This window comes from Talpa occidentalis, unplaced genomic scaffold (assembly GCF_014898055.3).
Source record: "Talpa occidentalis isolate TD23 unplaced genomic scaffold, MPIMG_talOcc4v2.1 talOcc4.9, whole genome shotgun sequence".
Lineage (NCBI taxonomy): Eukaryota > Metazoa > Chordata > Mammalia > Eulipotyphla > Talpidae > Talpa > Talpa occidentalis.
Genome location: NW_023605305.1, coordinates 76,039,604 through 76,109,031, shown reverse-complemented (window position 1 = coordinate 76,109,031; position 69,428 = coordinate 76,039,604). Strand labels below are relative to the sequence as shown.

General features: G+C 49.0%; 4 protein-coding genes across 13 annotated transcripts in view; 2 read left to right on the top strand and 2 right to left on the bottom strand.

Annotated features, from left to right (window-relative positions):
* Positions 1-13,137: 13,137 nt before the first annotated feature.
* IQGAP3 (IQ motif containing GTPase activating protein 3) lies at positions 13,138-52,367 on the bottom strand. Of its 3 annotated transcripts, none has more exons than XM_037498521.2 (38): positions 52,279-52,367; positions 50,316-50,403; positions 45,859-46,015; positions 45,171-45,248; positions 43,590-43,666; positions 42,844-42,911; positions 42,638-42,751; positions 42,236-42,414; positions 41,713-41,791; positions 40,971-41,134; positions 39,931-40,018; positions 38,230-38,393; positions 36,799-36,956; positions 34,994-35,115; positions 34,735-34,898; positions 33,417-33,507; positions 32,426-32,593; positions 32,193-32,332; positions 31,918-32,088; positions 28,355-28,438; positions 28,125-28,196; positions 27,949-28,018; positions 26,575-26,783; positions 25,548-25,700; positions 25,094-25,257; positions 24,244-24,468; positions 23,289-23,429; positions 21,546-21,630; positions 20,901-21,133; positions 20,451-20,583; positions 20,218-20,320; positions 19,501-19,627; positions 18,417-18,504; positions 17,474-17,686; positions 16,515-16,681; positions 16,160-16,261; positions 15,600-15,708; positions 13,138-15,029 (listed from the first exon to the last, which is right to left on the bottom strand). In XM_037498521.2, the coding sequence occupies exons 1-38, from the start codon at positions 52,313-52,315 to the stop codon at positions 14,916-14,918; spliced, it is 4,899 nt and encodes a 1,632-aa protein (XP_037354418.1). In that variant the 5' UTR covers positions 52,316-52,367; the 3' UTR covers positions 13,138-14,915. The 3 variants fall into 3 exon arrangements, with proteins under 3 accessions (XP_037354418.1, XP_037354419.1, XP_037354420.1); XM_037498522.2 differs by having other exon boundaries at positions 17,522-17,686; XM_037498523.2 differs by lacking the exon at positions 24,244-24,468.
* A 6,426-nt stretch (positions 52,368-58,793) lies between these two features.
* TTC24 (tetratricopeptide repeat domain 24) lies at positions 58,794-62,419 on the top strand. Its single transcript, XM_054691547.1, has 6 exons — positions 58,794-59,503; positions 59,700-59,903; positions 60,443-60,571; positions 60,738-60,850; positions 61,200-61,298; positions 62,309-62,419. The coding sequence occupies exons 1-6, from the start codon at positions 58,798-58,800 to the stop codon at positions 62,417-62,419; spliced, it is 1,362 nt and encodes a 453-aa protein (XP_054547522.1). The 5' UTR covers positions 58,794-58,797.
* A 5,252-nt stretch (positions 62,420-67,671) lies between these two features.
* Positions 67,672-69,428, top strand: part of NAXE (NAD(P)HX epimerase) — a 3,050-nt gene continuing 1,293 nt past the window's right edge. The window contains exons 1-4 of the mRNA XM_037499192.1: positions 67,672-67,900; positions 68,045-68,153; positions 68,282-68,392; positions 68,485-68,598. Of these exons, the coding sequence (XP_037355089.1) occupies positions 67,719-67,900; positions 68,045-68,153; positions 68,282-68,392; positions 68,485-68,598 (516 nt within the window). The 5' untranslated portion in view covers positions 67,672-67,718. The remainder of the gene's footprint in view (positions 67,901-68,044; positions 68,154-68,281; positions 68,393-68,484; positions 68,599-69,428) is intronic.
* LOC119235675 (G patch domain-containing protein 4) overlaps positions 69,425-69,428 on the bottom strand; it is a 9,541-nt gene continuing 9,537 nt past the window's right edge. For all 8 annotated transcript variants that reach the window (XM_037499188.2, XM_037499184.2, XM_037499191.2 and 5 more), the window contains one exon: positions 69,425-69,428. This exon is cut by the window's right edge and continues 2,721 nt beyond it. The gene's annotated coding sequence lies outside the window, so the exon portion shown is untranslated.

Genomic DNA, 69,428 nt, shown 5'->3' with positions numbered 1-69,428 from the left:
CTGTGAGACCTTCCTCTGGCTGAGAGCAACCCTGTCAACCCAAGGAACTTTGGGGGGTGCAGGTGGGTTTCCCCCACAGGAATCTCCCTTTGGTCTTGATGATGGCTCCACCCCTGCAAGGGTGGGGTATCGCGCAGCAGCACTCTGTGTTCCAGAAAACCCCAAAATAACCCGCCTTAGTTGTCCAGCTGCTATTTCTGTCCATCTTGTTTAATTATTCAAACCCAAGTTGGGGAGTGAGCTATAAAAAGCTCTCCTACTTGGGGACCCAGGAGAGCTGGGAGACTCGCCAGGTTGCAACAGCAGCAAACCACAGGGTTTGGGTGAGGTCACTTGGTCCAGTCACCCGAAAGTTCCATCTGCAATTTGCCTGCTTCCTCTGCTAGAAGGTAGAATCCAGGCTCCCCCACTAAACCTCGCTTGTGCCCTCATTTCAGCATCCCTCCAACCCTGTCCTGCCTGGGGGCTGGGCTCCACCTCCCTTTGCTCTGGAAGTATTTCTTTTCAGCTGTCTCTTTGCTGATCTGCTCCCTAGTCCTAGTTCTGAACCCACAGATAACATTTTCGATGAAGAGGGAGGTGGGGTGGCAGGGAGTGAGAGAAGAGGTCAAGACACAGAGAGGGGTAGACACAGAGAGATGGACCCCACTCTTACAAAGGCATGGAACATGCTATCAGCTGGAGCACCATTTGGGTGGGGCAAGGGCTGCTTATCAGAGAACTTTTTGAGGGGCTTCTCTTGGGAACTCTGACATTGTAGCTGAAAGGATAGAGGAAAGACAAGAGGAAGGACTTTCTCTCCCGGGCCTGGTCCTCTTCTAGTTGGCTAGAGGTCCATCGTTAGTTTCCTTTGAGAGTGAAGCCCAAGCAGTGCAGACTAAGTGGGGAAGAAGGAATCCCTGAGGCCCCTTGTGGGACCCCTCCTGCCACAGGTCTTTCTTAGAAAGGTGATACTAAGGGGTGTGATCATGGTTGCTGTGGCAACATAGGGTCATCACAGTGGCCACCCTCTGGAGGTGGGGAGCCAGGAGGTTCTTGTTAGTGAAGGGGAGACTGGAAGTGACACAGTCTGAAGCAGGAGGGACCTGGGGTAGCCACTGAGACCCCACAGACAGACTGGTGGATGTGGAGTTACAGCATGGCAGAAGGACAAGGGGCTTTGAGTCCCAAGAGAAGGAGAGGTCACAGGGGCAGATCCAGAGATTCAGGGCAGAGAGAAGGCCAGGCACACGAACACACAAAGCGGGGGGAGCAGTTTGGGATGGGTACCCAAGAACCTGGCAGAAGCTGGGACCAGGCGAGCAAGGCAGGACTTTCCAAGAGTCAATGTGGGACCTGGGTGTTAAAAAAGAACCTTGGGTTTCACACTCAGGCCTATTCTGGGCCTTGTTCCCACACATTCCTTGTCAGTAGCAGCAGCAGCAGCTCCTGTAAGGTCCAGCCTGGCTTCCTGGCTCTCCCTGCTGCGGCTGCTACTAGAGCTTCTCAGGGGAGGTGGCTGAGGTGGGGGAAGAGGCGCTGTTACTAAGCAACCAGAGACTGTGTACCTGAGGGCATAGGAGGGGGCCTGGCCACCCCTTGGTGGGGGGTGAACAAAGCCCAAGGCTCCCTCTCCCAGCCTCCTCATGGGTTTCAGAGGCGCTCCTGCTCAGAGCCATATTAACGAGTGTCCCCACGTGTTCCTGCCCAGGATGCCTCACGTGTGCTGCGCATGGTGCCACACTTAGCTGCCGCTCTTAGGGCGGGTGGGTGGGAATGGGGGCTAGGGGGTGAAAGGCTCTCCTTTCACAGGGTAAGAGAAGGGTCCAGGATTTGGTCTGTCTGCTAACATATAAGGAGCCTAGGAGGAAATGCAGCAGCTGAGGGGGGAAGGAATGGGAGGAGAAACTAGTCAGAAGAGGCTGGGCCCATCACACCCAGGCTATGCAGAGAGCAGGCAGCCTGGCAACAGGGTCCCTCAGGCGTCTGGAAGTCTCAGTGTTCTCTAGACTGAAGTTTTCCACTCGATTCCATTGTTTTTTAGTCTCTCTTAAAAAAAAAAAAATCACTTTATACTTTATTTTTTGGTTGACTAGACTTTGACAGAGGTAACCATCAATAGCCAAAGACTAATTTTTCTCTCCCCCACCGTGAGTCTTGTCTCCCATTCTGCCGCATCTCTAACAGATCAGTGACCTGAAGCATAAGGACACAACTGAGACTTTCACTTGGCAGCCCCAAGTCCATCACCACACTTCTGTGGCTTCCCTGTTGGCTCAGCCCCTCTCCAGAAGAGCACCTTCGTTCAACAAGCATTTATTGAACCCCGGTGACAGTAGGCCAGGGAAGTAGTAAGGGTGGGTGCTAGGGCAGCGGGTGCCCAGCCCCAGCAGTGCCGTGCCAGTCTGCCCACTGTGTCTTAGCTTCAGCTTTCCCTTCAGGCTCTCCACTGGCACACTTTGCACCTACTGGTTAATAACTTTCTTGCTGTCTATCCTGGCAAGGTCCCAAATTCCACAGGGAACGGGGTGTGCTTCAGGCCCCTCCTTCTCTCAGGAAGGGCTGGGAAGTTTCGAGCCCTCCATCTCACACACTCACACTTGACCCCGGGCGCCTGTGTTGTCTTGAAGACAGAGGTCAACAGGAGAGGCCACCCGATTCCTGACCCAGGAGAAAGATGGAACATCAGGGACTCGGAGGGTACACATTTGTTGTTTTCCTCCTGCTTTGTGCCTTGGTCTCTGAAAGGCATTAGAGGCACTGTTTCATTACCACTCTACAGCCCAGCTGATAGAATTAGCACCCTATTTTACAGATAATGCAACAGAAGATCAGAGAGGTTAAGAGCATATTTGTATTCAGACAGCAGATGTGGCTGTGGCTGTGGGATCCCAACCTCAGGCCTGTCTGTGCTCAGTTAAAGGTGAGGGAGAAGATGGTTCTACTGTTGTCAAAGAAGAAAACCCTGACTCTGTGGGTACAGAGAGGCCTGAGGAGGCCAGGACTCTGCTGGGAGGAAGGGGACACCCCAGCGCAGAGTTAGGACAATACCTCATGAATTCAGTGTTGAAAGTGTTCATGAGGGAGAAAAGCTCCTCAGTCACACACAGACCTTGGAATTGTGCAGAGTCAGAGGAAGCCAGGAGAGAAGGCCAGGCCAGGGGACATCGACTCTTTCTTCCTATGTGATCTTAGGCAAGTCACTGACCTCTGAGCCTCAGTTTCCTCAGTTTTGATGTGAGGATGGTACTCATCAAGTTCTGCAAAAATTACAATCGATAACATAAATAATGTATGTACGGCGCTTGTAATGAAGTCACTCCCCTCCGTCCTCTAAAGGAGAGGATGGCGTGTAAACTAGAGCAGATTCAATGGACTGCAGACCTGGAAGTTTAGTTCCTGGAAGCCCAGAGCCTAGCAGAGGTCTGTGAGCATACAAGGGACCTCCTCTCTTTCCCTCTCTCTTTCTCTCTTCCTCCTCTCTCTCTCCTCTCCTCCCTCCCTTACCCTCTCTCTCTCTCCTCCCTGCCCCCCTCTCAAAAGGGAGGGGAGGTTAAGTTTGGAACATTACCAAGAAAAGGTCAAAAAAAAAAAAAACAAAACAAAAACAGAGGGAGGAAGAATAATGGCTACAGATGACAGAAGGAAGACAATTCCCAACTCCTATTTTCTCCCCATTTCTTTCTAAGACAGACATTTAAAGGGGAGAAAGAATTGAAGTTCAGGAAGGGTGAAAATCAAATCCACAGTCCATTCCTTCAGTGACTTCCTGTCTCCTCCCTGTGAAGTTCAGCAGCAGCACTGAGGGAATTTGCACAGATGGTTGTGGTGGCGTTGCCCCTGGTCTGTGAGGAATTTTGGAGCCTAGAAGAGGTGCCAAAAGACTGGAGGTGAAAATAGAAGATGCCAGTCTTTAAGAGTAGGGAGGGAGACAAGTTTTCAAAATTCTGGGCTTTAATCCCCACCAGTTTTGGGAGGTTAGAGAAGAAAGTGGAGGTCATCAGAAGCGAGTTGGGGCCCACTAAGCTCTCAGTGCTAACGTCGGAGTGGGCATCTTGGGAGACTGTCTGAAGGACCAGGACTTCTGCCCACTCCAGACCTTCTCTTCACAGACTGCATGTCTAACAAGATGGATAGGTGATTCAAATGTAACTTTAAGACAGAGAAGCCCCACTGGGACCTATCCTTGGACCCTATAAGCAAGTGATTTTTTTTTAAAGATTTATTTTATTTATTTATGCATACAAGAGCTGGGGTGTAGGCCAGAGGTGGTGGTGGGGAGGTGTGAGAGGGTTCACCAGAGACAGAGTGGGGAATAGAACAGGCAGACTGACTAAAATACACTGCTGAGGGGAGCAGCAGTCAAGTCAGGAGAGGTCTATTGCGCATGTGGGTCAGTTCCCTGGCTAGGGATCGAGCTCTAAATCATGCTGCAGTGGCTGTGGATATCTTCATAGTGCTGAGACTTAGCCCCTTGCACCACCAGGGAGGCCCAGCTCCTTTCTTTTGTTTTACACAGTGGGCTCCAGTGGACCTTCGAAGAGCCAGGCCACATTTACAAGATATCTAAAAATCCTCTGCTCCCTTCTAAAATGTCTATATTATGGAATGCCATAGGGCCTTACAAAGCATGAAGGGGCTCTGGCCCACCAACACTCAGCAGTTCAGACACAAGTTGAATGAAAAAAGGCAGTCTCAGGGCAATCTATGCAGTAGCAGGCCACTTTTGCAAATAGGCATGTATGGCAACATGTATATTAATTAACCAATGGTCTGAACTTAGTCACTCAGAACTTCAGCTCTCATCATATTATTATTGAGCATGCTTTTGGGGTCTGACTACATTCAGCTGGATGGTCTTCACTTGTGCCCTCCTGCTCTTCCATTCTGACAGCATTTGGGGCGAAGGCTCTTTCACAACTCTGGCACCTAGGTGGGGATACTTGAGAAATTGGGGTCTGAAAAACTATGATCCTTTCTCTTTCTAGTGTCTCTTTGTGGTCTCTCTGGCAGGGAGGCTTCAGGGCAGTCAGACTTCTCACAGGGTGTCTTAGGGCTCCAGAAGTATATGCCAGAAGATAGAGGCCGAGGAGGGTTCATATGGCCCCTTCTGATCTAGCCTTAGCGGTCTCGTGGTGTCATGCCCTTCTATTGTCCATTAATGAGGCAGAGCAGGCCTGCCATGTCAGAGGGGAGAAGACAGAGTCACCACCTGACGGACAGGGGCAAAGTTTTAGAAACACATTTGGGATGGGAAATGCTATTTCAGTAAAATACATTCTGCCATTGTATGTTCATATACATACATGCAAATATACAGAAAGAAGACCTGGAAGGATCTAAACCAAACTATCCCCAAGACTTACTGTGGGGTGGGGCCTCCCTGGTGGTGCAAAGGGTTAAGATGCAATCTGTGAAGCTCACCCACAGCCATTGCAGCATGAATTCAATCTCCAGACAGGGAGCTACCCACATGGCAAAGCAGACTTCTCCTAACTCACCCGCTGCTCCCCTCAGCAGTGTATTTCAGTCAGTCTGCCTGTTCTGCTCCCCACTCTGTCTCTGGTGAATCCTCTCACCTCCCACACCTCTGGTCTGTACCCCATTTCTTGTATGTATAAATACATAAATCTATAAAATAAATACTGTGGGAGAAAAACGGGGTGCTCCTGTTTAATGGGGTGCATATACCTTTAAATTATTTGAGTCTTTTACATTGAAATGGAATATATGTTGTTTTAGTTGCATAATGAGAAGGCAACTAAGGAGAAGGAAAAGGAAAATAAGCCAAACTGCTGTAAGCCTTTTATCGTGCAAGGGTTTAATAGATGGGTATTTCTGGAGAATGTTGCATCATGCATCTGAATTTCATAAAAGCATTTAATTAGGTTGGTTATACCATATTTTAAACAAGATACAGAAATGTGGATAGTTTTTTTTTTCTGTTTTATTGAGATACTTGACATATAACATTGTTTGAGGTGCAAGATGTGATGATTGGATGAAATGGTTACCACAATGGGATGAGTTAACACCTCCCTCTGCACACAGCATTGGCTGTGTGTGTGTGTGGTGTGAACACTGAAGATTTACTTCATTTCACTCCAGTCAGCATGCTGTGTGTTAGAGTCCCAGAACTCACTCCTGGTGTAACTGGAGGTTTGTGCCCTTTGACTGACACTCCCCACACCTCTCCCCTGCTGTGGACAGCATTATTCATTCACCTGATAGGTTTTTATTGAGTACCTACTGGGTGTCAATTAAAGAGCTCTACCCAGAACATCTTGTTAATACCTTTGAGTCAGCTTTGGGGGACATCTCTAGAAGTCCCATTCATTGCCTCATCCCGCTCAGCACTTTTATCTGGAAAGAGAAAAGGCAGGCTTGTCAAAAAGGTGGCATCTTAGTGTAATAAGACTTCCATATATTAGCTAAAAATAGTAATAATGTTCAGCTTCACGCTTCCAGTTATCTATTACTCTGTAGCAACCTGTCAGCCGTGGGTTAAGACTTAGTGTCTGGAAGCAGCAGGAACATTGCTATCACTGTGTGTCTGGGCTTGACCGAGCTCAGTGAGTGGGTTCTCCCTAGGCTTCTCTCGGGTGGTTGCAGGCCACACCTCAACGACTTCCTCCTGTGTCTAGGCGTCAGTTAGAACTTCGGTGGGAGGCCAGCTGGACACCTGCACTTGACTCCTCCAGGTGGCTGCAGCTGCCATCCAGCATGGCAGCAGCTTCCCAGAGCAATCATCCCAACAGAACCAGCTGGAAGCCCTATTGTTTTTTATGACCTAGTTTTAGAAGTCACACAACCTCGCTTGTCGCTATGGTTATAGGCCTGCTCCGATTCAAGGGAAAGGAACCTGGATGCCGCCTGTAGATGGAAGACGTGCCAATGACATGCTAGGAAGAGCATGGGGGATGGGAGATTTTGTTAAGGCCATCATTGAAAGAACCACATGTTACTTCACTAATTATCAAAGAAATGAAAATTAAACAGCAAAGCTTACATGTTTCAAAATAAACAATTGACTCAGTTAACAGAGTCAAAGCCCAATCCTTGTGTATCAGGCCAGATGGGCTAAGCTCAGTGCTGGTGATAACTACCCTGCCCCCCACCAAATCTCAGCAGTTCAACATAGTCGGAGCCTCAGTGGCAGACCGTGTCTGTCTCTCCAGGGAACTACCAGCCGGTGACTCAGCTCATGACACATGTCACACACAGGTTAGTAGGGGAGGCTCTGCCCCGTACAGTCGCTCAGGGACTGAGGCTGATGGAGGCAACACCATCTCATAGCTGCACCATCTGGAGCAGATACCACATTGGGGAAAGAAAGAACCGAGACGCACATGTGGGACTGCCTGAACCTGGAAGTGACACACTGCACTTCCTCTCACATTTCATTGGCGCAAACTAGTCCTAGTTCTGCCGAACTGCAAGGGGCTGGGAAATGGGTTTTGATGACTGTTGATGGCTTCTGACATACCTTGTATGTGACCTACAAGGCCACATATGGTCTGGCCTCCACCTTACCTCTCACACCTTTCTTCCAGATAGCCACCCAGCACTCCCTTCACCTCCTTCGGTCACCACTGAGGTGTCGCCTCTGCAATGAAGCCTCCCTGACCACAGAACTTAAAATTGGGGGCCAGCCCTCATTCCTCTCCTTCACCTCTTATGTCCCTTCCTTTTTTTCAAAGTACTCATTGCTTCTAACACACTGAGGTATCTGTCTTCCTGCCACGGTGACCACTCTCTGAGGACGTGGATCTATGTCTGCTTGTTTAATGATGCACCCCGAGGACCTCAAATAGTGTCTGGCACCAGAGGACACTTAATAAATATTTGTTGAACCATTGGAGTTTTAAATATACTTGCTGCTGGCAAGGTTGTGGTAAGACTAACACTCCCATGCCCTCTTAGTGGGACTATAAATGGTGCAACACAGCTTTAAATAAACTTTTAATTTTGGAATAATATAAAATTTACAAAAAAGTTGCAAAGACAGTACAGAAAGTTCCTTCTACCCCTCGCCCAAGTCCCCAAAGGCTAACAATCTTCCATGTCCATGGTACCTTTGACAAAGTGAAGAAACCAGTAGAACCATACTGCTATTAACTAAATTCCAGACTTTATTGATTCCACCAGTTTTCCTGTTAATGTCTTCTTTTTCTGTTCCAGGATCCAGTCCAAGGCGCCATATTGCATTTGGCAATCCACATTTGCTAAATGTGTATGTTCCTTGCTGAGAAAGGGACCCTCTGGCCACACTGGTGGAAAGACAACAGTGAGGTTTCACAAGCCCCAGCAAGGGCGGGTGTATGTTCATTGCCAGCATTAGGACAGGCTTCTTTCTGGACCCGGGATGACTGACTCTAGTAGGATGTTTCAGCTTTCCCTCGTTTTCTATGCCCTCTCTCTTTCTGTTATTTGGTATGTATCTTCTGGAGGGCCTTAGCCCAATGTAAGAAGATCCTTTATAAAGGGCACACCCTTTGATATAGCAGCTTCCCTTCTAGAAATACAGTTCAAGAAAATAAACATGGGCACAAGGATTTTGGTACAAGGATGAACCAGGAAAGAATCTTTGTAAAGAACAAAGCATGTGGTTGAGGAGCTTAGCAAGCAGGGATTTGTTGGGAGATGCTGAGTAGCACTCTGGGTTGTGAGAGGAGTGAGGAGATTTGATCTGGGAAAGATGACACCCTGACTCCTCTGGGTATCCCAGTGCCAGAAACTGGTGACTGTCTTTCTGGGGTGCTGCCAGTTGGTGACTCAGCTCCAACTGGCTTCCCTTCCTGGGTGCTGCCCTCAGAATTTATATTCCCACATCAGAGAGGAAGGGAGTCTGATGTGTTAACCCCACTAGTCACATGGAAGGAGGGAGGACCTGTTCCCTAAAGGAAGAGATCCAGAAAGAGCAACCCCAGCACATGACTACGACCAAGAATTTCTTTTATGTGTCAAATCTGAAGCAATCTAAATGGTTATTTTATATAGGACAGATTAAGTAAATGGATACATTCCATTTACTATGAAGATATGTCTTCTGGGCCTCCCTGGTAGCACAAGGGCTTAAGCATAGCACTGTGAAGCTATCAGCAGCCTCTGCAGCAGGGCGCAGCAGACCACTCCTGTCTCGCCTGCTGCTCCCCTTAGCAGTGTATTTCAGTAAATCCGCCTATTCTGCTCCCCACTCTGTCTCTGGTGAATCCTCTCACCCCTTGCACCTCTGGCCCAGCTCTTGTATGCATAAATAAATCTTTAAAAAATATTTTCTAAATTTTCTATAATAAATATGCATTACACTCAGCAAAAACCAACATATATTTAAAAGTTCATACTCTTTGACCTAGTAATTTCTATTCTAGCATTCTAAGGAGATAAGAAATGTAAATAAAGATCTTGTACACAAAGATATCCACTACAGAATTATTTATAATAGTGAACACAGAAAACAGGTGGCTCAATATTGTAGGATTGTTACATATATTAGATATGTGGGCAGTATGATAGACATTAAGAGTGTTTCAGAAGAAATTTTGAATTCATAGAATGATGTTTCTCTTGGCTAAATGAACAAAGGAGAACCAAAGTTGGGTATACAGTGTGATATCAGCTATGTCTATCTAGTTTAATTCAACAATGCTAATGCATTCATAGGTCACACTCCTAAAAGTATGTCTTCTAGAACAGTTACTTTCAAATGGTAGTAGAGGAAGATTTAAAAAATTTCTAACCTGGGGCCTCCCTGGTTAAAATCTCAGCTCTATCTATCAAGCTATTGCCAGCCACTGTGGCATGAGTTGGATCCCCAGCCAGGGAGCAACCCACATGGCACAGCAGACCTCTCCTGTCTCACCCATTGCTCCCCTCAGCAGTGTATTTCAGTAGATCTGTCTGTTCCATTCCCCCACTCTGGTGAATCCTCTCACCCCCCCCATTCTGGCCTGCACCCCAGTTCCTGTATGTATAAATAAATAAAACTATATATTAAATTTTTTTTCTAACCTATTTGGGACTGATATTTTCTTAAAATACAATAAAACCTAGTTACCAGAAAAATGAGACCCCTATAAAATCTAAAATTGATTTTTTTATTATTAGATTCAAGGATAAAATTACTGGAGCTGGCCATAATTTTCTAACTGCTTGTTTTCAATCTCTGCAGCTCTCTGGTAGCTGACCAGGAATAGCTTGCGGTGCCTACTTTTGAGACACGCTCAAGGAACGGAGACACCACTCCATGTGCTCACACATCAGCTCTACCACCAGTGCGTTCTTTCTTTTTCATAAGAATGGCAAGCTTCATTGTAATAACAGCACAGAAAGATACTTCTCATTCCTACTCTCCAAAGGTGATCGCTGCCAAGTTTCTTGAGCCTATTTCAAACAGCTTATACCACTGACAGCTTTACATGTCAGTACCCACAGACCTAGTCATCATTTTTTGTTTTTTGGTTTTTTTTTTAGTCATCGTTTTAATTGTCTGCATCATGTTTCATGTGTGGGCTGCCCTACTATGATCATTGCAATCAATACTGAACACATACTCCAGAGCTCCTAGCCCCTAATCCAGGTGTAAATGTAGGAGAAATTCCTTGCTGGGCATGTGCACTGTCATTGAAAAAAATAACTTTGTTGAAATGCAACTCAACATACCCTGAAATTCACTCTTTTATACAATTAAGTGGTTTTGACTATATTTGCAGAGCTGTGCAATAACCACTATTTAATTACAGAACATTTCCATCGCTCCAAAAAGTAACCCAATGCCCATGAGCAGTTACTCCATACCCTCCTTTTCCCTAATCCTGACAGACACTACTTTCTGTTCTTACGGATTTGTCTATTCTGGACATTTCATTATCAATGAAATCACATGATATGATCTTTTGCTACTGGTTTGTTTTTTTTTAAAGACTTGTTTTTATTTATGCATACAAGATTTGGGGTGCAGGCCGGAAGTGTGGGTGGTGGTGGTAAAGGGATCCATCAGAGACGGAGTGGGGGACAGAATAGGCAGACTGACTGAAATACACTGCTGAGGGGAGCAGCAGGTGAGACAGGAGAGGTCTGCTGCGCCATGTGGGTAGCTCCATAGCCAGAGATCAAACTCATGTCATAGTGGCTGGTGATAGCTTGATAGCACTGAGACTTAAATAACCCCTGCGCCTCCAGGGAGGCCCCTTGTGACTGGCTTCTTTCCATTCTTCCATGTGGTAGTATGTATCAGTGCTTCATTTCTTTTGGTGGCTGAAAAATATTTCATTATATGGACATGTGTGGCCTTTTGTTTATTCATCATTTGATGGACATTTGGATTATTTTTACTTTTGGGCTATTAATGAGGAGGATGCTTTGAACACTTGTGTACACATTTCTCTATGGACATAGGCTTTCAATTTTCTTGGGTATATACTGAGAATTGCTGCATTATATGGTAACTGTTTAACATTTTGAGGAACTGCCAAATTGTTTTCTATGGTGGCTTCATCATTTTACAATTTCTCTAGCAATAAGAAAGTTGTGATTTCTCCACACCTGTCTGCTTACTTTAGCATTCCTAGTGGAGGTGAATTGATTTGCATTTAGCTAATGACTAATGATGTTGAGCATCTTCTCATGTGCTTATTAGCCATTTATATATCTTCTTTGGAGAAATGACTATTCAAATTTTTAGTCTGTTTGTCTTTTTGAGTTGTAAGAGTTCTTTATACAATTTGCAAATATCTTCTATTCTGAGTTGTCTTTTCATTTCCTTGAAGGGGTCCTTTAAAGCACAAGTTTTTAACTTTGATGAAGTCTTATTTTTTCTTTTGTTGCTTGTGCTTTTGGTGTCCTAAGAAACCATTGCCTAATTCATGAAAACTCCTATCTGTGTTTTCTTCTGAGTTTTATAGTTGTAGTTCTTACATTATTTTTGGCATAGAAGAATTGGAGTATAGGCCAGAGGTGAGAGGGTGAGAGGACTCACCAGAGACAGAGTGGGGAGCAGAACAGGCAGATGTACTGAAATACACTGCTGTGGAGAGCAGCGGGTGAGACAGGAGAGGTCTGCTGTGCCATGTGGGTCAGCTCCCTGGCCAGGAATCAATCTCAGGCCTTAGTGGTGATAGAGCTGAGACTTAACCCCTAGAATATCAGGGAGGCCCCAGTTCTTACTTCTAATGTTTAAATTTTGTAGATGGTGTGGGGTTAGGGTCCAAATGAATTCTTTTTTAGGTGGGTCTCCATTTATCCCAGCACCATTTGCTGAAAAGACTACTCTTTCATTGAATTATCCCGCACTTATATTTTTGGTAATTCTTGGTAAATTTTGAACAATTGACAAATTGTCCTCCAAAGAAATAGCATTGGTGTACATTCCCATCCATAGGAGCTATGTATCTGTATCTGTGTATCTGTACATAGCATTGTACAGATACAATGCTATCTGTATCTCAGATTGGGCATTGAAGGTTAGCAAAGGACACTGATGAACTAAAGCCCATCAGAGACCATTACTAATGTGATGAAGTGGGGTAGGCTTGAAATAAAGTAGCAAAGAATGGGGGCTGAAGGAAATGGAATTTTTTCTCAAAGAAAAAGATGCAGGAGAATATAAACGCTGAGTTAATGGACCTGAGTTTAAAACTACCTTCTGCCCTTTACCAGCTGTGTGACCTTGGGCAATGTTCCAACCCTCTGAACCTGTTTCATCTCTGTTACACAAAGATGGTGACCTCTTACCTTTGCAGAGTTGTGGGTCAATGTATGTAAATGGCTGAAATTGTGATTATGGGGGTACCACAATGGGATTGTGCGATTATGGGGTGCCATAACAGGATTGTGTTGGAGTCATCTGGTGAATGTGAGATTTTTTTTTCTTTTTTTGTTAAAATTTTTTAAAAGATTTATTTATTTATTTATTTATACATACAAGCACTGGGTACAGTCAGAAGCGTGGGAGGGTGAGAGAATTCACCAGAGCCAGAGCGGGAAGCAGAGCAGGCAGAAGGACCGAAGCACACTGCTGAGGGGAGCAGCGGGCGGCAGGAGAGGTCTGTGCGCCATGCGGGACCCTCCTCTGGTGGCCGGGGAGCAGCCGGGGATCGAACCGGTGCTGCAGAGGCTGCAGGCAGCTTCGCAACCCAACGCTCAACCGCTGCGCCACCGGGGAGGCCCTTGAAAGTGAGATTTTTAATGATGACTGCTCATGTGGAAAAAGTTGGATCCACTGTCACCCAGAGCAAGGCAGGACTTGAAGTCTTTGCTGTGACATGTTAAGGGGGGGAAGAGGATATGACTGAGATTGAATGTGACAGCAAGACAGATCCTGAGTGACAGAATGGAACGCAGTGCAGGAGGCAGGCTGAGCCAGGCAAACTTGTAGGTGGCTTGGGAGTTCAGGTGTGAGGCAGGTGTGTGTCTGTATTGTCCCCTTCCCACAGATTCCCTTCCCTGCTTCCTGAAAGCAGAGAGGGCCGGGGAGGGAGGGGCTTTCTTTATGGAAAGAGGATCTTAATCAGAATGTAGAACCTACAACACCGAAGGAGCTGCACTCAAGCACCTTAGGTGTTGTCAGTCACGGCTCAGGGAAAGAACCTGCTGGAAATGTGTGCAAAATGGGTGGGGTAGAACTCGGACTGGTTTCTCCTCCTCTTTGGCTTTAGTCTTCAGAGTGGCCGATAAAAGCAGAATCGAAACCTAAGCATTCCTTCCTCCTCTCCATCCCCTGGGGGAGGGAAGGGAGGAATAAAGGACACATCTCATTAAGCTTTTACGAGCTCAGGCAGGCAGAGTGGGCCTGCACGGAGGCAGGCACAGGCTGGAGAAGCAGCAGGAAGGACTCCTGGACTCTCAGGGAAAGTCTGTCCCAGAACTCGGAGGCCTGTTCTTCATGAAATGAAATAAGGGGTTAACAACTGATGTAGGGGTAACAGCTGCTTTATTGAAATAAAATCAGGGTAAAAGGGACAGGAAGTTGAGCAGCTGAGGACAAGAAAGAGAGATAAGACTGCAGGTCTGTCGGAGTTGCCTGGAAGAGTTGGTTCTCAGGCGCAAGAGCCCTGAGGGTGAAAGAGAAAAGCGGAAGACTACTCTTCGTATCACATGAAGCTGAAATAGAGAGATCTTAAACATGAGTGGGGATCTTATTGCCCCTCACCCAAGGTGACTTTTAAGTACAAGTATAAAAGAGTGAGTGGCATGAATATTATTTTGAGGGGAGATGAGAACTCCTTCTCCAAGTTCAAAAAGATGGAACATCAAGATCATGACCAGGACTGCACAGTGCCCAGAGTGCAGGGGTTGGGGAGAGAATAAATACCCCAGTGACCCACATATAAAACAGACCATAAACAAAGGAATGGGGTTTGAGGTTAAGGAGGGTCATCCTGACATAGCAGTCATGGAGGACAACAGTGCCACAGTGCCAGTGGGCATTAACAAGTACTGCCTGTCCCTCCTGGGTATGGACAAGGGCTGGAGCACAGCAGAGCAGTAGGGCTTCAGCTGGGCAGGAACATCCACAGCTGATATAGTGGGGGAGAAGGAAGAGCCCTGGCCTGGCTTTGGGGTTGCAGGGAAGGAAAGTGGAGGGAAATCAGACAGTGGGGTCACCACGGGAGGGCAGCCACAGGCATCAGAGCAGTAGCCTTCCTCAGCCCAAGGGCAGGCCCTGGCTTCATACCCGACCATCTGGCCCGAAAACCATGGGGTTCTGGGACTTAAAAGTCACACAGCCAGACTCTGGGGCAAGGCTCACCTTAGCCAATTAGAGACCCTGCCTGTAGTCAGGTAGACAGACTCCTTCCAGCTGGGGAAGGGGTGAGGCTCCTCAGTCCTACCCAGTCCTGAGCTCTGGTTGTCTGAAGGGAAGCTGAGTAGTAAGTTAGTGTTCAGAAAAGCATCCAGTGAGGTAAGAGGAGCATGGGTAGCACCCACTGCCTCAGTCACTTCCGCAAGAATTTCTTATTGAGGAGGAAGATGAGAAGGTTAACATTGACCTTGGCCTTGTTGAAGAGTTTCATGACAGCCACACCCTCATACTGGAGCTGCAGGAGGTCCTAGGATAGAAAGGAGGGGTAAGGAAGGGAGACTGAGGGCTCCTCACTGCCAGCTTGGAGACTTCCTCACAGTGGCACTGGCCACTCCAGTGGGACATTGAAACCCCATTTTACAGATGGGGTGGGCAAACCAAGGCCAAGAGTGACTTGACCCAGTATCAATTCAAGCAGGGCCAGGGTTTGAAATCAGCTGCTGAACACTAGAGTAGGACTTAGGCCAGCTTCCTAACCTTCAGCCTCAGAGGCTATAAAATAGGGAAACGTCTCAGAGCTGCAGAGGGTTACTTGAGGGGAGATATAAAGTCCCTGATATGTGACTAGGCTTCAAATAGGAATCCCACTGACATCACCAGCCCACCAGTCTCTGATGCTTGGCAGTGGGGTCTCATGTCAGGGCAGGGGAACAGGTTTGGGCTGCACAAACCCTCACCCTTCTCTTCAGAAACAGGTGACACTGATGGTGGGGAACAGAGCTGATGTCACTGGAGGCCCAGGGAAGCAAGCTGGCCTCTGCATCGGGTGGCACCAAAAGCCCAGCAGGCATCAGTGCTCACAGGAGTATCCTCTCACCTGATAGTGAAGTTGAAATCGCTCCATATCCACTCCCAGGAACTTGGCATTTACTTCAAACTTTCCTGCTTCGTCTCCAGGGGTGATATCAAAGATCACATTTCTGAAGCTATCGGGAATAAAATTCAAAATGGGAATCCATTGTCTCTCCCCAGGATCACAGCCTCACTCTCCCACACTCCGTTCCTCATCCTGGCAGGGCAGATGTTGCCCAGAGCCTAGGCTTCTCCTCTCTCACTTCTGGGGCACAGCTCTCTGTCACCCCCCACTTTTCCTTCTCACCATACCATAGCTCTTCTACCTGCCCACGCTACTCAGGTGTTCTCTCCTCCAGGAATCCTTCCGAGAGTCATTTGCTGGGTTGTTGGGAACTGCTAGACCACGTCCATGCCCTTAACTTTCCGTCTAGAGATGTCCTGTCTGTCCCCCATTCTAACAATTCCTCAGTCAGGGGCTGTGACCCTCTGGCTCTCCCTCCCTCACCTTCCCAATCCCCTCTAAAATCCTCCCCAGATTAGGGAACAAAAAGGGCTGGAGTACCGCCTTCTAAAGACACGTACTGAGAATTGGGAAGATCCTCGATTTCTATCAAGACACCCTTCTCCAGGAGCTGTGCAGCGGTGTAATGAAGGGATGGCTGCTTCTTCCTCTTTCCAGCGCTCCTGATTGAAAAAGGCCCCAGAGAATTCATCTGACAAACTTCAACACCAACAACTCTAGTTCTATCTGGCTGGCAGGAAGATTAGACCCCAAGGGAGACTTCTCACTGGCAGGGGACAAAGGAGGGCCCTGGACTAGAGCCCAAGACTTGGGAGACCAGAGTTGGGAAGGGCTGTGCTGTGCTGTGCTGAGATGGCCCTTTCAAAGCTGGCAGACGGGGCAGCGGTCACAGGTGTAGGATGCAGGTGTGCCTACTTGGAGCTGGGGGCCAGGTGGTCCAGGCAGGCCCGGATGTACTGGCTGTAATAGTCGCCCTGCTCCTCATAGAAGGTGGTCTTGGTGCTCAGGCCCTGGAAAGTGGCTTGCAGCTTCACCAGCTCTGCCTTCCGCCGCTGCCGGTATCTGCGTTGGTTGTAGATGTCCTGGGGTTGGGGAGGGGAGAGATGGTCCATCTTGGTAGGAGAGTCTCAGGCCCTGACGCAGGCCCAAGAAGAACTCACTGTTATGCTCTTCAGGAAAAGTAGGGAGAGGAAGATTTCAAGGCCTTTTTTTTCCAAGCAGGATAATCTCAGGACTTCTGTCTCAAACCCACAAAGGATGTCTTTGGGACCTCTCCCTGCTGGGGAGTAACTGTTCAAGTCTCCTTTTTAGTAAAGGAGAGTTAGAAGAATATCCCCTTTCCTAATTTTAAGATCTTTCCTTCAAAAATGACCCTTCAGGGCCTCCCCAGTGGCGCAGAGGTTGAGCGCTGGGTTGCGAAGCTGCCCGCGGCCTCTGCGGCGCCGGTTCTATCCCGGGCTGCTCCCCGGCCACCGGAGGAGGGTCCCACATGGCGCGCAGACCTCTCCTGCCGCCCGCTGCTCCCCTCAGCAGTGTACTTGGGTCCTTCTGCCTGCTCTGCTCCCCGCTCTGGCTCTGGTGAATTCTCTCACCCTCCCGCGCTTCTGACTGTACCCAGTGCATGTATAAACAAAACAAACAAACAAATAAATAAATAATAAATAAATAAATAAAAACATGCCTCTATTAAAAAAAAAAAAAGACCCTTCAGCGGTCTTTTGATTTCCTCCTTGCTGGTGATAATTTGGGGGGGGGGGGCGGCGAGAACACTTAACCAGGGAGAGGCCTGTCCTTGGGGTGCTGACACTATATAGTGTGTGGGCATACACATGTTCATTGCCCACACACACACAATCCCAGGCACAGGTCAGTACCTTGGCCAGTTCATCCACCAGCCCCTGGTAGCCGTCGCTGGCACTGACCAGCCCAAGGCCCTCCAGCCGGCGCAGGTTCCTTCGCACCCGCCGCTGCTTCTCTGCCAGTGGCAAGAGGGAGTGAGCTGTCAGCGAGTGGTATCGTCGAAGCGGCTCTGGAGTCTGGGCCTCACAGGCCTCACGTCTGCACATCAGTCGCTTGTGGGCAGCTTCCTGGAGGGCAGAGATGCAGGAGAACTGCCCCAAAGCCAGAGCAGGTCCTGGGACCACCAAACAAAGGGAAACCCGAGCACTTCCTGGTGTTGTCAGATGCCCCCTGAGCCCAGCTTCCAGCAGGGTTGGGGTGGAATGGGTCATGAAGAACATCAAAGTGTAACATCAGAGCAGCATAAAGGCCTCATGGATGGACACAGGCGAGTGGCAGAGGAAGACCCAAACAGAAGCCCAGACATACCAGCTGCAACTTCCCAAACATGGAATTCTATGGTGGCCCCAGGGTATCTCCTGGCCCTTCCTTTCCTTCTCTGGGAAGTCCATGGCTTCACTCCAGTAGCCCAACTTGTCCCTAGACCTCTACCCACTGACTGCCTTCGCCTACCTCCAGTCCTTTAAGCGGCCTACTCCCCTGCCTTTGGCACTCTTAGTTAGCCTGCTCAAGTGCCCCCCCACAACAGAGGGCACTGAATTCAGGGGCTGATGGCCCTGCAGAACTTACTCCAGTTCCAGTGGGGACTGGGGAGGTAAGTGGAGCCCAGGCACTGCTTTCCTCCCCTGTGGCCTCTGAGTTAAGGGCAGGCCTGGGCCCTTCAGAGCTCCCATTACTGGGGAATATAGGTGTCCACTTATGGAAGACTGTGGGTGGGGTCCAGGGAAGGAATCAGCAGTGCTCAGGGGAGCGGTGTGGGGTGAGTAAGATAGTACCTGTGGCTGGCTGGCTACTTACCTGCTCTCTGGATGCCGAGAGGCACAGGATCTCCTCAATGGAGTCCCCTGGGTGGAACTGCATGATGTCAGACAGCATCTGCTTGGTGCTGCAGGAAGGGCATGATGGGGGAGAGGTGAGGGACATGACACAGGGCTGGCCAGAGAGCTGAGACATGGACCCTGCCCCACTTACATCATGGCTGCCTGAGACACTTGGGAGATAAGGAGCGCATTGGAGGAAGCAAAGGTGTTGTGAGAAGTCAGCGGAGAGTGCTGGATTGGATGGGCCTGATACAGAACTACCATCATTCTGAACACACTATGCTTGCATCCCGTGTCCTCCACCATCGTCTTCCTTTGAGGGCTTGGGCTAAAGTACACACCTTCTCTTGCTAGGACTTTACCAGGTCAGGTGTCACCCCTCCTGAGCTCCCACCATATGTGGCGCTGCCTCTCAGGGTGGCCCTCTCTGCACTCACCCTTAACTCCAACCCACTTTGAGCCTTCCATGGTAGGACAAAGCCAACACCCACTTCACTGGTTTGCTGGGTGAAGAGATGAGATTGTGGGTGGAGAACGAGGTGGCCACTTAGTTGTTTTTCGGCCCAGATAGGCCGCCCCATCTCTCCCCTCACTCTTGCTATGCTGGGGGAGAAGAGCCCATCTCCTGACTACTGTTCAGCCAGCACAAGGGACTGGCCACACTGCTGTGTGACTCTGGGCACGTCACTTAATCCAAGTTCCTTTCCTCGGTGGTAAAGCCGGGACACCAGCTTTATTTCATAGTTCATTTTTAAGTAATAACATAAAAAAGCATTAGAGAAAGAAGAAAGGCATTTATTTGGTAGACAGCACAAAGATACACAAACATCCATTGTTGCTAGTATACTAACTACTCCTTTGCCTTTAGTCACAACACAAAGCAGAAAGCTGCAGTGGTCAAAATAGCTGAGGCTGTAGGAAAGGGAAGGCCATAAAGCGTCAGGGAGAACAACGGAAGGATGAGCACCCAGGAAGGAGGTGGAATGGCCACTTCAGAGCAGGGCCATTGTACTGGCCTGAGAGGGGAGCTCAGGTCACAGGGCTGAGAGGCTCTCACCCACCTCAGCAGTAGGCTCTGGGCGTTGGTATCATTGGTGTCTGCTTCCAGCCCTTCAAACTTGTTTGTGAGTGTCAGTGACACTTCCAGCTTGCTCAGATCTACGTTCCCATCTGCAGTTATGTTCTCCCCTGAGGCAGGATGAGGATGAGAAAGGCCAGTGCTACAGGAACAGGCACATACGCTGCTCCATGTGCCTCTCCTCCGGGAAGCTTTTCTACACGCCCCAGGGAACCAACCCTGTCCCCTCAATGCTGAACCCGGTGAAAGGACTGTTGCCCACAGAGCTTGTCTTTGCACTCCTGGGGAGCACCTCCTCGACACCCTCAGCCCTGGGTGCCCTGAAGACAGGGGGCTGCACCTTTCTGAGCCTGCAGCTCCTGATTCTCTCCTATTTGTGCCCTCACCTTGCTCACTATAAGCCAGCGCCCTCCTGTCCCACGGCTCCTAGGGTCCCTCCTCATCAGAGAACCCCTGTGCCTCCACATCCACCTTGCATGATTTCACTGGCCACTTGTGTAGTGGTGCTGGGCCCGCTATCGTCTGTCCACTCTCTTTAAGTCAATCTGTGCCCGTGACAGGACGGGAATGAGATATAAAGGGAACGTGTGCAGTGATCTGCTGGCACAGCCCCAGACTGAACAGAAATTCGAGAGAGGACCTGCTCACCTGCCTGTCCGCCCTCCCTACTGTCACCCAAAGTACCAAGAATGGCACGCACCAATGAGGTCAGAGACAGTCGGCAGCTCCCCAAGGTCCTCCAGGAGTTCGTGCAGGGGGTCGCGGTGATCAGGGGCAATCAAGTCCTGGTGCTCCAGCAACAACTGCAGGAGAAGGAAGAAAAGGGGACACAGGGTTGAGCCTTCCAGAGCTAGTGAGCCCTGTCTCACTGTGGACTTCCAAAGCCCTGCCCACCTCCCACCACCCCAGAGCCCTCCAGGTTCAGTCCCTTACCCTGTGTGTGTTGACCAGCTCCCCCACGGTGATGTACACCATGGGCTTGGCCACAGCCACCATGTCCGTGTACTCGTCCATCGCAAAGCGCTCTTCAGGCTCTCGTACCTGGCAGGCTCGGCAGATGAACCTCCTGTCCCCAGAGGGCAGGCAAATGAGAGAGGGTAGGAGCCAGTATCCCCACAAGACCTTCTGGTCTATCCAGGGACTGCTCAGGCCAACTTTTGAGTCTCCAGTCTGGGCAGCGACCCCTCTGCTTCGCCCACCTCTCTCCCAATGTCCCCCTTCTCTCTCTCCCAATGTTCCCCTTCCAACAATCTAGTCTCCAGCCCACTAACCACTCTTCCCTTGTATGCCTGTCTTCCCCATGGATTCCAGAGAGAGGGAGTAGAAAAAACATGGGAGAGGAGAAAAAGGGTTAGGGAGGAATAGGCTGCCGGGATGCAAGACCTGAACTTGAGGTGAGTCTCCTCCAGATAGTCATTCAAGACCTGCAGGTGCTGGCTCTCCCCAGAGAAGGCCTTTCCAGCCGCAGCATGCTGCAGGAGTTGAGCCACAGCTCCCAAAGCGTGGCGCTGGGGGGCTGCCAGGGCGCCACCTGCCGCCATGGCCACAATGTCAAAGGCATCGGGGGCCACAACAGCTGGGTTCAGGAACCGGTAGTACAGAAGGTTTCCTACCACCTGAGGGCAGAGGAGACTATCCCAGAAGCGCCCTGGGATCTGCCCTTGCCCCACTCTCCCAGCCTACAAGGGTGGAAGGAACCATCTTGGCCAACCCTGTCATTTTACAGAGAAAACAGGTCCAGAGCAGGTTAGCAGCTTGCTCAAGGTCACAGCAAACTGAGCAAGAGCTGGGATTAGAACGCAGGTCTTGATAAGTTGTCCACTCTGTTAGCTCATGCCCCAGTCGCCTTTCCATCTGCCATCTGAAGCCCTGCTGGTAAGCCAGGGTCCATTTATAGGTTAGAGGCTATTTATCTCATGGATTTTTCTGGCATAGGGTTTTCTGTTCTTTTATCTCTGTTTGGGGATTCACTGGCCTCAGCAGGGCAAGAGGGAGCTTGGGAGGTCAGGGAAGGGAGACAACACTTGCCTTGTAGATGTCATTCTCTGTGGCATTGGGGAACTTCTCTGTCAGAGTTGTCTTCAGGACCTTGGCCACGTATCGCATCCCATACCTGGGGACACAACTGGGTTATTATGGTACTGCCCCCGCTATCAGAGTGAAGGCCGCGAGTGTTTGCCTGCCTCTCATTCCTGGCTCCATGTTACACTACCCCAGCCAGTACTCCACAGCCATCCTCCAAGTATCTCTGACCTGCCTGAAATCCTGCCTGGTGTCAACACACAAGACCAGGCCTGCCATCTACTAAGCTTACACACAGCCTTCCAACCTGGCCTGAGAGTCTCTTCTTTGGTTCCCTCTAGTCTCCCCTGGGGAGCACCTCAGATCCTGCCTTTCCCCTCAAAGCACCTTTAGCTTGTGCTCGGGAGACTCCGAGGCCAGCCCTGTCTGTCATCATAGACCATCTTTGAGGGGGCTGGTTTGCGCTGGAGACGGGTGCAAAGGGAACGAGTGGGAGTGGAAGCTCCCATCCTGATTCCACCATTACTAGCCAGAGGCATCCTCTTCAGCTATTTCTATCCCCTTTGTAAGTGTGTTCTCAATCCGGTAAATGGGATTGATCACTCTTGCCTGCTCTGCCTCATGGGGTTTTTGTGAGGAACAAGTAAAATCACATCTGTGAAAGTAATGTACTAAGGGTAGAATGCTAGTCAAACATGCTAGACTTTATTATTGTTGTCATTACTATTAGTATTATTATTCCCATTATGGATGTGCCACCTATCAATTTAATTAAAGCTGTTTAACAGCTATTTCTGCCTCCTAGGGTACCAGAGATAGAAGCTGACAGCTCATTGTGTAATTTGTTGGCACTAGGACAATCCTTTCTGAATCCTAATTGTAAATCCTTGATCTAGTTCTCCAGGTTTGGGACACCATTTTGAACTCTGTGGGTCCCTGCTCCAGCATCCCCCTGCAGGATCCTCTGCAGCACCAAGCACCAACAAGGCTGCAGGCTGAACATGATCCAGATGAGGCCCAAATTATCAATGCCAATGCATCCATCCATTTGCTTTTTTTTTTTTTTTTTAAAGTTTAGGGCTACATTTTTTTAAAAAAATATTTATTTATGTATTTATACAAGCACTGGGTACAGTCAGAAGCATGGGAGGGTGAGAGAATTCACCAGAGCCAGAGGGGAGAGCAGAAGGCAGATTGACGAAGTACACTGCTGAGGGGAGCAGCAGGCGGCAGGAGAGGTCTGTGTGCCTTGTGGGACCCTCGCCGGTGGCCAGGGGTCGAACCAGTGGTGCAGAAGCTGCGAGCAGCTTTGCAACCCAGTGCTCAACTGCTGCGCCACCGGGGAGGCCCCATCCATTTGCTTTTCAGAAAATACTTAATGACTAAATTTTAGGAAAGGAGAGAACTAAAAAGTGCTCTATTGGTTTGAAGTATTTCTTATTTTTGACTGGGTGAACTGAAGAGTCCTATTGTTTTCTCCACTTGCTCTCTGACAATGCTATGTCCTTATAATCATTCAAGGTTCCCTTCTCTGACTCCAGTGATGTCCTGACAGGACACACACAGCTCTGTGGGCTGTATTCCAGCTCATGGTCCTAGCATGGCCTTCAAGCATTCTCGGTCCATCTCCTGGAAGCCCACTAAGCACCCTCGGCCCCGCTCCCCTCCCTCCCTTCAGTTTGTTCTCCCCACTGTGGCCTAGCCTGCTGAAATTCCATGCCTCAGCCTGGGAGGGGCTGATACACATACGGAATTTGGTCCACAGATGACATGATGGCTACAAGGAACTTCTCCGTCAGGGCGAGGAGATTGCGAAGGGAGATGTCCAGCCGTCTCTGGACCTCAGAGTGACTCAAGGCTTGCTCTGGGGTGACATCATAGGGGAGATGGCTGTGAACAGAAAGTGATAACGTATCCCTTGGTCTCCCCTTCCTGAGGCTCTAGCTCTTAAAGTCTTCACAACAGTTTCTTATTTATATATGAAAAGGGCAGTCCAGTATGCTTAGGGGAATCAGGCCAGAACAAGAGAAAGGACTCAGGGGGGAATGGAGAGATGGGTAAAGGAGGAGTTGGAGTGCCCACGCAGAGGTGGAAGAGGATTAAGAAGGAATGGAGAAATTAGGAAGATTCCTAAGTGGTAATGGAGGAGAGCAGGGCTGCCCTGTGTCTCATATTTGGCAGTTGGGGTGATAGGTGAGGTTGGGCCAGGACCTTGCAGTCCCCCCACCTGAAGTCTGCATGCCAGAGAAGACACCAGCACTGCCTGCTCTTGACAGTGTCTCCATGTCCCATGTACTTGTGTGCCTGAGTAATGTCTCCAATCTATAAGGCCAGCCTATTTTTCCTACTGTCTCATTTGCCTGTTCAACTATAAACCTGAATATTCATCTATACTGCATCAATAAGGAGTCCATATCCTAACTCTCAGCAAATTTGATATATCATTTGCAAGCAATGACATAGCAATTAAACACATTTGCATATTCATTCTATGTTAAGCACACCAGGTCTGGTGTCATTTATATCAGTTTCATGTTAATTACCAAGGGGGTGAAAAGGCTACCATACATCCTATAGGGTTGGTGTCATATTTGCATAAATCTGCATGCTCATTTATATGCCACCTTCAAAGCATACCCAAGCTTCCCCAATGAGATCCAAGACCAAACTGATCAAAGAGAGCTCTCCTGCTGCTGCTGCTCACCTGCGCTGCCCTGTCTGGGCCTCAGTCTGGTTGATCCAGCTCTTGTAGAGGTGGACAGGGTCTGTGTGAACGCTGAGCAGCTTGTCTTCCAGCACATCCTGGATAACCTTGCCCAGAATCTCCTGCAGAGCACTCTGGCCCCGCCCATTACGGTAGAATCTCACCACCAGTCTCACCACAGTAGGGTTACCTGTCACCATGTCCTGGGGCTGCTCCACCTTTGACCTATGATTCAAAAGGCCATTGAGCTGGTCTCCTGCCTCTGGAGGACAAATAGCTGTTTTCCTTTTTTTTTTTTTTTAAAAAAAAAGATTATTTATACATATAAGAAATGGGGTATAGGCCAGAGGTGTGGAGGGCAAGAGGATTCACCAGAGACAGAATGGGAAACAGAACAGGCAGATTGACTGAAATACACTGCTGAAGGGAGGAGCGGGCGAGTCAGGAGTAGTCTGCTGTGCCATGTGGGTTACCTCCCTGGCCGGGAATCAAACCCATGCTGCAGTGGCTGGGGATAGCTTCATAGGTTGTGTCTTAACCCCTTGCACCACCAGGAAGGCCTCTGTTTTCCTTTTTTGAGATTTCTGGCTCTTTAAAGCATGCTCTGGTGTCCCTCCACTTAGGAAATGTCCTGCTATCTCTCTCTTACCCTTTGTGCTAACATGTCAGCCTATCCTCCCATAGTATTTCTCAGGAGAGCCTTATGGTCACTTGATAGGAGGCAAAGTAAAGAAGTCTTTTGGTTCCATTTCTACCCTCAAACCTCAATAAACTGGGGCCTGGTGAAGGAGCCAACAGTGGTGTCTCTTAGCCCATGCTCTTCCCGTTCCTTGGCATCTGGAAAACCTACTTGATTTCCTCCTGGAGTGCGGTCTTGAAGAGCTGGAGTAGAAGGTAGGCCTCACGGCGGTTAGAGGCATAGTTGTATAGGCTGAAAATCACTGACTCCATGAACTTGGTGGTTTTGTTCTGTGGCATCTGGAAGATCAGCTTGGCCAGATAGATAGGATGAGTCTGCAGCAACAGGGGAGAGAGAAATGGCTGATAGCGTATCTCAAGGACTAATCATGAGGTAAAGAAAGGTTTTCCAGTGGGAACTTGGACTAGGCAAAGCACTGTCCCAGTGTCTCAGGGATGCAGGAGACAGCCCAGACAAATGGAAGCAGGTTGTCTTTCTTCCTGGGGTCAAGGCATTAGGATTATGGGAAATAACACCTTACATGGAGGTCAAGGCACAGACATGAGGGCCTCAAGGTCCTAGGCCCTAAGGGGATGGTGGGCATCTTCCAAATTCCTCTGCTTACCTGGAGCAGGTACAAGAGGTGTTGGTAAGCTTCTAGTTTCTGCCGTTTCTCTTTACTCAGAGACTTTAATCCCTTCTGTTTGTCCAGAACCATCATGTCTGAAAGCTGTTCCTTATTCTTTTTGGTGAGCTTCTTGCAGTGGGAGACCACCTCCTACAAGGTGGGGGAGCAGGTATACAATCAGTTCAGGCCAGCACAGAACATATAGTCTAGAATCAGCATCTTGAAGAGCCAGGGCTTTTTGCTATTCAAGGTATTCAAGGTATGAGCCAAAGGAGATAAGTGGTTCTAGGGTGAGGAAGGGCCCCCTCCTGCCCTGAGCCTCCATCTGCACCTCTGCTCTCCAGCATGAGTCCAGAGGGACAACTGGGTTTCCAGGCTGACACATCATGTCTCTTAGCTTTTGCTCTTTCTTATTTGACTGCTGTATAAATTTCAGGAGGAGACAGCGCCGTATCCCTTCTATCCCATCACTCTTATTTGTACGGCAATTAACAGTTTGAGGAGTTGCATATCTATCTCTACATCTGGCCAGTGACGTGGGCACTCTATTTCCATTTTTTGGGAAGATTTACTTATTTATGCATACAAGAACTGGGGTACAGGCCAGAGGTGGGCAGGGGTGAGAGGATTCACCAGAAATAGACTGGGGAACAGAACAGGCAGATTGACAAATACACTGCTGAGGGGAGCAGCGGGCGAGACAGGAGAGGTCTACTGTGCTATGGGTAGCTCCCTGGCAGACTGGGGATCGAACTCGTGCTGCAGAGGCTGCGGACAGCTTCGTCGTGCTGTGCTCAACCCCATGTGCTGCCAGGGAGGCCCTATTTCCACTGTAATAGGGAAATGGACTCAGAGGTTAACTGACAGCCCACAGGTTCATCACAACAAATCAGTAAAGCCAGGAATTTCAATTTTATTATATCCAGGCTTTTCCTACTACATCATATGCCTCAACAAATTACTAGAAGGACAGATAATCACTGTAACAAGGACCTGAGCCAGGGTGGATCAGAGGGTCCCTCACCTGTAGTGTGATCCGGTTCTTTACCAACAGGCCAATCTTGATGTCCATGAGGTTGAGGTCCTGTTCTAGCTGCTGATTGGACCGGATCTTCCTGACTACCTCTTCCTGGAGCTTCAGTAGCTCTGCTTCAGCCAAGAAGTCCTGCTGGCTTTGATTTAAGAGGTGGGCAAATTTTCGTACTACGCTGAGAGGGGGATGGGACATGTGGACTGGCAGGAAGAGAAGAGCATCGCGATTAGACATACCCACACCAGAGGCTTCTTTGCCCCTCCTGACCTGTTATCCCACTGTCAGTTCCTATTCTGCTTGAGGCCAGCAGGTTCCTAGGCCAGTTCTCTTCTAACTGGTTCTGTTTACAGTTGGAAGGCAGTGGGTAGCTAGCTAGCTAGTTCTGTTCATGACCTTATAACCAGGTATGGCATAACAACTGTCCCCACCCCCTTTTTAAAGGATTTATTTATTTATACATACAAGAGCTGGAGTACAGTCCAGAGATGTGTGTGTGTGGGGGGTGAGGGGGTTGAGAGGATTCACCAGAGACAGAGTGGGGAACAGAACAGGCAGACTGACTGAATACACTGCTGAGGGGAGCAGCAGGCGAGTCAGGAGAGGTCTGCTGTGCCATGTGGGTTGCTCCCTGGCTGGCCGGGAATCGAACTCGTGCTGCAGAGGCTGTGGACAGCTTCATAGGTTGTGTCATAACACTTTGAGCTACCAGGGACGCCCCTGTCCTCCCCTTACTCCTGAATTCACCCCAACCTGGACCTATCCCTACATCAGAATCTGAGCCCAAGCTCCCTCTGATGATTCCCCAACCCAATTCACTTCTCACTCCCATGGGTTGACTTATTCTCATCCTTCACTCCAAGTTCACTTCCACGTATCATCCTCTACTCAGCCCTGCCTGAGCCACACAACCCACCTCTGTCAGGAATGTACATGGGGGTGCGCAGATAGAGGAATACTCGGTAGGTTTTTATAATACAAGGAGGTCAGAGCTAGATGGTGCATCTCCTTGGGCCTTTTGGAATGGGTATTCGAGTAAAGTGAAGCCTCTGAGCAAAGCTAAAGGGAATGACAATGAAATAATGAATATACATAATTTGTGTACTATGGGACATGCCTGTGAGATCAATATATTACAATTTACTGATGATATCACTGAGGAACAGAGAGGGCAGATCACTTGAGACTGGGGACACCAGCTGTTGGTGACAGAAGAGGGCTCAAGAAGGCCAGAAAATTCCTCCAGGGCCCCAGTGTATAAGTGCTCTGCCCTGCTGACTGTTGAACACCACGAAGTTACAGACACTCAGACAGATAGGAGGGACCTAGGCAGTTTTTTCACAACCCAGAGGAGACCAGGCAGCTTACCTAAGGCTCTATAGTCACCCCGGGCTTTCCTGGCTCGGAAAAACGCCTGGATCTTCACAACGGAGTTAACCTGCCATGAACACAGATAGGAAAGGGTTTCCAACTGCCCATGCCTTGATCTCAAAGGTGCAGATTAAGGTTGAGTGTGGGGACAGGAGAAGCAGGCTGAGACTCACATTCTTCTGGAAGTAGCCCAGACGCTTTCGGTATCGCCTCCGAGCTGCCCACATGCGGACCCATGCCTGGATCTGAAAGGAGACACAAGCTGCCTCAGAGCTCTCAGCTCAGGGCCTCCTTAGCCCCAGGCTAGCTCACTATCTCCAAATCACAGGAGGTGAGAGGGCTAAACAGTTGTCCTCACAGGGCCCTTCAAGAGGCAGAATCCTGCCCAAATCGTGATAGCTACCTTGATCACGGCATCCATGTTTGCCTTTAAATACTGCAACCGTTCTAGATAAATCTTTCTCTGTCTGCAACCCCGCCAATGAGCCTGCACATCAGGAGAGAAAAAGAGGTAACCTTAGTTGGTTGGTCCCTGTTAGCCTAACAGGCTTGTGGGGAAAGCCTGGTATCCAGGGAAGGGGGCAAGGGTAAGGGCAGGCAGTTAGAGTCGGGGGGAGAGGAAACTGGCCCTGTTCTCAAAGAACCTCTGACTTCATGGGGGAGACCAAACATGCACATAGCCAACCACAGCCCGCTGCCCCACTCCCTGGTCTTTGTGCTCGTGTGACTACTCGCAAACGGGCACCACACAAACACCCCCCCCCCACGCTAACCAACACACCCCACCATCCTAACCTCCCAGAAACTCACCTATAAGACACAAACTTAAATGATACCAGTAAAGCATATATCCACTCACCAACTTTACCAGAGCACATGCTAGATCCCCCAAAACACACTCATACACCCCTATAGAGACCACCCCCACACTATCACACAGCAGTTTTTAGGGGTACACCATGACACAGTGCTGCCACCATCTCTGCCAGTAGGCATCCGGACAGTGGTCTCACTACTCACACTTCCCTTTACCACCACACCGCCCAGCTACTGAGCCCGGCTGGAAGCAATTTTCCCAATGAGGTGCCCAGTAATTCAGTTGTCAGTCCGTGGTCTCTCCAGGACTGCTGGGCTGCAGTCAGATTTTTCCATAAATCATGCACCCTTTTTTCTCTAAAATACACACCTTGTGGCTACCTTTCAGCATGTGACCTCCTTCCTCTTCCCTGATGCCCAAGCACCACTTCGACTTTTTCCTCTTCCAGTCCCAAAGTTCCCAGAAGTTTTCAACTTTTTTTTTTTAAAAAGCAGGGTTTATTTATTTATTTATCTATCTATCTATCTATCTATCTATCTATCTATCTATCTATCTATCTATCTATCTATTTATTTATTTATATAAGCACTGGGTACAGTCAGAAGCGCGGGAGGGTGAGAGAATTCACCAGAGCGGGGAGCAGAGCAGGCAGAAGGACCGAAAGTACACTGCTGAGGGGAGCAGTGGGTGGCAGGAGAGGTCTGCGCGCCATGTGGGACCCTCCTCTGGTGGCTGGGGATCGAACCGGCGCTGCAGAGGCGGTGGGCAGCTTCTCAACCCAGCGCTCAACTGCTGCGCCACCGGGGAGGCCCTCTTTTTTTTTTTTTTTTTTTAAAAAAAAGATTTATTTATTTACACATACCAGAACTAGGGTACAGGCCAGAGGTGTGGGGAGTGAGAGGATTCACCAGAGATAGAACAGGCAGATTGACTGAAATACACTGCTGAGGGGAGCAGCAGGCGAGTCAGGAGAGGTCTGCTGCGCCATGTGGGTAGCTCCCTGGTGGGGGATCGAACTCATGATGCAGTGGCTGCGGATAGCCTCATAGGTTGCATATTAACCCCTTGCGCCACCAGGGAGGCCCTGGTCCCTTACCTTCATAAAAGATTCTAGTGGAACCAGACATTTTTCCTAAACATATCAAATGGATATCTGCCCGTGAACCTCTGTTTATGCCCATCCTCGCTCCCAGTCCTGCCTCTACCCATGAAATACTTCCTGTCCCTTAGGGCCCACATCAAACATCTCATAGTCCTCAGGCTCCAGAGGGTAATCTACCACTGGCACTTTTGCAGTTTGGTGAATTAAGATCATCTTCTTTTGGACAGTTACCCTCCCAGTCTGTCCTAAACCAAACTATCTTGGCCAGGCTGGCCCCTAAGGTTTCCTGTGTCCCTCTGTGGGAATGGGACATAAGCGAGCCATCTTGGAGCCTCGAAGTAAGGAAACCCCATTTTCATGCCTTTCCTCAGCCCTCCTTCTCCTACTCCAGGTATGGCCTGACATGTCCTCTGGTCAGGGCCTGGAGTGAAAGCAGAGGGGTCCTGCCCACCACCACTGGGCGCCTCCTTAAAAGGGACCAGTCTGGCTTGGTAGGAATTCAAGACCCTGACTGGGGTCCCAGCCAGAGTCAGAACTTTCAGGAGAGGTTAAAGTCTCAGCACACCCAAGTGGCCTCGTCTCTGACTCTTACTTCCCCAAGCAGGAGGGCAGGTGGCGGGAGGCTCTGAACAATTCTCTTTCTCTATCTCCCAGGACCCAGGCAGTGCCCACACAGTTCCTGTATTGGTGGCACATGTGCCCTCTGAGTCCACCTGCTCTCCTACCATTGGTATGGCTTTTCCACTCCCTAGAATTGGTATGAAATTTTGGCCTGGGATCAGGAGTGGAATCCCGGGTTCAGACCACCTAGTGGTGACTATTAAAGTTTTGCTTGAGTTCTGGGACCAAAGCTCCAAAATGCAACATCTCATAATGGCTACCACCAACAGTGCTTATTGTGCTAAATGCTACACGTAATTTTTCTATTTAATCCCCATAATCGGCACATGAGGCAAGTTCCACCATTCTGAACAAGAAAACTGAGTGTTGGAGAGGGCCCCAGATCAACTGACCTGGAAGTGGCAGGACTAGAGGGCAAACTCCAAGCTCTGACTCCAAAGCCTGAGCTCTCAGTTACCATCCTGCATGCCCCAGATTATGAGCAAGGCTGTTTGCCAGCCTTAGCTGGTATATCTGTCTCCCTTGAGTTCTCTGGCATTGTCTTTATGTCCCTACAATCACAATATCAAACATCAACTACATTCCAGGTCCCGGTGGGGAGAGTTGATGTGATCACTCATCTGTGTGTCTCACCCCCATCCTCCACTTGGCATCTTGCTCAGTGCCAAGTGGCAAACTTTGCAGACATCAGGCATTCAGAGAGGTTGACTAAATTATCTTTAAACCACCAGTATCCCCATGAGGCCCTCAGGGTCCTATCTAGCTGGGGAGCTCTCCATTTGCTACTCCTGCCTTATGAAGTGTCCAGGCCTGAGGCTTATCTTCCCAGTAGGCCTCCTGTGCCAGTCACTAGGGGGCCAGTCTTGGAAGCTAAGCTGGGCCATCTGCAGGCTGGAAGAATGAAAATGGGAAGGGCTGGCTGGAGAGGAAAAGCACAAGTTCTTTCTCTGAGAGATATTCTTTTATAAAATTTAACCATCAACAGCTCTTCACTGTTCTTCTTCTAGTGTCTGACCTTGGTATCTTACTAAATCTGATTCCACTCCACCTTCACGGCGTGGAAGGTGAAAAGCAGCCCATACCTTCTGGATGGTGATGGTGAGGGTGGTGACTAGAACTTTACTGTCCTTGCCTGTCCACAGGCACTATAGACATTAACCCACTTAATCTTCATTACGACCGTAAAGGTGGCTACTATAATTTTCAGATTTTTTGGAGGAAACTGGGCCAGAGTAAGTCACTTGTCAAGGTCATACAGGTGGCAGAGCTGGGATTCAAACTCAGATAGTCTGGGTTCCAGAATCCGTTACTATGTTCAGAGACCAAAAATCATCCCAACTCCATTTGGCAAAAAGGAAGTAGGGAGGACACCCTGAATCTCAGATAAGCTCGGGCCCCAAAGACTTAGAAAGGCAGAGCCTGCTACCTGGATCTTGATGACTGCAGGGAGCCAGGTCCTCAGAAAGTGGGAACGTTCAGCAAACTTCTGCCGAGCCAGGAAGCCACGGAGGCGGGCTTGGAGCCGGATGACAAAGTCGACGTTGGCCTTCCAGAGCTGCCGGCGGTCGTGGGCAGCGGTGACCTTGGTGATAGCTGACTGTGGAGGTAGGAGAGAGAGCCCGTGGTACCCTGATGGGTGGATGTGTCGCCTGCGGGGAATGCCCCTCTGTGACCTTTCTTCCTTGCAGGGGCCCTGCCAACCTGGATCTCCTCCCGTGTCAGATGAGAAGTATTGAGGTGGCACCCGGGGGGCTGCTCCCAGGTCCCTTGGAATGTCTGCAGATGGAAGTAGTAGGCAGCGCCATCCTTCATGTCATGTTGAACCCAGAAAGCTGTGTCCCCTAAGTAGAAGCAAAATAAGCAGAGGAGCCTTAGAGGAGGCAAGAGGTGGCTGGGGTAGGCAGAGAAGCAGAGGATCAGGCTAGGGCCATTACCTGGGCACTGCTTCTTTGCCATGATATCTTCTAGGACTCGCTGGTAGCCATTAGCACAGTTGGGAACCACCCCTCGGAGGGCCACGGCAGGGTTCCTTAACACTCGCTCTGTCTGGGCTGCCTTGCCCTCTTTGATGGCCTGATTGATGGCGGCCACACCAAGAGCCACTGACGGAGCATCAGGAGGGAGCAGTCAGTCCTTCTCTGAGTTCCTCCCACGGACACTGTCCTGTCCACTGGGGAGGGATTCAGAGGACATAAAAACACCCCATCTGATGGGACAGGGTACTATTCAGAATGGACACAGACACAAATGAAAAGAAGCAGCGAGCAGCTGTGCTGGGAGGAAAAGGTGGCAATAAAGGAAGACTTCCTGGAGCGGGCAGCGTGGGGTTGGGGTTTCGTACAGACATCAACTCAAAAAGAAACTCAAAGGCAAGACATGGGCAGAAACCCTCAGGACAGCGTCTCAGGTGAATGAAGTCCAAGAAAGGTTGCAGTGGTAGAGGGCAGATGTAGCACCTTTGTTTCAGTCACTCAGCATCAGGACAGGGGCCCCTTACACAGCTAACACCTGCAGCACCACTGTGCACTTGCAATGACCCTGCCTACTTTTCCTTAGAGCCAACCCCTCCCCTCCTCCTCTCAAGACTAAACCTTCTCTGACCAGAGCTGAGTATTAGAACCCAAACTCAAGCCATTAGTCAAAAATGGGAAAAAATTCTGTCCACCACTTGATTTTTACATGCTCACATTGTGGGGGAAAGTGCATATAAGGACACAGGAGAAGGACCATGGGCCTTCAACTCCCAAAGATTTCCTGCTCAGCTGACCGATAGGAAATCAATCTTATAGTCCAAGCAGCAACCCTTCTGTTCTGCGGCTGAAAGGGAATGGGAGGTGACTGGAAGGCTACCTGATTATCTGGACTTCTGCTGAGCCCCTACTCCCTCCCTCCCCTCTGCTTCTGTTGCCCCTGTTGGCCATTTACTTCTCTGAGCTGTGTCAGTATCCCGGTTAGCTCTAACCACTTCTTGGCGGATCTCTTCCAGCCACAGCACAGCTCCAGGGTCTCCTGTCACCTGGTAAGTTGCGAGAGGGAAAATATGAGCACCCAGTCTGGTCTCACCAAGTACCTAGGTTCTGCTTCCTGGAGGAAACAACCTGCAGGCCAATATTGTGAGCCACGGGGACAGCATTCTCCACCCTTGGCCTGATGCCAGGCCCACAAGCTTCCTTCCTACCCTATTTTCAGGCTGGCCCAAAATAAACTCAGCTTGACCATAGCATCTCCAGAATCCTCTTAAACCCTCAGTATCTACCACCTTCTCAATAGCTCACTTTCCTGCCCTGGTGCCTTAGCCTGGACCAAGGAGAGCCCACACTGGAGGCTCTACCGACCTGCCCCTAGTGACCATTCCCTGTGGCTCAATTCATACCTTCTCAGACCAGTTTTGACCATGACTTTCTCCTTCCTATCCCTGTTCCTATGCTGGGAGATTACAAGTGACCATGGGTTGAGTGAGCCCATACCTGCCACACTGACAGGTCAGTTCCCTCTCTCATCTCACCCAACCCCAAACCCTCCCAACTCTCCTCATTAATGGGCTTCCTGAACTAACATTTTATTGAGCACTATGTTTAGACGGGGGCTAAGACACTCTGCTGTGAATGAATGTCTATAAAGCACATAAAATAGTGCTTGGACAGAGTAAAGAATCAATGTTAGTCAGCACTCCTATCACATCTCACTTAAATTCCCTTTCTCTCAGCTAAGTTCATTATCATCACATTTGTAGGTGAGGAAATGAGGCAGAGAGCAGTAAAGAACATGAACAGCATTATTAGGTAGCTCAGGAGACTTGGCCCTCAACCACTCTCCACTGCCACATGCTCAAGGTATAATAGGTTTCAAAACCCTGTCAGTTTTCACGCACTTGATTTTACTTCCATTCGAGGAGGCAGGCATTGTTGTATGGATGAATAAGTACAGCTCAGAGATGTTAAGGGCTTGTTCAGGTCACACAGTCTCTGAGTGTCAGAGCAGTAAACCCAGCATGGGTTCTCTGTCTCCCAGGCCTTTGTTCTCCCCCCACACATGGCCCTCACTGTCCTCTTTTGCTCTGTCCAGGGCCCTGAAAGTGGGAGCCATCTGTCCCTATAGACCAGAACGCCTCTCGCACCCCACCCCTGGGGAGAAACTGTATCTATTGCCCTGGCGTTGTCCCAGGGTGCAAACTGGGCACAACTCTACCCACATGGGATGTTCTTTCTGCTCCGATGACCAACCTAGCTAGTGCAAACCTCACCTGGGCCTTCTGCCTTTTGGCTGCCACTAGGAGGAGATGGTACCGAGGGGCAACAGGGAGGCTGACACCATCCAGGCCGGCAGTGGGAAGCAGCAGGGCAGAGATAGTCTTCTCAGGGTTGTCTTGGTCCAGAGCTTCATTGATGAGATTGACAGCAAGGACCTCTGGGAAAAAGAGCTAGTAGGCAGAGGGTCCAGACTCATGGCTAAAGGATAGGGTTGCCCATGTTGGGCCGTGTCCCCCAGCCCCCGGCACTCACGATCGGTCTCTTCCTGGACATGGGCATTGACCTGGCACACAGTGGCCTGCAGGTCATTCCAGCTCAACATGGTCCCATCTATTCCACGCACCTGTCGCAGCTTCACCAAAGCATCAAAGTAACTGGCAGCAGGGTGAGAGGGTGCGATAAGCAGTGCAAGTATATTAGACAGAATCAGGGGGATCTTTTGAACCACTGTCCTCGCTTGACCTCCAGATCATCATACTCTTTTGGTTCTCTTCTCACCTCACAGGTTGTTCTAACCATCTCCTCTGCTGTTTCCTCCTTAACCGCTGAACACCAGAGCATCCCCCAGGCTCAGTCTGAGCTCTTGCTCCACTCATATCCTAGGTCATCTCACCTAATCTCATGGCCTGAAGTATCATGAAGTACACCTCCAGAGCATTCATACATCCCAGCTGCCTCCTTAGATCTTCAAGGGAGGCGCTTATAACAGCTCACAGCTCGACTCCTGGTTCCCTGCTTGACCTGTGTCTCCTGTGTTCTTTCCCAGGTGAGTGAATATTCATTGCAATCCCAGGCCCAAAACCCCAGTGTCACACCCAACTCTAATCTCTCTCATACCCTAGATCCACTACATAACCAAATCCTGCCAGTTGGGCTTTCAGAATATATCTAAAATTGGCCTCCTCCTTACCACCTCTGCACTACCGCCCTAGGAAAGGCCCTGTCATCACTTGCCTGGATTACTCCAACAGACATTGAACAGGTCTACCCACCTCTCCCATCCTGACCCTACAGTTGACTCCTAGCACAGCAGCCAGAGGGGTCCTATTAAAAGTAGGTCAGATCATCTCCCTCCTCAAGGAGGGCCCTCCCCTGGCTTCCTCCCTCACTTGGAATGAAAGCCAGGAGCCACATGGTCAAGAGCTCTGCTACTTCCTCTCCCACTCTTCTCCCTTCCACACTCCACCCTGCCACATGGCTATCTGACATTCTTAGCACACACCACACTGACTTCTTCTCAGGGCCTGTGCCCCAGGTAGCCTCATGGCCATCACCTATGCCTTCTAGGTCTCTCTAAAGTGAGCCCCTTACCAAAGAGGCCTCCCACAGCCACTCTGTTAGACAGACACACATGCTCCCCTTCTTTAATCCTTATGTCCTGTTATTTTTTGCCATAGCACCTCTTCTCTTCTAATCATCTGACTGGGTTTTTGTCTGTCTTCCTCAACTAACATGTCAGTTTTGTTTTTTTTAAGATTCATTCATTCATTCATTCATTCATTTATTTATACAAGCACTGGGTACAGTCAGAAGTGGGGGAGGGTGAGAGAATTCACCAGAGCCAGAGCGGAAAGCAGAACAGGCAGACTGACGAAGTACACTGCTGAGGGGAGCAGCAGTGAGACAGGAGAGGTCTGCTGCGCCATGTGGGACCCTGGCCGGCAGCCGGGGATCGAACTGGCGCAGAGGCTGCGGGCAGCTTTGTAGCCCAGCGCTCAACCGCTCAACCGCTGCGCCACCCGGGAGGCCCTGTCATGTCAGTTTGATGAGAGCAGGAACATTGTTTTGTTCACTATTGTTTCCCAGCACTCAGAACAGTATCTGGCATGTGAGTGGATACTTAAGCCTTCACATGAAGGAATGAATAAAAGGAGGAAAAGGGAATGACCATGAACCACCCACTATCAGGAAGAAACATTAACCAGCAAACAGACCCAGAGGGTGGGCTGGTCCAAGAGCAGGGCCTCACGCAAAAGAGGAGTCTCCAACAAGAACTTGGAGTCCTGGCTCCATTCCCGCCACCCCTCACTCTTAGCACGTGGCTAATTCCTTCTCACCGTTGAGCATTGTCTCCTTCCACCTCAGCCAGGCCAGTGGCAGGGTTCACCAGACTGTTCCAGAAGCCATTGGCGTCCCTGGCTTCCAGGGCCTGGTTAATCAGGACCACTGCTGAGAGCATTTCCACAGCCACGAAGAGCTCCTCCTGGTCAAGCTCCTGTGATGGGGGAGAAGCCCGATCCTGACCCTAAAACTCCCCATATCCCAGTGTCCACCCCCAAACTCACAGGTATGATTCATTCACTAACAATTACTCAAACTTGACACGTGGGAATGGCTTACTGGGTGCTCAATGTATTTCATGCTTCACAGATGAGCCCACACTCATCTGTGATGTAAATGAAACCTAACTGCCCAGTTTTAGAGCCCACACTCAGCCAGTGGGCTCTAGCAGTCTTTTTCTGGTCTTGACTACACATCTAGAAGCTTCTGGGCTCTCAGAGAGGAAGTGAAAGTGGGCACGTCCACACTGTACCACCACCACGAGGCCTTGTCCCACTTCCCAGCCCAGTCTTCTCCTTTCCAAATAGCTGCTTCTGCTGTTCCCTCTCTCTGGAGCACCCTTCCCACTCTACAAACAGAATGTTGTAAATAATAGGAATAGCTAAAACTTAAGTGTCAGGATCGTTTCCAAGCACATGTTAACACATTTAGTCCTTACAATAACTCTATAACGTAAGTATGTTATTGTTTCCAGTTTACATATGGATTGTAGCTAAATAACTTGCTAAAGGTCACAAACCTAGGAAGCAGCAGTCAGAGCTTGGGTAGTTCTGGCTTTAACATTCGCAGCTTAGTCACTGCGCTTTACCTCTTAATACTTATTTTATGTCTCTTTGTCACATAAATTTTGAAGTTGTGACTATGCCCTGCCTGAGGGCTGTGCCTAGGGTCAGTGTGCTATAAGGGCCTGCTGCAGGGATGATTCTCTACTGAGTCTTCTCTCTTCCAGGAAGCCTTCCAGATTTACTCCTAGTTCTGCTCCTACCATTTTCCTGGTCTGAATTCTTCTTCCACTTACATCATCTATTTTTCCCTCTCTGGGTCCTCAGGTATATTGGGAGTCCATGTGGACATGGCTGAGGTGGGACAGCAGAGAAATTACTTCAGTTACTTCAATACGTTTGGCTCTGTACTTACTCCCAGCACTTCTAGTTACAGCGGTTGTTTGGAAAGTTACTTAACCTCTGCATCTCAGTTTCCTCATCTCTAAGATAGAAATCACACCTGATAGGGTTTTTTAAGGATTAAATGAGTGTGTAAAGCAGCATTCACTCCAGGGTATTGAGCAGTACATGCAGGATGGCAGCCCTCTTCTCTGCCCTAATCTCCTGCATCATCCAAGAGAGCCCCCAGAGCCTGCTTTTGACTGACTGATCCCTCCAGCTGCTTTGGAAACCAAGAGCTGGGCCCTCATTTCTGGAGCTTACCCCCTCTTGCTGCTTCTGGAGCACTGCCAGCTCTTGCTGGTACAGAGTTGAGGCAAAGGGGTAGACTGGAGGCAGCTGGGCTTCAGGACACATGAGCTCCTTCACAGTATCAGCAGCCACTCCCCTCTGGATGGCTCTGTTGATCCTCTGCACAGCCCAGAGCACTGCAGGGAAGTAGGAGAGAGGCTGTACCGGCTGGGCATTTCTACTCTTTTGGCCAAGGAGGCTCTGATGGGGATTACTGAGGGGAAACAGCTTTGCAATTACTCTTGAAAACTGTTCTTCCAGGTTAAAAATGTTTTTCTAAATGTCCAGGAGGAAAAGGGGCTGGGTAGCTTCAAGAAGAGACTCTGTGAAAAGCAATTTGGCAGGCCTAGAAGTTGAGTAACTCAGCAAGTACCTGAGAGTGACTATCACCGAGCAGTGAGCTCCTAAGGTGGTGAGAACAAGATTGACAGGAGGCTACAGAAGGTAACTAGATGAGGATAGTCAAGAGGTTCCTGGTATGCACAGAGGAAGAAAGAGCCAGCATCAAAGCAGAGCCATTTGGGCTATAAAGGGTCAGAGTCAGTTAAAAGGGATCACAGTGCCTCAATGTAGTTTCAGCTGCCAAACACTAGGGCTTACAAAATGCCAAGCAGATATGGTCATTGGCACCAAGGAGGGCACATCCACTAGGGAGAAATAATGCAAAAAATACCTCAGAGCAATGCTGTCTTTGCTGTTAGAGGTACTTCCCCCTCCTCAAACGCTAGGGCAATGCAAGGGAGGAGGGATTTCAGTGGGAGAGAGTAGGATGTCTTCACAGAGGAGGAAACATTGCAGGTAGCTCTGGAGGAAATTTTCAGTTGCTTCTGACAGGTGAAAATGTGGGAGAAGCAAAATCCAGAGGACTGGAGACCTGGTGGTAGGAGGGCTGGGGGCTGAAGAGAAGGGAGTGGGGAGAGCTCAGGAAAGGTCTTATTAAGGTCAACAATAAATAATGGACAAGCCCACAAGGTCTGAAGGTGTTCAACAAAGAAGATCAGATCAGATCTGTGCTGGAGAGATTACTCTGGCAACAGCTGCGGGGAATGAGCTGAGCTGATAAGGAAAGCAGTTCATCAGGAGTGGGGGTGGGGGGGGCATGCAAGCTGAAAGGAAAGGTCCGAGATAAAGGCTAATGGTTACTGAGCAACCTAGAAGCTGACAACAAATCAAAACAAGGGAAGCAAGTGCAGCAGGTCTGGTGGCCACAGGCTACTGCGTGGGACCTTCACACTCCATCTCTCTCCTCTCTTGCTCCCTAGGAGGGAGGCAATCACTAACTCACCTTCTATTAGTAAAGAATTATATTCCTATATAGTGTTTTTAAGGAAAATAGAGTTGGATCATGCGTTTCTCTATCATCTGAGAGATCAATACATTTCAGAGGCCATAGAAAACTGCAGCAGGTTAAAGCTGTCCAAGTCCAAGGGGTTGCCTAGGAGGAAGCTGCATGCCCAGGAGTCTAGCCTGCAGTACTGACTTTTATTATCTCTAAGGCCATAATGAACCAATTGCGGTGTCCCTCCAGACAGCCAGGAAACAGGCACACCCTCCAGGGAAGAATGCCCTTGCCGGGGTGGAAAACTAGGCAGCAGTTTGCATTGTCCTACACAGAAGCTGGCAAAGGGGTCAGATGCTCTTCCAAGAGCCAGTAAGAACCTGGAACTGACTTACTGGCTTGTTCCTGATCACCCTTCATGTTGGCTGCAGTCACACCCACTTGGACCTCCTCCTTTTCCAGAAGCTCCTCCAGGCCCAGTTCCTGAAAGAGGGAAGACTTGCAGTAGAGAAGAGTCCTCCTGGGGCACTGACATGGTTTAGGAGCTGCCAGCAGGAGCGCTCAGACCCATGCACTCACTCTCCTGCAATCCCACCTCTCCCCTTTAGGCTGACAAACCTGGCCAACCCAGCCCTATTAACCAATTCCTAACCTCGGATTTTTATTATCCAGCGAGCATCTGAAACAACATAGGTACCACAAACATAGAATGTTAGGGAGAGAGTTAGCAGCACTGAAATAAGATTGCTAAATTGAGACCCCAATTTAGCAATGGGGGAGCATATCACTGCCTACTAGACTGCCAAAAGACCCCCCCCCCCCAGCCCTCATCGTCAGTAAGTCTGAGAGACTCTCAGAGGGTAGAAGCTGAAGCTGATCAGTCTAGATCACTGGGCTTTGGGGTGATCTAACAATTTATTTATTTATTTATTTATTTATTTATTTATTTTTAAGATTTATTTTTATTTATTTATACAAGCACTGGGTACAGTCAGAAGCACAGGAGGGTGAGAGAATTCACCAGAGCCAGAGCGGGGAGCAGAGCAGGCAGAAGGACCCAAGTACACTGCTGAGGGGAGCAGCGGGCGGCAGGAGAGGTCTGCGCGCCATGCGGGACCCTCCTCCAGTGGCCGGGAGCAGCCCGGAATCAAACCAGCGCTGCAGAGGCTGCCGGCATCTTCGCAATCCAGCGCTCAACCGCTGCGCCACCGGGGAGGCCCTGATCTAACAATTTAAACATGTAGTCAGATTACCACAGCATTTATCACTAGGTACCAACACACAGGAAAAGACAACAAAAGACAACGGTTGATGGCTTTTCCATGCAAGGGGGTAGAAGCATAAGGGGTTTAATGAATACAGAGAATTGACAGTGGTGATGCTGGAATAAGAAGCCTCTCATCTTAGTCAGAGGTGGCAGCCAGTAGAGCCTAACCTGTGCTTTCTGCTCTCTGTCTGAGCTCAGTTGTTCCAGGTACCAATCAGCAAAGTCTCGTCTCACTCCTTGCAGGGCCAATGCAGGGTCTTGAAGGGCCTTAAGCAAGGCCTCAGGGCTCTGTCTTTGCAGGGCTTCATCAACCACTTCTAGCGCTCCATGGACTGAAAAATGAAAAAGACCAAGACTCCATAATGGACTGCCTGAGAAAGTCCACCCCTTACCATCCTGGCCCTAGGAATCTGCCTTCTTCCTGCCTGCCCAGTTACCCTCTCCCCCGGGGGCGCCTGTGTTTCCAGTACCCATTTGGTCCAGCTCAAATTCTTCAGTCTGATCTTCACAGCCTTTCCATCTCACCAGCTGAGGATGTCCTGACCCAAACAGGCAGATGCCACTCTATTCTGGACCTTCAAGCAGCCTTTCCTGCCCTGATCTCTCCCTCCCCTCCCCATTCTCCACTCCCTGTTGAAGGACCTGATCTAACTGCTCCCAGCACCAAGAGCTCCGCCTCTCCATGAATCTCCATGCAGACAGAAGCCCCCTTTGATAGAAGCCACTTCTCCAGACATCGATAGTCAGAAAGTAGAACATAGACTACCTTAATTTTCACCTTAACCTGGAACAAGGGTTGGCCCAAGTGAGACTACAGGGTCTCTGGCCTAGGAAAAAACATCCCCAAACCTACCAGTGCAGGGGTTTACCCGAGAGCACCTCCAAATCCCTCCTGGCCTCTCTCTCTTACCATTGACATGGTTGATGTTGCCCTGGATTTCAGCCTGAGTTAGGTAGCAGTCATAGATGTCCTGGTTTTCTCCAGCATCCTGCAAAAGACACATTGAATGGGAACCTGGGAAAACCAAATCAATCTTCATTTGTTCCTCTCTCCCTGTCTATACCTATTTATACTTCTGGGGATCTCCCCAAGGCCAAAGGTTAGTCTGGTTGGAAGGTATCTAGGAAACTGAGGGTCTAATCCTCTGGCACTAACTTTTAATCAAACCAACCTTTGGAATCTCCAAGGCAGTTCTCACCCATTTCTATATTCCAGAACCTCACTCAGCCTTCCTGGAAGGCCCAGTCTCCCAGTACCTCTTCTCCTGTCTTCTCTTCTGAATTCTCATTATTCTCCTGAATTCTCCTTTAAAATAACTGAAAAGTTACAGTTTCTCTAAGCAATTAAGGAACCTAGATACAAAACAGACAGGAGTCCTGGTTTCACTCAAGATTGTCATCTTTAACCCCTGTGCTCTAAGGCTCCTCCTTACGTGGTTCCTGGCATTGGCAGCTTTCTCCATCTTGGCCTGGGCCAGCAGCTCCTGGTAGATGGCTGCCAGAGGCTCGCGAAGATTTCCCAGCAGAGCATTAGGATTCTGCAAAGCAGCCAGTGTGTCCTCCACCACCCCTCGCTCCACTGCCTCATTGATGGCAAGAACAGCAGCATGGACTGGGAGAGGGCATGGAGACAAGGTCAGGAAGCCAGAACAAACCCCAGGCCAGTTGCAGGTCACGCTGTACATCATGCCCTTTTTCTACCCAAAGGGGGAGGCAAATCAGGTAGCTTGATGGCCCTGTTTATGGATAAGACATACCCAACATCCAAAGCCTGAGGACCAGAGTCCCCCAATTGTCACTGAGTCTATCCCTAGCAGGGCAGAGGTCATTCCTACCTTCAGCCTCATCCACTGAGAGCTCATTGGCCAGGATGCCCCCGATCTTGCTGAAGGCAGGCAGCTGGAGGCCATATTTGGCCAGTTCAGAGGCCATGTTGCTGAGTTCCTCAGCTGCAATGACACATGGGCACTTCATCAGGCCCAGAAACCCCCAAGGCCCTGCCTGGACGTGGTGGTATGGTTGGGGAAGCAACTGGGCTTACCTGTGAACTTCACCTTTCCATATAGATCATGTATCTGTGGGGCCAATCCCAGCCGGAAAAGGAAGAGACTGAAAAGAATGGAAGGCATTGGGGCCTATTCATTCTGACATCTCCTCACGATGGGTTTGCAGAAGATCATTCAGCACCTACCCTCAAGCCACCCCCAATCCAGAGTGCAGGAGATCATTCCACGCCTGCCTTCAAGCTACCCCCAGTCCAGAGGGAGGGATGTTATTTAAGTCAGCCGGAGGCAAGTGCTATAAAAGAGAAATAAGATGCTGTAGGAGGTGGAGGGATTGGAAAGGCACAACATTGGATGGAAAAAGAAGGTGGAAAGTGCATAAGTAGGGACACACTGAGCCAGGGCACAGAAGCTTGAAAGGACACAGGAAAAGAAGCCTGGAAGAGATGACACCATGGACACTAGAAACGGTCACAGAGTGGCTGTTAGTAGGACCAAACAGTCTTTCCAGTTCACACTAAGTGACTTGTATGTAATACTCTTGATGGATACTATTCTGATTCCTTTGTACCCCAGTCATAAGCTAAAGACTCTTACCTGCCTGCCCTTAAATATGTCTACACACATGCACGTAAATCTAACACAACTATGTAAGTCTAAAGTTTCTCTCTCCTGAGAAGGGCTTGCTGTGGTCGACCCTCCACGCTTCTTGACGCAATGCTGCTATTATTGTTAGCTGCATCCATGCAGAGGAAGCTAGAGGACAAAGTTGGGGCTGTCTCACCTGAGTGCGTGGATGCAGTAGACTACCCGGGGCATGTTCTTCTTGTCATAGATGTCTGTGGTCTCAGGGAAGAAGGTCTGGAGGAGAAACCAGCCAGTTACTACCTTGAAGATCTTAAAGCAGCACCAGATACGGAGACAGGGGGCTAAGGAATGGGCTTCCTCTCTCACCTAGAATGTGTGCTCCCTTGCGGCCTGGGTTGGTCTAGGTTATCTAGACAATTCCCAACCATTTATAGCCAGCCCAGCATAAAAGAAGGGCACTAGAGACACAGACTAATCCAAAACTCATCCACAGACACACAGCTGCAGATTAACCAAATATCAGACAAGGCAATCCAGGATAAAGGGATGTGGCCCTCATGTTCATCCTATAGACACAGTGAGCCTATGCCCCATACATCAAACTCTCACTGGAAAGGTGGCAAGTGGGAAGCTGGCTGGACCCCCAGAGGGCCCAATGAGTTATATGTTGCCAAGGACCAAGGGGCGGGGCAGGGGCAAGAACCAAGATCCCTCAGTTGTGGTGAGGGAGGTCCCTTTAAAAGCTGAGTTGCCCTGGCATGGCTTCCCAGGCCACCGAGCGACTGTAACAAGGTCTAACCTTAATACCTCTCGGTTACTTTAGATTCACAAGAAAGAACCAAATCTAGAGACCTGCATGTGTTCCAGCCCAGCTGAGGAATATGTGTTACTTTGATGTCATTTCCTTGCTTGGTAGTTCTCATCACAGTAAAGAAGACAAAGCAGAAAGAAGACATACACTTATATTTTAATTTGCACAGTTCTTTATAACTCACAAAGGAAATTTACACAGGTCATGAAAACCTACCGACATAAGGTAGACGGGACAGAGATTACTAGTCCCATTTTCCAGATAAGAAATACACTGAGAGCCTCCCCTGGTGGCGCGGCAGTTGAGCGCTGGGCCGCAAAGCTGCCCACAGTCTCTGCAGCACTGGTTCAATCCCTGGGCACTGGCGAGGGTCCCACATGGCGCGCAGACCTCTCCTGCTGCGCCTGCTGCTCCCCTCAGCAGTGTATTTCATCAGTCTGTTTTGTTCCCCGCTCTGGCTCTGGTAAATTCTCTCACCCTCCCGCGCTTCTGACTATACCCAGTGCTTGTATAAATAAATAAATAAATCTTAAAAAACAAACAAACAAAAAAAGAGATACACGGAGATTCAAAGAGTGAGAGGACATGCAGCATGTGTCAACCAGGGTCTCCCTCCTCAGGATGTGTGTGCCCTTACTTCACACTATGAATTTCTGGAGAAAAGATGGCTGGCCTAGATAAGACCCATCTCCTGCTTTACACAGGGCCTCACTTGCCTAAGGGAAATTGGGCAGAACACACTTGGGCCAAGGAGCCTTCACCATCTTTTATCCACAGGATAGTGGATGGAGACCAAGTAACCTGGTTCAAAGACACACAGCCCAAGGAACTTAGATGCTCAGAATAAGTTAGTTTAGAAGACACATGGAGATGAGAGCTAACGGGCCCCTGGGAAAGTGTCTGTGCTGGGGGTAGGTCTGGGGGGCTGGTGAAGAATAAAGAACCAATCTTGAGGGCCATTGTTACCGAAGGCAGACCAATGTGGGCTATTGCAGACAGCCAAAAGTTGATGTTGTCTGTGTGACGGAAGTGCAAGCCAGTTGCCTGAAAGAGAAGGAAAGAGAAGAGAATTTATTTTCATAGTTCTCAGGGTTCCCAATGGGCAGAGTCCAGACCACAGCTAGGAGATTCAAGAGGAGGGGGGAGCCAGAGGCCCTTACCCTATGCATTTCCCATCACCCCAGTACAGAAACCACCAGGAATGGATGACCCACCTGGACATTTGGGAAGGATGGCACGGGGATAGGATTACTATCCTAGAAAAAGAGTCGCTCACTGGGATGGAAAGGGGTGGAGGGTTGCGCTGGCTAGAATGCAAGGAAGGGGCGGAATACCTTGGCAGCATCATGAAGATGACAAAGCCCACAGCCTCCAAGTGTAGAGTGGGCGTAGAAAATTCTTGGAAACCTTACATTGGGAGCACCTTCAAGTTCACCTAGACAAGTGTCCTTTACTGCTAAGGCTAGTACACACCATCTGGCTGTGAGACACAATTGTTGTCCTTGTACAATGATTACTAGCACTTTCATTCTCCTCTCATGTTCATGAGTGTCTGGGTTTGGACAATAATTATGTGGTCATCCTACTCTTTTAAGCTTTGAGAAGGGGCATTTTAAGAGGAAGAAGGAGGAAGGTAGAGACCTCTGTTCCCCACCTGGTACCGCAGCTGCTCCACGTCATAGATCTTCTTCAAGGGAACCACAGAGGGTGCAAAACAATGGCCTAGTTTGGCCAACAGCACTCCATTCCGAAGGCTCTCCTCCAGCTCCACTGGCGAAGGAAGCTCCTCCTTCAGGCAGGCCTCCATCCAGCTGAGGGGACCAGAATACGTGGTGATCCACACTGGCAGGCCGCAGCAGTTCCTTCTAACCACAGGACCTTCTGTCCCCCCTACCTCCCCCGTCAGCAGCCTGACTTTCTCCTGCTCTCTGGCCATTGCCTGCTGTTCCCATTTCCCCCCAGCTGTCCAAACACCTGATTTGGTCAATCCCCAGCCTCCAGTCACCTAGAAAATCTTTTTTTTTTAAGATTATTTATTTATTTATTCATTCATTCATTTATTTAATTATTTATTTATGCAAGCACTGGGTACAGTCAGAAGCGCGGGAGGGGGAGAGAATTCACCAGAGCCAGAGCGGGGAGCAGAGCAGGCAGAAGGACTGAAGTACACTGCTGAGGGGAGCAGCAGGCAGCAGGAGAGGTCTGCGCGTCATGTGGGACCCTCCTCCGGTGGCAGGGGAGCAGCCGGGGATCGAACCGGCGCTGCAGAGGTGGCGGGCAGCCTCGCAACCCAGCGCTCAACCGCTGCTCCACCGGGGAGGCCCCACCTAGAAAATCTTAACTGACAGATCCTGAACCTGCTTGATCATGCCTGTGAGCTGAATCCGCTTACTTCTTTCATTCTGCATGTTTTCTGAGAACCAAGGCACAGGAAAGTCATATCTGCCTGAATGATCTATACAGCCCATAACCCAGCTTTGATGATGATGATGAAGGGAGTGGGGAACCCTCCCATGGGGAAGGAGCAGCACAAAGGGACAGAAAGGTCACAGTCCACAGAAGACCTGCTTTCCTCCCTAGCTCCCCCACTTCACCTCTCTGAGCTTCATTTATATCATCTGCAGAATGGAAATAATATGACCCGTACATCCTGCCACAGTTGCCAGGATTAAATGAGCTAATGAGGGCCTCCCTGATGGTGCAGGAGTTAAAAATAGCATCATCAAGCTATTGGTAGCCACTGCAGCATGAGTTCGATCCCTGGCCAGGGAGCAACCTACATGGCGCAGCAGACCTCTCCTGACTCGCCCGCTGCTTCCCTCAGCAGTGTATTTCTGTGCATCTGCCTGTTCTGCTCCCCACTCTGTCTCTGGTGATCCTCCCACCCCCTACACCTCTGGCCTGTACCCCAACTCTTGTAGGAAGGGCACACCACCACCAAGGAAAAGTTCTCGCAAAAAAAATGTTGAACCTGAACCTAACCAAGACTTCAGAGTCAAGATCTGTTTACAGGAAACAGATATATAGGAACAAGTTAAGTGACAAGGAGACCAACAAAGACAGAATATAGAGTTCTACAAAGCAAACGACTTGTTTCTTCAATAAGCCAATGACATAAATAACTGAAAAGGGAAAGTGAACTGTTCTAAATTAAAGATGATTAAGAGAGGGCCTCCCTGGTGGTGCAAGGGGTTAAGCATCGCCACTATAAAGCTAGCAGCCACTGTAGCACAAGTTCAATCCCCAGCCAGGGAACTAACCACATGGCACAGCAGACCTCTCCTGTCTCACCTGCTGCTCCCCTCAGCAGTGTATTTCAGTAAATCTGCCTGTTCTGTTCCCCATTCTGTCTCTGGTGAATTCTCCCGCACCCCCATACCTCTGGCCTACACCCCTGTTCTTGTATGCATAAATAAATCTTTAAAAAAAAAAAAGATGATTAAGAGACAGTACAACCAAAACTTTTTATTTACTTTTTTAAAGATTTATTTATTCATTTATACAAGCACTGGGTACAGTCAGAAGTGCGGGGGAGTGAGAGAATTCACCAGAGCCAGAGTGGGGAACAGAACAGGCAGACTCACGAAATACACTGCTGAGGGGAGCAGCGGGCGAGACAGGAGAGGTCTGCACACCATGTGGGACCCTCACCAGCTGCCGGCGCTGCAGAGGCTGCGGGCAGCTTCACAGCCCAGCGCTCAACTGCTGCGCCACCAGGGGAGGCCCTACAACCAAAACTTTTTAAGAGTCTAACTTGAAAACTTTTACCAGCTGTAAACGTTGACTTTTTTGAGAGAATCATAAAATTCTGAAAATATCCTGGGTGTTGATTTTCCAAGGATTAATGGGGTAACTTAGTTGGGCATTATAAGGCATGGTTATGTAGCAAACCTCCAGAGATTTTAGAGATATGTATAGAGTATGTAGGAGGATAAAAAGATACGATGTTGCCTTTGTTTGCAAATGCTATAACCACCTGTGTAGAAAATCTTAAAGAGGGGCCTCCCTGGTGGCACAAGGGGTGAAGACACAGATATCCGCAGCCACTGCAGCATGAGTTTCATTCCTGGCCAGGAAACCCACATGGTGCAGCAGACTTCTCCTGTCTCGCCCACTGCTCCCCTCAGCAGAGTATTTTGGTCAGACCACCTATTCTGCTCCCCACTCTGTCTCTGGTGAATCCTTTCACCCCTGCACCTCTGGCCTGTACCCCAGTTCTTGTATGCATAAATAAATAAATCTTTTTTTTAAAAAAAAGAGGTATCTAATAAACGACTGTTATTCCAAATATCTTTTAATTTATAGACATGACTGTTTATACATGCACTGGGTACAGTCAGAAGCGCGGGAGGGTGAGAGAATTGCAAAGAACTTTTAAAAGCAGCCGGGGATCGAACCGGCGCCGCAGAGGCCGCCAGCTTCGCAAAGCGCTCAAACCGGGGAGGCCCAGCAAAGAACTTTTAAAACAACAACCAACCAACTAAAAAATGGGCCGAAAGCCTTAGGACACCTCATCAAAGAAGATGAACAGATGACAGTAAGCATATGAAAACATGCACCACATCATAGGTTGTCAAGGGCCTGCAAATTAAAATAACAGCAAGACCCCACGACACATGTATTAGAAAGGCAAAAATCTGGAACACTGACAACATCAAATGTTGTGAAAATGTGGAGTAACAGAAGCTCTCATTCATTGCAAAATGTTATAGCCACTTTGAAAGGCAGTTTGGTATCTCCTCACTAAACTCACTTTTACTGTAGAATCTAGCAGTCATACTCCTTGGTATGTACCCAAAGGGGTTTAAAACTTATGTCCACACAATAACCTATAAGCAAATGTTCATAGCGACTTTATTCATGATTGTCAAGAATGTATTATAATAACTACAGTACATCCAGACCATGGAATATTATTCAGCATTAACAAGAAATGAGCTATCAAGCCATGACAAGACACACTGTAAGCTCAAATGCATATTACCAAGAGAAAGAATGCAATCTGAAAAGGCTACATACTGTGGAAAAGGCAAAACTATTGAAACAGTAGTGGGTGTGGGTATCGGGGGAAAGCTGGTGGTGGGAGGGGTATGAAAAGAGAGGGGAGGGAATGGGGCTCTTCATGGTGGTCTTGGCATTAAGTCTTAGAGCTATTACCAACAGTGCCTGCCTGAGTTGAGCCCTGGCCAGGGAGAAACCCATATGGTGCCGCAGACCTCTTCTGTCTCATCCACTGCTCCCCTCAGCAGTGTATTTCAGTAAATCTGCCTGTTCTGCTCCCTACTCTTGTCTCTGGTGAATCCTCCCACCCACCCCCACCCCCTAGCTTGTCTGTGAAAAAATAAATAAAATCTTAAAAAAAAAAAAAAAAGAAGAAGAGGTACAGGGATTTTTAGGGTGGTGAAATTCTATGATACTATAATAATGGATACATTTGTCCAAACCCACAGATTACACAACACCAAGAATGAACCCTAAGGTCAACCATGGACTTGAGGTAATTATATATGTCAAAGGCTCATCAATTATAATAAATGTACCACTTTTATGGGGGGGGGTGTTGATGATAGGAGAAATTACACATAGGTAGGGATAGGGGTTATATAGGAAATCTCTGCATCTTCCTCTTAATTTTACTATGAACCTAAGACACTCTAAAAAAGTAAAGGGTTTTTTTTAAAGGTGTTATTTCAACTCTTGCTTTTCCTTTTTTTTTTTTTAAGGATTTATATTTATTTATTTATGCAAACAAGAACTGGGGTATAGGCCAGAGATGCAAGGGTGAGAGGATTCACCGCTGGCAGAGTAGGGGAATAGAACAGGCAGATCTACTGAAACACACTGCTGAGGGGAGCAGCGGGCAAGACAGAAGAGGTCTGCTGCGCCATGTGGGTTATTAGCTCCCTGGGGGGGGTATCAACTCAGGCTGCAGTGACTGGTGATAGCTTCATAGCGCTGAGACTCTAATCCCTGCACCACCTAAGAGGCCCTCAACTCTCCCTTTTCACAGAATGGACTCTAGCCCTTTTGCATTTGCTTTGGGCAGCTGGCGCTGTGGGGTGGGGAGCAGGGTGGGAAAGGGAGACTGGAAGAGGCAGTCCCTTTACTCACCGCTTGGCTTCCTCTAGCCGGCACAGGTACTGGTAGGCTACATTCTGCCGCCTCTGCTCATCCATCTCCTCAGCTGTGAGGCGTTCATCTGGGAATGCAAGGGGATAAGGTCAGTGAAGGGAGCATAGATGAGAGTCTTAGCCTTAAAACTTAACAGACTTTCTTAGGCAACTGCTCAGAGACTTGAAGCATCTCTCACATTCCTGTCCCCCTCTTCCCAGGTGACACCTAGCTCCAATCTTCTGCTCCCACCCAGTAAAGCTATCTGAGTCTGTATCCTATAATACAGAGATTATTACTGGAGGAGAAAAACATATAACTAAAAAGTGTAATTTCATGTGGTAAGTGTGATGGTAGCTCATGAACAGTCAATGAAAGTGGCAGAGGAAGCAAAGAATTCTACCTATGAGAAAAATCTTAAAGAACAATCAGGTGAAAAGGAGTAAAGACAGTTCAACAGAGGGAACCATGTGGAAAATGCCCCTCACTTGGGATTAAGTGAAAGGACAAAGAATTTCAAAAGATCACAAAGGTATCACTTTCCTTTTTGGCACAGATCACTTGAGTAGGAAAATAATTTTCCAGGCCAAATAAAATGCAGACAATACTCTCACCTCCAAATAGTAGGGAATCCCTTAAATGAGACAGCACTCATATTCTGCCTTAGCCACAGCTCCCTTTACCCTTTTCCCTCAACCTCTCCCCTATTTCTCTAGACTACTTAGGAAAGAGAATACAAAATCAGACAGATGAGAGAAGGCTACACACATACACCAAGGACTTGAAAAGAGGCAGAGCTCAGTAAATCTGTCTTTGGCTCAGCATTTAAAGGCATTCCCACTCTATCTTATTTCCTTATATTGCATACACTGCAATATGATTGGGGGAGGGGTAGGTCTTATTTGAAGTGGCAGTTAAGCAAGTTACACACACACACACACACACACACACACACACACACCCCTTCATGCTCAGATTTGAACACACTGGCCAATCACAGGAAACCATCAGTCCCTCCAAGGGTGTGTACAAGAAACAAGCGTTGGTTGCTAAGCATGGAAAATAAACCAGTAAGTGAATGATATCACTTCAGAGTTATGAATCCAGGACTGTGAGAGATGGGCAGGACCTTGTACATGCACACAAATTATTTAAAAAAAAATAAGTCGTTCTGCCCTCCTTATGTCTGGAACCAGCTTTCCTTCAACAGATGAGTGTAGTTAGACTTTGCTTTTTGAGCCCTAAGAAAGGTAAGTGGAAGGAGATTTTGCCTTTCATTCAGAAGATCGGATGGAAACGTCTCAGCCATCCTATTCTTTCAACCCTAGTCTCTCTAAAACAGTGTTTTAGAGAGTGTAATGCAAGAACTACCTCCATCACAATTAACTGGGGCGAGGGAAGAAGCACAGCAGTGTGGATTACAAATGCAGTTTATGGGTCCCAATCCAGAACCACCAGAGCTGAAGCTCTGTGATAGAATTCAGGAATCTGCATTTTAAACTAATTTCCCACATAACTCTGACACCCTAAAGCTTGAGAGCCATTGTCTCAAAACGGCATTTTAAAAACAAAACAAAACAAACAAACAAACAAAAAAAACCCCAACAAACCACACAAGGAGTTCCCCAGGTCTCTTTCTGTGCCCTGTCCCCTGGTGGCGCTCGGCAAAACGGTAGCCATCAGTATACTGCTGAGCCTTAAGGAACATGCGGCCCTGGAGCCCAAGAATTTGGGTACAAGGACAAACTCTTTGTAAGCTCTGAAGTGCGGCAGTAAGTCGGGGCATTTCTCAGCCCCGATTCCGCCCGCTGGAGTACAGACTGAGTCTCCCTCCCAAAGAAACACAGTCCCGCGGGCCCTTGCCAGGCAAGCCCCGCGCCCGGTCTTCGCTACGACCTCTCCCAGGACCACTCCCGATCAGCAGCACCATTGATGAACCCTCCTGGTCCCTTCTGGCACTCACAGACCGCACGGCTGGGGCCCATTCCTCTCCCCTCCATGTTCCTCCTTCTTCCAGGTTTGAATCTCCCGCCGCTGGGCCACCGCCCCTCACCGGCGCCACAGTGCGGCAGGACACTTCCGGTGTGTGCCGCAGGGGCCTCTGGGATTTGTAGTTTCTTGCGTCGGAGGCGCCCAGCCAGGTGGGGAGACACAAAAAGACCATAGCCCCCAGAGTCAGGGAAGGGCGCTCCCTTTCTGGAGGTACCCTGGGCTCTTTTTCCTCCTTCCCTTCTAGACCTTATTTTAAGTACCATATACCCTTGCCCTTGCCTTGCCCTGGTCATTACCCCTGGTGTTCCCAGGAACCCTTCTCTACCGTCTATAGTATTCTTGGGTTTGGCTAACTTGAAGACCTACTTGGCGCTGTGCACTTAACTAGGCGGTGTAGGGTGCAGAGATAAATAAGTACAGTCAATTCCCTGAAGAAGATTGCTGGGTCTGGAAAAAGCGATAGACATATATAGTCAAAGGTCTATGATATACAGACAATCCTCCTTAGACGGAGGAGGTAATTTCTGTAATTAGGAGCTATGAAGGACATACAGGAAGACTTCCTAGTTGAGGTGACAGTTGATCTGGGTTAAAAAGTGAACAGGATTTGTGCCTCCCTGGTGGCGTAGGGCTTAGGTTTCAGTGCTATCGGGCTATTGCCAGCCACAGCAGCCTGATTTCGTTCCATCTCGGCCAGGGAGCTAACCCATGTAAAGCGCAGCAGACCTCCCTTGTCTTGCCTGCTGCTCCCCTCAGCGATGTATTTCAGTAGATCCGGCTGTTCTGCTCCCCACTTCGTCTCTGATGAATCCTCTCATCGCCTCCCCGCCATCATCACGCCTCCCCCCCTCCCACCTCTGGTCTCCCACCTCTTGTATGCATAAATAAATAAAAATAAATCTTAAAAAAAAAAGTGAACAGAATTCATTAGATTGAAGGAGAGAGGAGTCCCAGTCAAGCAGCCTGTTCAAGAAAGGAGGTGAGTTTGGGAAATTTATTTGATTTTATATATTTTTTACATCATTTTTCATTTTTGTGCAATGTATGCATTTTCATCTGGGTTATCATCCCTGTAAAATTCCTACCACCCTTGTTTTGATCCTACTCCCTTCTCCCCACTGTAGTGTGTCTCTGGTTTATAGTTGCTTGTTGATTTTGATTTTCACTTTTTTTAATTATAATTAGCCTTTTTCCTGGTCCCTTATTTAGGTTTTCTAAATTCCTGCTATGAGTGAGACCATCCGGTATTTTTCTTTTTCTTTCTGACTTATTTCAGATCCTTCCCGCTCCATCCATGTTGCTGCAAATGGCATTAGTTTATCTTTTTTGATTGCTGAGTAATATTCTATTGTGTATATGTACCACATCTTCTGGATCCAGTCATCTATTTTTGGGCATTTGGGTTGTTTCCATAGCTTAGCTATTGTAAATAGTACTGCAATAAACATAGGGGTGCAGGTGCCCTTTTGAATTAATGTTTCCGTGTCCTTTGGGTAAATACCTAGGAGTGGAATTGCAGGATCATATGGAAGCTCCATTTTTAGCAGATTGAGAAAACTCCACACGGTTTTCCATAGTGGTTGGACCAGTTTGCACTCCCACCAGCAGTGCAGGAGAGTTCCTTTTTCTCCGCATCCCCATCAACATTTGTTGTTGCTAATTTTTTTAATATGTGCCATTCTCACTGGTGTAAGATGGTATCTTATTGTAGTTTTGAGTTGCATTTCAGTTTGTGAAATTTAAATCTGTTTGGTTTTATAGGAGAACAAAGCTCAACCAGGGTGTAGGGTCAGGAATGGACCAGTGCAGATTTTCTATGATCCAGCAGACCGGGTAAAGGAGGAGTCAGAGTCCTCAGTAGTTTTTGCAGGTTTTTTATTAGGGTTCACGAGGCATACGGCAAGCAGGGGTGCTGGCCAGCCTCCCGGCCCCCCAGCAAGTCTTCACTCTATCTGGGCTCTCTGGCCTTCTCTCAGCTTCTGTTTCTCTCTCGACTTCTCTTTTGGCTTCTGCTGCTGCTGGCGTCCCTGTGACGCCGCCCTTAAAAAAGCACAGTCTTAGCCCAGGTGAATCCCATCTACCTATGCCCACACCCTACTCCAGGTGTCCACCATCAGGCATGCATTCAGGACTGCAAGGATCCATCATCTATCCTGATGGCGGGAGGGAAGAAAAGCCTGACATTTTTCCTTACCCTACAGAGAGGCACAGGACTAGATCCTGCAGGTGCTGGGATGTGGTCTGGGGAGCAGCCATGAGCCAAACAAAGAACACTTTAGACATAGGTCAGAACCAGATTTATAATTCAAAACGATTTCTTTTGCAGCAGGGGCTTGGAGGGGGTGAAATGAGGGACAGAGACCAGTTGGAAATTTATTGCAGAAAATTTATAGCACAGGTGAGAAATAAAAGGGTCTGAATTAATAAAAATAATTACAATGACTATGTTGAAAAAATGTTGGATATCTACTGATAGCCCCTGCCTGGGATTTCCCCTTTTGCCTTTTCCCTCATTCCCTACTGAAGCCTCTAGGCAGCCTTGGCTCATGGCCTCAGGGGAAAAGTTTGAAGGGCTGGAAACAAAATATCCAGAACTTCAGAGGGACAGAGGAGGCCTGGAACTGAGACAAAACTTTGGAAAAAGAGGGATTTGAAGAAAGTAGGTGTTGTGAGACCAGAAGGCAAAGGAGTCCCCTTTGCCCCCCATCAGGGTGGGGAAGTAGAGAGAATCAGTCGTGAGAAAGAATAGTTGTGTAATGAGCCAAGCATAGATGTTCTTAGTCATGCAGAAATTCCCCCAACCCACTCAGAAAAGAAGTACCTGGATGAGTTACCCCCTCTTCTGCTTGGGAGATGGGCCCCTGGGCCTGAAAAGGCCAGATAGATGAGGAGAAAGGGGGTGTGTCAGTGGCTAGTAAATAGGTGGCCAAGGATCAGATGGGCCTCTCCTCTCAAGTCTTAGCATCCCACACATCCCCCCAATTTGGACTTCATCCTGGGAGAAAAGAGAGGTAAACCAAACTGACTTATGTTGTTTCTACCATCTCAGTAGAATAGGACCTTGAGACAAGAGATATATTTCTGGAATTCTAAAATTATAGACCAACACATGAATCCAGTGTTTACTATATGTTGGCACTCTATTCAACATTCATAAAGGCCATCTTTTATTTTTTTAAAGATTTATTTATTTATGCATACAAGAACTGGGGTACAGGCCAGAGGAGTGGCGGGAGGGGTGAGAGAGGATTCACCAGAGACAGAATGGGGAACAGAACAGGCAGATTGACTGAAATACACTGCTGAGGGGAGCAGCAGGCAAGTCAGGAGAGGTCTACTGCGCCATGTGGGTAACTCCCTGGTCGGGGATCGAACTCATGCTGCAGTGGCTGCAGATAGCTTCATAGGTTGCATTTTAACCCCTTGCGCCACCAGGGAGGAAAGGCCATCTTTTTAATCTTCGTAGTACAGATGTGGATACTGAGGCTTAAAAATATTACACAAGATTCAAACTCAGTCCAATTCCAACCTTGAGTTCTTAATCACCTTATATTATCCCAGCTCCAAGGCCATGGCCATGAGTTTGCTGAAGAGAGGGCACAATGGAGAGAGGCTTCAGAAGTAGAAACTTTGAGTGCTAGGAGAGAGCAGGAGAATCATGTCCCCCAGGTTTCTAGCTTAGAGCCTGATTTACCAAATAACAGTGAGAAAACAGGATGGGTAGATGCGAGAAAGTAGGAATTTTGCTTGCACAAGCTAAATCTAGAGATATGCATTTAGAAATGATCAACTTACTGAGGATGGTGAAATCAGAGGAGTGGATGAAATGTTCATGGAAGTATGTAAAATAAAAGGATAGGGTGTTGGGGAACACTAACATTTAAGAAGTGGACAGAGGCTCCATCAAAGGAGACAGAGCAGTAAACTGTCAAACAGAAGAAAGAAGAAAGAGAGCCAGGACACACTGCATCACAGAAACTACATGAGGAGAGAGTTGCAAGGCTATGTCAGAAAAAGCAGGGAATCAAACAAGAAAGTGATTCCCCAAAATGATCACTAGATCATCCAGAGGTCATTGGAACCTGGGTGAAAGCAGTTGCAGTCCCTGGCCCCTCCCCATCTCACCTTCCCCACTAAGGGGAGTCCTGAGTGAACACAGACTGAGTTGGATACTTGGCCTGGGCCAGGCTGTGGTGGCATCCTGAAGCCCCAGCCCATGGGCAGAAGCTATGGGCAGCTAGGGATCCTGCTCCGGGCATGGGCACTATCTGTGGCACAAGCACCAGGCCTGCACACAGCAGACAATCAGCATAGGCTGTGGGCAAATAGAGGTGAGCCCAGCTATTTCCTTCTAATTTTGGTTCTGGCAGAGCAGAGTCCTCTCTACTTAAAAGAGCCTTTCCCCCAAGTAAATGAGGACATTTGGTTTCTGATGTGGGCCCCCTTTGGTGAGTTAGGTCAGTAGGTGCCTGTGGTCCTGAGGCCTGCTGTCCTCTCATTAAGCAGGACTTGAGATTGAAGATCATTGTAGCTGGGAAAAGGAATCTGGAGGTAGGGAGGCTCTTCTGATCTCGAGGTCTCTCCTGATCATCAACCTTTTACCTGTTTGCAAATGTGAAAATATCCCAAAGAAGCACAGTGTGAAAGGGAGAGAGAGAGAGACAGAGAGACAGAGAGAGATACAGAGAGACACAGAGAGAGAGAGATTTTGTGTATTTGAAAGGCTGCACTTCTGGGACAACCCAAACCTCATTAAAGCTTGCAATCACGGTGTAGTGAAAGGGACCCTAGGCTAGTGAGACCAGAATCAGAAAACCTGAGGGTCTAATCCCAGCTGCAGGACTATGTGGCTTTAGGCAACTTATACAAGCTGAGTCTGATCCTCTTCTTGGTGAAACAAGGGTATGAAATAGATGATCTTTGTGGTTGGCACAAGCCTGTGACACTTTGATTCATTGCTTTAAGTGTGGGACTTGAGGGATGTGTCCACAGGGATAGGGAGTGATAGGGCAGGAACTGCAATAGAATCCAAATGTCTGTGCCAAAGCATCATCAGGGTTCAGCACTGAGAGAGGACACCTGAACTGTCTATCAAAGAATTCCCTAGGAATGAAGGGCGGTACTTAGTTGTCTGGTAACCCCAGGGACTCTGAGCAAAGAGCTAGGGGAGGTAACCCAAGCCAGAGGGGCCATTCTAGAAAGCCAGCTTCTGAGGAGACCGAAGGAGGTAAGGCTTCCTGTGGCTGGGGCTCCAAGTCCGGGGTGTGGGAGCCAGGAACCCATGGATGAGGACCTTAGAGAGAAGAATTCCTGGGTTTTCTTGGGAGCAGTGGGACTTTCTTTAAAAAGAGAATGTATCACCTCTGCCTGCCTCTCCTAAAAAAGGAAGAAAAAAAAAAAGGAAGGAGAAAATGGCGGGGTGGGGGGGTGGCTGAGAGCTCAGTGACTGGGTCTTTTCCACTCCTTTTCCCTTCTCCTGGGAGGAGTGTCCATGAAAAGGCTTTGCTTCTCAAGGGTGAGATACTAACGGGAAACACATGAGGATGTGAGAAATGTACTTGGGTTTATGAGGATCCTGAAGACCAGAGCAGGATGTTGGGGGACTGGCACCAACTAGCAGACAGAATACCATGGAGACAGGGTGGAAAGAGGTTTCTCCTTAAGACGGGGAGTGGGCAATCAGTGGAGAAACAGAACCTGCACTGTAGAAGCTGGCTCCTTGCCAATTTGTCCACATTTCCACCTTTGTGCCTCCCCCCCCCGCCCACCCCCCAGATTTGTGTGACTCCCGGGTCCACAGCAGGAGCTCCCCAGTATTTGTTAACCTGACTTGATCTACATCTTGAGATGAGATCCTGGGTGAAGGGCTGCGGGGAGGCACACTGATGTGTGAACAGACGGTGCTGCAGCAGAGGCCCTATGCGCGCTGTTGATGTTGATGCAGCCACTCATTTATTCACTCAACTATCTTCTTTTATTATAGTAAAATGTATATAGCATGAACTGTACTGCTTAACTCATTCTTAAGCATACAGTTCAGCAGAACATCACCACCATCCATCCACAGAACTTTTTCATCTCCTTGATAAACATTTATTGAGAAACTATGTGCCTGACCCTTGTTCCAAAGGGTAGGGAAAGGCGCAAGTGACACTGTGTGACAAAGGCCATGTCACTGTGTGACATCAGCATAAGTGCAGTAGGGGTGGAGAAGAAGGACCCAGTTGGTGGAGCAGAGGGAGGCTTTCTGAAGGAAGCCGTGACTTGAACCTTGTCTTGAAGGGGTCTAAGAATTAGGACATTAGGGTGAGTGTTAATGTGGTGCCCAATGGGACGAGTGCAGTAAAGTGAGATGGCAGAGAAATCCTTGACACCTCAAAAGTCACACTGGGCCAGGGTAGAGCTGAAGTGCACTCGAGGGGTCTGTCTTCAGAGAAAGCCCAGAGTGACACATAGATCCCTCTGCTCCCCATTATCAGACATGCTCCCCATGTCTTTCCCCAACTCTGAAGATATATCCCAAGAGCCTGAGCCCGAGTCCTCAAGTTCCAAGAAGAAAAAGAAGAAAAGAAAGTGGCCACAGCAAGAGGCCAACATCCAAGCCCTCACCAGAGCTGGCCATGGGGCCCTACTGGCCGGCAGGAACCATGAAGCTGTGACCAGCTTCCAGAAGGCTTTCCTCCTGGCCACCGAGGCCCCACAAACCAGGGACACCCCCGTTCTCCGGGCCTGTGCCTTCAACCTGGGAGCTGCCTACGTGGAGACTGGGGACCCAGCCAGAGGCCTTGAGCTGCTCCTGCGAGCCCAACCTGAAGAAAAGGCACAGGGCAGGAGTCATGGTGACCAGTGTTTCAATGTGGCTTTGGCCTACCAAGCCCTGGGGGACCTGCCTCAAGCTTTGGCCTGGTACCACAGGGCTCTGGGCCACTACCAGCCACTAGGTGACCAGGGGCAGGCCCAGGCAAAAATGGGAGCCTGCTACCAGGCTCTGGGACAGCCTGAGCTAGCTGCCCATTGTTTGAAGGAAGCGAGCCAGGCCTATGCCCAAGCAGGGCAGCCCCGAGCTGCAGCCCTGGCCCTGGGGGCTGTGGCAGGGTGTATGCTAAAGAGCGGGCAGCATGAGGTACACAAAGTGGTGCAGGTGCTGGAGGAGAGTTGGAGGCTTGCCGAGAGGAGCACTGAGCAGGGACTGCTAGGTGAGACCTTGGGGAAAGGAGGTGGGGAATCTGGGGGAGACTCAGACCTGGTAATACTTTGAGAGGTGGGATAGAAGCAGAAGCATTTCTGAGGCTGGGAGAGGGGTTGGGGGCCCTCGCAGAGGGGGACAGGTGCACTGGTACAGCCTCAGTTGCTTCTGACCTGGCCTACCAGTGACCGTGGTATGCCCTCTAGGGCAACTCTATAATGACCTAGGCCTGGGCTACTCCCAGCTCCAGCTGTTCCCGCTAGCAGCAGAGGCCTTCCTGCAGGCCTTGCCCCTGTGCCAGGGACCAGGAGAAGAGGCCACCGTGCTAAGCAACCTTGGGATGGCTCACAACGCCCTCGGCAACTATCAGGAGGCCCGTGAGCTTCACCAGAAAGCTGCTGATCTGCATGGTGGGTACCAGGGCTGGGGAATGGGACTGTAACCAAGGGATTTGGAGGGGTTTCCAGCTGGGGCCCCAAGGATAAAAAATGAAGGAATCTTTAGGGCTAGTTCTGGGGCTGGGAAGTCCAGAACTAGGGTGATGAGGAGGTGGGCAAGACCAACAGGGGTATGTGGGCCCAGAGGCTGCATCCTGGAGTTGGGAAGGCAGCAGTAGGCAGAGGGAGGAGCACTGCCTGGAAGAGAAGGCGAGAAGGGAGCACAGTGGTTCTTCTGATCATGATTATGAATCATTCTCACTTTCTGAGACTTGGTGTGCACATGTATAAATGTGGAGTTATTAATATTAATATGCCTTGCTTGCCTCCTAGGCTGTTGCATAGTTCAAACTAGCCAGGGGGAGCCATTCAGGCCAAACTAAGGAATGAGCAAGGTTTGGGCCTCTGCACCGCATTGGGACTCAGGAACACTCCCTCCTTTGTTGGGGGGTGAGGGTCCTGATGCCCGAGCAGCCAAGTTCCCTCTTAGGATGGAGTTGGTCCTTCATCAGGCGCTGTGGGGCAGCGGTGGGAGCAGGGTCGGAGCTTTGGCAGCCTGGCATTTGCACTGAGTCAGCTCGGGGACCACAAAACTGCCAGAGACAACTTTCTGCACGCTCTGCAGGCTGCCCAGGATGCTGGTGAGACTGAGGGCTTAGCAGGTGACTTGGGGGTGGGGAACTCAAAATTGAGGGAACTTGGGGTAGGAGGGGTGACAGATGGGGGGGTCTTGGGGTGGGGATAACTCCAGAGGGAAGGGTCAGTTTTGTGGCATGCCATGAGAGGACTACTTAGCCTCTTCCCCAGGGGACACGAAGGGGCAGTGGCAGGCCTGTGAGGGACTGGGAGCTGCGGCAGCCAGTCTGGGACAGCACCATCAGGCCTTGCAGTACTATAAGGAAGCACTGGCCCGGTGCCAGGTAAGACTCTCCACTTGGGAATCTAACTACCCTGCTATCCCTCTGTCTGCTATCCAGCTTTCCCTTCTCTGGCTGACATTCCTGCCTGGACTCCTTATCTTCACCCCACCACCATCCACTCATCAAACATGCATTGGGCACATTGTGTGCTGGGTCCTAGGACATCAGTGTGAGGAATGCAGTCTCTACCCACGATTATGGGCAGGTGGTGGCAGGACCTTGGCAAAGACACGGGAATGGGGCAGAAGAGACAGGAGACAAAGTCCCCATCTCTCCTCCCTATCCTGTTGCTTTCTTCCCCAATCCCTAGTGGATTGCCCCATCACCCCTTTATCTACCCTCTCCCCAGAAGGAGCCAGATCCTGTGCGAGAGCGGCTGGTGGCCAAGCTAGTGGATGCCATACGGATCCACTTAGCCCAGGGTGGGCTGGTCCCAACACACACCCTGGTAAGATGACACTTGAGATGAGGAGCTGGGGGTAGGGAGATGTGGCCCAGGGCAGGGGTGGGTGGTAAGCAGAGCTGATGTCCTCAGGGATGCTGTGCTTGACTGCTCATGTGTTCATATCCCCAGGGCCTGCATATGGGATATATATCGTTTGCCACCTGGGGGTGGGCGGGGGATAGTGGCATGTCTCCAACCCTAGGGCGGTACCAGTGTTTTGGCTGAGTGGTTTCAGCCCAGAGGGTGAAGATCAAAGGTTGCAATCAAGGATCTTGAGCCAAACCCAGGAACAATCACCTACTTGGCCGCAGTTCCTGAAAGGGCCACAGGATGGAGATAGTGCTCCAAGGAAACTCCTCTCTCTGAGCCTCATTTCCAGATTGGGTGTTGAGGGAGGGACATTGTTCTGTGGGTCTCCACCATGCCTCTTCTCCACTTCCGCTTCACTCTGACTTTACCTCCTGGCCTCTCTCAACAGGTTGATGTCTTTCCAACTGCCTTTTCCCTCTGAGATGCCCTCAGAAAACTTCCCACCCCAGGAATTGAAATTATAGGTTAATATTTATTATCTGTATTTAATAAGTTTTATATCCTATCTTATTTTAAAGATCAGGACACTGTATTTATCATTTTCAAGCAACATTAAGATAGCCTGGTACAGGCAGAGGAATGGATTGGTGATCAAAAGACCTGGGTTCCATCCAAAGTCAGCCACCTACTTTTTGTGACTTTGCCCCTGAGGCCCCAGACAGGATGGGGTGATGATTAGGCTCTGGCTCATCTGACAGTGAATGAGCCTGAATTCTAACTTGATAGTTACTAGTGGGAACCTTAACAGAATAAAGGGCCTCAGGCAAGACTTTCATCGCAGACACAGGGCACACCTGGGTTTGTGTCTAGAACGTTTCTCTGGAGTTGTGTGTCTGCAGGGAACATACACTCATGCATACACCCACAACTAGGACAGCTTTTTTTTACTCTCAAACTGGTTCCCTTTACTTTGTCATTCCCAGGCCTCAACTCCAGGGAGGCCCAGGCTCCAGGTGGGGCCTGCCCAACAGATACCCCAGCTGGGGCGGGACAGGGCGCAACAGAGGTGTGGCACAGGTGAGGGGCAGGGGTAAAGTTTGGGGGATGGCTGTGACCTCTGGAGGATGTTGAGAGGTGTCTCAGCTACAATGGGACCTTGTAGAGGACCTGGGGAGGAGGGGACTTGGCTGGGGTGCTGCTCTGTCCTGTTCCCTGCCTTTATGGATCTTCAAGTGGATTGGAAATGAAGAATTAGAGGAGAAAGGAAGATGGACCAACAGATGTTCCCATATTTGGCCCCAAGAGAGAGCCACTGTAGGCTGTCCCTGGCTGTGCAACTCCTAGGAAATGGGAATGCTCTCCCCAGCCCTCTGGTTATACCCATGCCTGGACTCTCCTCCCTCCATGAGACTTCCCCCTCCCTGTCTGTCTTACTGACAGTTTCCCAATTCCCACCCCCTCTGCTCCCATGTCTGCTCATCTCTTAAGACCCTAGTCCATTTTCCCTGAACCTTTTCTGGAATGGTTTCTTTGTCCCTGCTTTCAAGGCCTTCCTAGCTTCTGAAACTTTGCATGTTGGAGCCTACAGGTTGAAAGCCTACTGCTTGCTGGTACCAGGTATGGGTGCTTTTCCCACCCTAGCGCTCTGTTCACCAGTCTCTCTCCCCAAGGCTTCCAATCCTGGGAGCACAGTTCCTTGCTATTTGTTGACTTGGATTCACTAATGTCTTCTTTTCAGTATGTCTTTTTCCTGGCAAGGTGGGTCCCTCCCATGTCTAGCCTCTAAGCGACTCAGGTTTGCCGAGTACCGTCCCCTGTGGGCATAGCCCTTGGTGCAACCCCATGTACAATAACCAGTGCGTCCCCTGACAACTCCCTCCTTGTTCTTCCAGAGCTTCCTCTTTTCCACCATGCTGGCTCTCAGTGCAGAGAGGCCTGTGGTAAACGTCTGCCCCTCTCCATCCAGGTCCAGGGCCCAGGACCCATCTTCCATTTGGAGGCCAAGCCCCCTCTATAATGCAGAACTCTGGTATTCTGGTACCCAGTGGCCTCCAAGTCAATAGGTGGGTCTCTGAAGGAAGGTGGGAGATCTGTAAAATGGATAAAAGTGGAGGAGAGATGTGGCTTTAAATGATTTTAATGGTCATGTGTTAAAGTTGGGGGGAAATGTGATTTGATGCTTTGGGGATATAGCATGTTAGGCCTTGTCTTTGTCTTTCAGTAATCTGAACAACCCTCACCCAGCTCCGGAAGCCCAGGGTATCCCCTGCCTCCTGCATGGTCTGACTGTAGACATTAGAAAAAGGGAGCGTGCTGCTGACTTAGAGCACATGGAGCTTAAACCTGATCCCTCCTGCCCTGAAGCCCACCAGCAGAGGTGAGGACCAAAGAGGGCAGCTGGAGCTGGGGAGGGCTGCCTTCTCCCTCTCTTCCAGTTACTCCCACTGGCAAACCCCTCCCTGCCTCTTCAGGTCATCCAGACGGCCCAGGGAAGCCCCCAGCAGGAACCCTGAGAGGAGACCCACCCAGTCTTGCTTCTGCACAATCATGTGACACAGCATGACCGTCCCAACATACACACTTTAAGGGCCTCTGAGATGGAGCCCCATCCTGGTTGTTCACTGCTGTCTGGACAGGAAAACGGCCTGGCCAGCAAGGCTCTCCTGGACAGGGTGGAAAAGACCTCCGCAGTTTCAGCACTGAGATGTTCTCTTTGCTCCTTATTGGGAGTCTGAACCCCACAGGTAAAAGAAAAAAGGAAAATGGGTGCATTTCCTTCTTTACTTGCTGGATCTAAACCTCATGAATGCTAAGGCCCTTGCCAGTTCTAAAAATTGTGGCTTCTGGGTCAAGAAGCTTTGGAGTCACTGATTCTCTCCAATCCTCCATGTTGTCCTAGGGAGATGTGGAGATAATACTGCAGAAGATATCTCTTAGCCACTTCCTACTGGATACTAGCAGCTTCTCCACACAGGCCCCCAGGCTCCTCCTCTGCAGCCTGAGGACAAGGCCCAGCAGGCAGCACAGATACTATGTAACATTTATTGATCTCTTTGCACAGGCCACACACTATTCTAAGTGCTTCATGTTGTTTTCTTCTTTAATCCTCACAGCAAGCCTAAAAGGTGCTATTATAACCCCATTTCACAGATTAGAAAAAGGCAGTACAGAGTTTAGTTTGTCATCCCAGGTCATACAACTGGTAAGTGAAGAACTGGGACTCAAACCTAGGCCACAAGCACCTCCTAGGATGCCATGCAGCTCCTCTCCTCCGGCAAAGCCATGGCTTACAAAATGTGTCTATACTGGTTGTAGGTGTGAAAGTAATTTGTAATTTAATTAACTATTACATAAATCGATATGTTAAGAGTGAATGCAAGCACTGTTTTTATGAGAACTAAGTTGAATCCTTAGAGGACCTGATTAAGGTGAGTCACTTTCAAAAACTTGTTGAATTAGATGTGAGCAAGATTACTACAAATTATGGGAAAACAAACAAAAAATAAATCTAGATGTATTTTGTACTCAGATTGCTTCAGATGTATTTTGTACTCAGACCGCACCATTAAATGTTTGTTCTGCCTTAAGGAAACAAACTGCAATTTGCAGTTTGGTGAAGCTTATGTGAGAAAGAAGATGGAGAACTATAATCACGGTCCCCTCCTCAAAGAAAAGACCCTAGCCACACTCTGACAGACGGCAAATGAATGCATATTTTAAGTTGAAATAAAACAGTCCTGATCATGTCACATAAGGGGGCTTCTACTGTACTGTGAACTTCATAATGAGATTTTGAAGATTCATTAAAATATCTGTAGAGGACCTACTCTGAGCCAGGCGAACTGAGTGCTGGGGACACTGCTGTTAATCTTCCTGATCTAAATGGAGCTTGTTATCCTGTCAGATATAACTTGTTATCCTGTCAGACTAGGAGGGTGTAGCAAAAGCCAAAATAACAATGCTTTCAAAGAGAGAGCTGTATTGTCTTCTCACGTGGCTCAGGGCTGCTATCAGGGCTCTGGAGCTTGAGGAACATGGGCAGGGAGGGGGTGGGGGGCGGCAGGAGGGGGGGGGGGTGTGTTCTGTCTCCTGGTCTAAAAAGGCAGCTCCTGTTCCAGCATAATGCTGTCATTCCAGCCAGCAAGAAGAAAAGAGTAAGTGAATGAAATATTTCTTTATACTTTATATATATATATTTCCATATGTATTTCTATATATCATTTCTGCTCACATTTCACTGGCCAGAGTTTAGGCACATGTGCATGCCTAGTTGAGGCAAGGGACACTAGAAGATGGAGGGTTTAGCTGGGCAGACATGTGGCCAGATAAAACTTCTTTGTTGCCAAAAGAAGAAAGGAGAATGGATTTCAAAGGACATGTAGCCGCTTCTGCCACAAGGGTCAGGCCAATGGCATCTAACATCACTGGCCCTACCACTCAATAGCTGTATTAACTTAGGAAAATTACTTGACCTCTTTGCTACTCAATTTCCTCATCTATAACCTGAGGATAAAAATACATCCTAGGATTGAAGGATGAAGCATCTAGAATCCATGCCTACTTCCTAAATTGGTCTTGAAGGCATTTCCTCCCCCTGCCCCGCCCCAGAACTCCAAAAGTCTGAGGGGCAGCAAGAAGATGGCCAGATCTTGGGCACCACCTTCCTGGGCACAGCCCTATTATGGTTATTTTACAAATTCTGGGTGTCTGTGGGTGGTGGTGGGGTGGGGGTGGGATATGTTTTTGCCATTATTTTTACAGTTAAATCTTACCTCATCTCCTTGGAATAAAGTAGTAGTGACAGCCATTTACTTACACATTTCTACATCTGGGGAGGCAGTTCAGGGAAGAATAATGCTTAAAGTGCAGACTCTAGGTCAAGCTGGCACCAACAGCTGCTATCCCTGTGTCACTGGGCATGTCATTCAACATCTGTGAGACTCAGTTTTCTCATCTGCGACCTGGGAATACAACAGGGTTGCTGTGACGATGAAGTAAGATGATATTAGTATCAGGCACACAGAAGTTTTCAAAATGTCATCTTTGACCAAAAAACATGCTTTGCATTGTGTTTGAGAAATGAATCTTCAGAATCACCAAATTAGTTTTTTCAAACAGGCCTGTGGGGAATCTTGATTAATATATAAAATTGAAGCTACTTATATACAGATGAAATTATAAAGTTAATGAGGTCTTGAATAATGTCATCCAATTGTAATGTACAGTGTATATTACACTGTACATTTGATCAGTAAATTTGATTTCCAATGACACTGCCCAACAAATAAAATTTTCCACTATAGCCAGCCTGATAAATTCAATTCCCTACAGAAAACGTAAAATAAGCATAGCTGGAGGCCAGTGGTACATCCCATTGATGATAAACCTCTTACAATTAAAAGGGAGATTGTGAAAGTAGTGAATTAGCCATGTAATTCATGATACATACTCTAGACACACATATATAAATGCTATTTCAGATACAGATAGATAAAGATACTAAGCTGGATACATATATCTAGCATAAAAACAGGACCTTCATTCCACCTGGATAATTATCTTTATCTTAGTACTCTAATGGCATCTTCTCACTGATGCAAGAGGGTGTTTATATTTTTAAAGTTTTGGATAAAAAATTGAGTCCTGAAAAAAAAAATTGAGTCCTCCTCCTCAAGTTTTTCTTGAAATATCATGATGACCTGAAGTAATGGTTTCAACTATATTTTTAACCATGGCATACTCAGCCTATTTATGGTTTACCACCTTCTATTTCCATTGTTATTTTCTTGATAAAAAGGGACAACTATTAAGAATGATTAGGGAAGTAGAGTGCTATACTGATAAACAGGGTAAGTGAAAGTATGGTGGGGAGAATGCAAGTGGGGAGAATCTTAAGTTACATACAATGCCTGGAGTGTAAATAAGACCATTACTTTAATTTATTGAGCCCTATGTACCAGGCCTGTGTAACCACTCTATAAAGTCTGTGTGGACCCTCACACCCATTAACAGGCAGGAAACTGAAACCAGTGGTGGCCAAGGTCACCAAGCTAGTTACCAGAACGGCAGGAGCCCGGCTAAGGGCTATGCTAAACATAAGTTATCAAAGGGCGGTTGGGAGCAAAGCACTTTGGTCCATTTGGAAACGTGAGGCAAAATCCTCCAGAATCTTGTTCTCGAGAAAGGCGACTGCAAAGCAGGGCGCCCTGACGCGGCCGCAGCCGAGCGCGCAGACCGCCCAGCAGCCAGCAGCGGAGAGAAGGCGGCGCGCGCCCGGCGTTCCGGGTCCGTTCGCAGGAGAGCGCCTGCGCGTTGGCCTCCCGCGGGGGGCTGGGGCGAGGCGCCGCGCATGCGCCGCGCCGTGCGGGCCGGGGGCCGCTCTCTGCGAGCTGGATGTCCGGGTTGCGGGCGCTGTTGGGACTCGGGCTGCTGGTCGCGGGCTCGCGCCTGCCGCGCACCAGTCTCCAGGCGGGCGCCTGTTGCGCCGGCCCCACCTGGTGGGGGCCGCAGCGGCTGGTCTCCGGCGGCCGCGGGGACCCAGAGGTCATGGCGAGCACCGCGGTGAAGTACCTGAGGTAGGCGAGGCGGGCGCTCGGGGCACACGCGGGGCGCTGGACCCGAGTGGAGTGTCTCCCTCCGGCGGGCGGGGCCTGGGGCCGCCGCGCCTTCTGCAGGTCAGAGCACCCGAGGGCGGGAACTCAGGCTTTGGGTTTCCTCAGCCAGGAGGAGGCCCAGGCGGTGGACGAGGAGCTATTTAATGAATACCAGTTCAGCGTAGACCAACTTATGGAGCTGGCTGGGCTGAGCTGTGCCACAGCCATTGCCAAGGTCAGTGCTGCAACTCCCGATGAATCACTGCAAGCCCCCTGGCCCAATGGAGTGGTTGGGACAGATGGCCAAGCCCGGGCTTGTTGCTGGCCAAAACCCTTCTGAATTTCCTTTGATTCTGCCTTCAGGCATATCCCCCCACGTCTTTGTCCAGGAGTCCCCCTACTGTCCTGGTTATCTGTGGCCCAGGGAATAATGGAGGAGATGGCCTGGTCTGTGCTCGACACCTCAAACTCTTTGTGAGTGTATGGGGAAGGGCTGTGGGGAACACTTTTTGGGTACTATCCAAAAGATGGAGTTGAAGTACTCTTTTCCTTTTCTTTTCTCGTAGGGCTACCAGCCAACCATCTATTATCCTAAAAGACCCAACAAACCACTCTTCACTGCCCTGGTGACGCAGTGTCAGAAAATGGACATCGCTTTCCTTGGTGAAATGCCCTCGGAAGTAGGTGGCTCCAATTCAGTACCCTCCTCTACGATGACCAGTGCCTGGCTTCTGCTCTTTCCCAAGTTTCCAGGCTGAACTCACCTGCTTATCTTTCTCTCTAGAGTATGATACACTCTTAAGAGGGCAGGAATAGTGCCTGGCACACACAGGTGCTTAAAGTATGCTCTTTGAGGAGTGGTGTGAGCGCCACCTCCATCTGGTGTGCTCAAGTCCCAACACCACCTTCTCTAAGGCTCCTTTCTGTGCATCTCCCCCATCATTCCTTTCATTCTATGGTTGGATTCTCTCTCCCCCACCCCATTCCATGTTTACTATTTATAGCAGTAAACATATTACCTGCCCCTAGCAAGGCTGAAAGGACAGTTTCATCCTAAACCCTTTCTGCAGTAGTATGTATTTGGGGTGGAAACTTGAGAATGTTTTCATTTTTGTTTTTCATATTTCATTTTTTATGCATACAAGGGCTGGGGTGCAGGCCAGAGGTGTGGGAGGTGAGAGAATTCACTAGAGACAGAGTAGGAAACAGAACAAGCAGATCTACTGAAATACACTTCTGAGGGGAGCAGCAGGTGAGACAGGAGAGGTCTCCCGCGCCATGTGGGATTCTCGCTGGCCGGCCGGGATTGAACCTGCGCCACCAGCGCTGCAGAGGCTACTGGGTACAGTCAGAAGCGCTTCAGAAGGACCAGCACTGCTGTCTCAACCGCCGGTGCAGCCGGGGATCGAACCGGCGCCGCAGAGGCCGCGGGCAGCTTCGCAACCCAGCGCTCAACCCTGCCCTGTTTTTAATTTCTTAACACATTTTACAGATGTCAGATTCCAGAATC

Excerpts from the sequence above, each read along its gene's own strand:
- IQGAP3 (XM_037498521.2), bottom strand. The coding sequence starts at position 52,315 with ATGGAGGGGAGAGGAATGGGCCCCAGCCGTGCGGTCT. Across the intron at positions 23,430-24,243 it reads GCCCAGACAGGGCAGCGCAG|CCATCTCCCCTATGATGTCA; the intron begins GTGAGCAGCAGC and ends TTCTGTTCACAG. Across the intron at positions 15,030-15,599 it reads GATTTCAACTTCACTATCAG|GACCTCCTGCAGCTCCAGTA; the intron begins GTGAGAGGATAC and ends TTTCTATCCTAG.
- TTC24 (XM_054691547.1), top strand. The coding sequence starts at position 58,798 with ATGTCTTTCCCCAACTCTGAAGATATATCCCAAGAGCCTGAGCCCGAG. Across the intron at positions 60,572-60,737 it reads GCAGGCTGCCCAGGATGCTG|GGGACACGAAGGGGCAGTGG; the intron begins GTGAGACTGAGG and ends CCTCTTCCCCAG. Across the intron at positions 60,851-61,199 it reads AAGCACTGGCCCGGTGCCAG|AAGGAGCCAGATCCTGTGCG; the intron begins GTAAGACTCTCC and ends CCCTCTCCCCAG.